Source organism: Salmo salar, chromosome ssa18 (assembly GCF_905237065.1).
Source record: "Salmo salar chromosome ssa18, Ssal_v3.1, whole genome shotgun sequence".
NCBI classification, from domain to species: domain Eukaryota; kingdom Metazoa; phylum Chordata; class Actinopteri; order Salmoniformes; family Salmonidae; genus Salmo; species Salmo salar.
The window spans coordinates 71982896-72037570 of record NC_059459.1 but is presented as its reverse complement, the minus strand read 5'-3'; the positions used below and the strand labels follow the sequence as shown (position 1 = coordinate 72037570).

General features: G+C 42.7%; 2 protein-coding genes across 5 annotated transcripts; one reads left to right on the top strand and one right to left on the bottom strand.

Annotated features, from left to right (window-relative positions):
* Positions 1 to 4593: 4593 nt before the first annotated feature.
* On the top strand, positions 4594 to 7667 carry LOC106577989 (butyrophilin subfamily 1 member A1-like). Of its 4 annotated transcripts, XM_045701483.1 has the most exons (7): positions 4594 to 4679; positions 4830 to 4850; positions 5224 to 5253; positions 5356 to 5388; positions 5956 to 5994; positions 6097 to 6123; positions 6266 to 7667. In XM_045701483.1, coding segments are annotated over exons 3-7 (624 nt in total). In that variant the 5' UTR covers positions 4594 to 4679; positions 4830 to 4850; positions 5224 to 5252; the 3' UTR covers positions 6790 to 7667. The 4 variants fall into 4 exon arrangements, 3 of the variants coding, with proteins under 3 accessions (XP_045557439.1, XP_045557438.1, XP_045557437.1); XR_006760508.1 differs by having other exon boundaries at positions 4598 to 4850; positions 5956 to 5989; XM_045701482.1 differs by having other exon boundaries at positions 4604 to 4850.
* A 23861-nt stretch (positions 7668 to 31528) lies between these two features.
* On the bottom strand, positions 31529 to 50502 carry LOC106577957 (butyrophilin subfamily 2 member A1). The gene is made up of 11 exons (XM_014156441.2): positions 50218 to 50502; positions 49762 to 49841; positions 45205 to 45543; positions 38447 to 38737; positions 37584 to 37703; positions 36111 to 36137; positions 35938 to 35973; positions 35794 to 35841; positions 35652 to 35678; positions 33865 to 33894; positions 31529 to 33631 (listed from the first exon to the last, which is right to left on the bottom strand). Exons 1-11 carry the CDS (start codon positions 50277 to 50279, stop codon positions 33099 to 33101), a joined length of 1593 nt encoding a protein of 530 aa, XP_014011916.2. The 5' UTR covers positions 50280 to 50502; the 3' UTR covers positions 31529 to 33098.
* Between the last annotated feature and the right edge of the window lie 4173 nt (positions 50503 to 54675).

The window sequence follows — 54675 nt, the reverse complement described above, 5'->3', positions numbered from 1 at the left end:
TAAAACAAATACCTCCTGACCAAACTACAATAACCAATAACCCCTTATATTGGTCAGGACGTGACATCCCCTGAACAAGGCAGTTAACCCACTGTTCCTAGGCCGTCATTGAAAATAAGAATTTGTTCTTAACTGACTTGCCTAATTTAAATAAAAAAATTATGAAGTACTGAATATAATGAATAGTATATGGTGAACATAATTTTCCATACAGTCCATTTGACTAAAACTTGACACGCACAATTAAAAATAATAATTTGTATCCAATGGCAGGTTATGAGGATATTGAGAAATGTGTCAGTCTTACCGTTTCATTATCCTCATAGAATACATACATAAAGCAGTTGGCTACTGTAAAAACATAGCATGGTGTTGTATGCCATTTCTGCCCCATGCAACATTGTACAAGATCACCTTTTCTACATGACTGGTACAGTACTGCCTGTCTCTCTGCTAGAAATGAATCAGCTTACAGTGTATCAATGAAATTCAGATAATGAGTGGAATATTGTTCTATATAACCCAGGTATTTCAGCAGTGCATTGTACACTACACTATAATGGTAGCACATAGGGAGTCTTTCCACTTTGTCCTATTGAAGCACACCGGCTGATGGAAAATTATGATGTAGTATTTACAGCCCCATCCAAGTATGATTCAGTTTTACCTTACAACATAAACTGATGTCAAATTGATACATTTATGAGGTCAAAATATCGCATTTTACAGTGTTCCAGTTATCAAACAATATACGTTAATATGCACTATACAATTCTGGTTCAGTAGTTATCTGTTTTAAACAGTTTGATTAAGTTATAGTTAATTGTATTGTTAACAAATGATAACTAAGGGTGTGTTTTCTAAATTCAATCTGGAGGGCCATAGTGCGCACAGTGTGTTCTGGCTGTTTGTAAATTCAGAGCCTTGTCAGATTATCCATTAGTAAATTCAGCTTTGATCTCGGAGCATTCAGAGCACACACAGGACGCTCTGGCTGAGGAGAAGGGTTGATCTGAGTGTTTTGACCTCACAACAGCAGTCAAGCACCCAAGCTAGCTGGCTAATGTTGGCTAGCTTGTTAGCTACTTCCAGACACAAATGAGAGAACACCTCACTCTGTCACGTCCTGACCAGTAAAGGGGTTATTTGTTGTTATAGTTTGGTCAGGACGTATCAGGGGGTATTTGTTTTATGTGGTTCAGGGTGTGTTTGTGTATGTGTTCATGTAGAGGGGGTATTTGGTTTATATGGTTCTGGGTGGTTGTGTATGTAGAGGGGTATTTGATTTATTAGTCCAGGGTTTTGGTTATCGTTCTGTTAGTTTATTTCTATGTTCTGTCTAGGTGTTTGTATTTCTATGTTTTGGTATGGGGATTGGGGCCTTCAATTGGAGGAAGCTGTCTATCGTTGCCTCTGATTGAAGGTCCTATATTTAGGAATGTGTTTGTCATGGGATTTTGTGGGAGATTGTTTCTTGTTTTGCGTTATGCCTGACGAGACTGTCTAGTTCGTTTGTTTTTGTATACGTTGTATGTGTTTTTCCTTCTTCACCAATAAAAAGATGAGTATACATTTTCCCGCTGTGTTTTGGTCTACACCCTACAACACCCGTGACACACTCTGGCCATATTACTCTGTTTTCATGTTATCCAGAATGTTGGTGACTGTAACTGTGCTACTGGCAACAATTTAATTACGCTTTTTTCCGACAGCAATTATAGCCTTGAGTCTTCTTGGGTATGACACAACAAGCTTGGCACACCTGTATTTGCAGGTGTTTCTCCCATTCTTCTCTGCAGATCCTCTCAAGCTCTGTCCGGTTGGATGGGGAGCGTTGCTGCCCATCCAGTCCAGGCTCCTGCTGGGCCACTCAAGGACATTCAGAGACTTGTCCCGAAGCCACTCCGGAGTTGTCATGGTTTTGTGCATAGTGTTGCTGTCTTGTGGGAAGGTGAACCTTGGCCCCACTCTGAGGTCCTGAGCGCTCTGGAGCAGGTTTTCATCATGTATCTGTACTTTGCCCCAAATTTCAAAGTCAATGTTGAACAATCTCACTGTGGCATATGCTTTTTACAAGTATTGTAGTTAACTGTAATAACTATATTTTAAACTGTAATAACATGTAATTGCGGTGTAATAATGAATGCTTGTTAAAAATGTGCAAAGTTCTGCTAAATTCACCAATTTATAATTTTGTTTATTATTAGCAGCATCCAATATAAAGAAAGTTAAAAAAAAAAAGCCTCTCCTGTATAACATTACAAGTCAGAAGATAAATTGAGAACAAAATAAATATTTACTTCCTTAGAATCCATTGACTCATCTGAAGTCGGTGCCGTCGATGTGCCTACTTCTGTTGTAGCATCTGAGCTGTTTGGGCTACAAACTAATATGTCACCACTGTGGAAAGGGGAGATTTTCACGAACACAATGGTGTTCTCTGTTTGCTCTAAGACCCCACAAGTGCCATGGGAGTCATCTGAACACAATCCATACAATCGAATTGAAGTATGGAGGTAGTGTTTAAAAATAACTATAATATTTTCTGAGCCCTTATTTCTTATGATTTATTTTTTGACTGTCTTTTTTGTCATTTACGAATGTGTTATTCAATGTGTTTCTATGGGCTATAGTAGTGATGGCCAAATTATATACTTTATCAAATAATTGTTTATTGTTTTTTTCCTAAAATGGTCCTGAAATTCACAATCAAATAGCTAAATAATCCAAGGTATGACCATCTTAAAACAATTCCATGTCAGTTTATAACAATTCCATATGTCAGCTTGTAATTCATTTTTAAAAGCCCTTTTTACATCATCAGTTGTCACAAAGTACCACACTATAATACTATCATCCCAATAAAATAAGTGCATCATCTGCATATTAGTCTTTAATTCAGAGCCTCCCAACACAGTGTTAGTGTGTGTTATGTCTCTGTCTGTTTGGATGTGGATGTTCAGGATGAGAAGGATTCTCCCTGGTGCCCTGTTTGGCTATGGAACTAAAGATTCTCTCTGATACCCTGTTTGGCTATGGAACTAAAGATTCTCCCTGGTGCCCTGTTTGGCTATGGAACTAAAGATTCTCTCTGATACCCTGTTTGGCTATGGAACTAAAGATTCTCCCTGGTACCCTGTTTGGCTATGGAACTAAAGATTCTCCCTGGTGCCCTGTTTGGCTATGGAACTAAAGATTCTCTCTGATACCCTGTTTGGCTATGGAACTAAAGATTCTCCCTGGTGCCCTGTTTGGCTATGGAACTAAAGCTTCTCCCTGGTGCCCTGTTTGGCTATGGAACTAAAGATTCTCCCTGGTGCCCTGTTTGGCTATGGAACTAAAGCTTCTCCCTGGTGCCCTGTTTGGCTATGGAACTAAAGCTTCTCCCTGGTGCCCTGTTTGGCTATGGAACTAAAGATTCTCTCTGATACCCTGTTTGGCTATGGAACTAAAGATTCTCCCTGGTGCCCTGTTTGGCTATGGAACTAAAGATTCTCCCTGGTGCCCTGTTTGGCTATGGAACTAAAGATTCTCCCTGGTACCCTGTTTGGCTATGGAGCTAAAGATTCTCCCTGGTACCCTGTTTGGCTATGGAACTAAAGATTCTCCCTGGTGCCCTGTTTGGCTATGGAACTAAAGATTCTCCCTGATACCCTGTTTGGCTATGGAGCTAAGGATTCTCCCTGGTGCCCTGTTTGGCTATGGAACTAAAGATTCTCCCTGGTGCCCTGTTTGGCTATGGAACTAAAGATTCTCCCTGGTGCCCTGTTTGGCTATGGAACTAAAGATTCTCCCTGGTGCCCTGTTTGGCTATGGAACTAAAGATTCTCTCTGATACCCTGTTTGGCTATGGAACTAAAGATTCTCTCTGATACCCTGTTTGGCTATGGAACAAAGGCCACCCTATTTTAAAAGTCTTTCTTTTTCTCTTAGTTGTCCATGTCTTACCGAGGGAAGATAGGTCACAGTTTGGGCTTGGAGCCTGTTTTGTATGAAATCTTACAAGTGGTGTCCAGTACGACCTATGACAGCGCTTAAAATGACAGATGGTTTGGGTTCTTTGAGGAGTGAAACACTGTGTATTCGGCCAGACATTCTACCAATCGATAGCCTCATCATCAATAGCCAAATCCTTTATACTTTCAGTTGCAAAATTCCCTAAGGCGTAACCATTTGGTAAATCTGTCTAAAAGTGTGTTACTGCCTCAATGCCAAGAGACACAGCACACTTTTAGAAAAAAGGGTTCCAAAAGGGTTCTTAGGCTATCCCCATATGAGAACCCTTTTTGGTTCCATGTAGAACCCTTTAAAGTTCTAGCACCTTTTTTTCTAAGATGTACAACACATGAATATGTGTTATGATACAGCACACACTGAGTATAGATAACGCTTGCAGTAACTAAAATGGCCATGGGGGGCAGCTTTCCTGTATAGATAACGCTTGCAGTAAATAAATTGGCCATGGGGGCAGCTTTCCTATAAAGTACTGTACAGCGAAAGCCAATAAGATGCATTCTGTTTTCTTGATAAAACCTGGACCCTCCCAGTTTCCCTACATGGTTCTTGCTGAAAGGTTCAACTGACTGGTTACACATTAACCAGAAGAGCTGCAGTATGTTGTCTCCTTATCCATGTTTTTCTGTTCTCATATGGCCACAGCATTTAGAATTAGCAATTTGGTAAATGGGTACTTGGTATAATTCATAATTGAGACCATAAGTGGTGATATACAACAAAACAGGACAGACATTTATACACAACGTTATTATCTGAAAAATAATCACCATAATAACTGGAAATCTCTCTCTCTCTCTCTCTCTCTGATACAGTCTACTCAGTAAAATGTCAAGGTAAGCATTTTTTTCACTTCTTTTTGTGGTAACAATATAAAAGTTTATGGCATCATGCTTGCTTTAAATTTGTCTCTTGTTTTTTGTTAGCAATGTGAATCAGGTCTAGCGAACGTGAAATGAGGCTGACAATATCTTTATATGTGCTCTGGCTGAGAATTGGAAAAGACAGAATTATTCTGGGACTACTTAGGACTATTTAATTGTTAGCTGTTACCAATTAGCCACCATCACCATGGGTAAAGCTGCTCGGATACAAACCTAAATTATTACCCTAAATACATGAATTTACCCCTGACTACTATATTGATTACAACTATAGTACATATACCACTGGATCAAAATAAGCCGCAACTCTATCTTTCTTTTACAGGATGTTGTGGCTCAAAAACAGAAGAACAGAGTAAGTTTGTTTTCTTCTCTTCTCTGCATGAAAATATTATGATGGATATTTGTCTTTCAAAATAATAAAATGTATTATTCAACACCATATTACTTTATACAGTGCCGATCATCAGGGATTCAACAAAGGAAAAGGGTAAGCTTTTAGTCTCTTAATAGAAATACTTTTAGTGGATAATTTAGTGGGTCATCATCATAATACAAAATAAGACAATCATGAGTTGGTAGATTGAAAATATGATCTCTGATTCTTAAGGACATAATATTTTAGTGTCTGATGTTATAACCTAGCATTTTTTGTATATTAAACAACAAAAACATGCAATTAATGGAAAGCATGTGCAGTTACAGGGTCTGAAAAAATATTTCAGATGAAGATTGCATATTTAAAATTATTTAAGGAGAATTCTATTGTTTTGGTGATATGAAGGTTATGACTCAATTGCAAGGCAAGAAAACCCTTTACAGACAGAAACTCAGTTCAAACCATCTCCCAAGAAAGGTGTGAAATATATTACATCAATACAGTTGGTGCTGTGCATATTCTGTGTAAGCACCAACGTTGCACCAACTTACCCTAGTACACCCTCTTACCCAAGGGCATCAGTATTAAGTCAGTATATATTTTTTAATTGCACAGTATCTATCCCAGTTATTAACTGTGTGTTCCATACCTTATTCCGGTTTATCATTGCAACTGTAGATGCATCAGCCAGATCCAGGAAGAACACTGCAGAGTTCAGTAATGTCTCTTTTAAATACAATATAATTTCAAATAATATTCATGTGAAATGTGAGACACTGAATTTGTCATTGTTACGCTTAAAAAAATGTTTTTCTCCAGATATAAATCAAGCACGCTCACATGAAGGTAATGGGCTCTGTCAACAGAATCAGTTTTTCAACTCAATTAAATTACTTATTAAATTAAAATACTTAATTTGCCCTACATGCCTAATTTTTAATCAATGGAGATTATTTTGTAATTTAATCTGTTTTCCTATTCTCCACAGTGGATGTTGCTCTGGATGTGGACACAGCTCACCCTAAACTGAAGATAAATGGGAAATCACTACAGTGGATAGATGAATCACAGCAGAGAAACATTAACATTGAGAACTGTTTTGATGAAGAGCCTTTTGTGTTGGGCAATATGGGCCGTGCATGGAAGAGTTACTGGGAGGTGAATGTGAAGAAGGATGACTGGGTGCTTGGCGTAGCCAAGGCAACGGCTCACAGGAAGGGGACGTTGGTTTTCAGACCAACAGGTGGCTTCTGGGTAATCAGACTATCCAATGGGCAAAGACTTAAAGCAATGGAGGATGAAGAACATGTTCTTGAGAAAGGTATTCCAGATAAAGTTGGTATCTATCTGGATTATCAGGAAAGGAAGGTGACTTTCTACAATGCAGATGACGGCTCATTCATCTACTCATTTATCAATGGAGCAAGTTATCAGGATGATGTCCGTCCACTTTTCTCACCCTGGAACAACGATGCAAAACCAATCACAATTCTGTCCATCACAGCACCATAGAAAAACAAAATTGATCACATTCCCTGTCTATCAATAACTTATCATGGTATCAAGCTATGTTAATATTTTTGATTAAGTAATATCCAGAATTGTGGATTAATTTGTATGATCCTTTGCTGTCATCTAACCAGGCATCTACGTTGTGTTCCATTATCTGTATTAATATACTAATCATTCATTATTTCAGTAGATTTTTGTGTATGAAATTAAACAAACATTTTGTTTTAAAATATGAAATGTTGATTTGTAAAAAATACAAGATGTTATTTGGTATCTGGATGTAGATCTATTGATGAGTAGGATTGAGAAAAACAACTACCTTCTAATGGCTTGTATGTAGTTTTGACAAGTTTGGTAATCATCCATCACGTAAAACTTTGATTATATTTACAATGACCAAGCATGAAAGCTGGATTGCCAGAGTTTTGACACAATATATTGACCCTGTAAAGCCTGAAGTTAGTTGTTCAGTGTAACATCTATTTTGACCGTATTTTCATTACAGACATTTCTAACATGCTAGTTCAATCAGTCTGTGATATAAAGTGATTCTATATATTGTTTTTAATAGAACTATGACTGTACAATATGAACATGAAAAAACACCAATATGACAAATGAGTATGACAAAACGGAATACATTAGTCTATACATCTTTATAACAAGGGATATTTACTAACTTCACAATATTGAGTATATATAGAATCAATATAGAGATTTTACTACAAAACAGTAGACAAAAAAAGGGCAAAACATTCTATCTCACATCGCTCAGATCAATTTCTGTGAGATAAAATAAGTAAAAGATTGAAGTAATTTAATCTTCACAAAGTTGATAATTGGTAAAGCTAAATAAATACTCAAACAATGGAAGATAATCCACCTTGCACTCTATGCATCAGTTATTTTCCCCATGGTTAAATAAAACCACATAGAGTTTTTTTTTTTGAGTACTAATAAAACCACAGAGTTTGGGGGTATTAGAGTACTAATAAAACCACAGAGTTTGGAAGTATTAGAGTACTAATAAGACCACAGAGAGTTTGGTGGTATTAGAGTACTAATAAAAACACAGAGCGTTGTGGGGTATTAGAGTACTAATGAAAACAGAGAGTTGTAGAGTATTAGTGTACTAATAAAACCACAGAGAGTTTGGGTGTTTTAGAGTAACTAATAAAGTCACACACACATGCAGTCGTAACCATAGACTGAACAAACAATGCTATGGCCTTGCCTGTCAACTGCAATCTTTTACAGGTTCACTTCTCAGCATGAGGAGGGTATCGCTTGTCAGATGGGTGAGATTTTGAGTTCCTCTTTACAATCTAACAATGGGCCAAAGAAGGGATAGAGTTTCTTTGTAAATGTTCCAGTGAAGGAGTGGATGTGGACGGCCGCAATAAAATGCAAATTAATTACTTAAAAATCATACAATGTGATTTTCTGGATTTTTGTTTTAGATTCCGTCTATCACAGTTGAAGTGTACCTATGATAAAAATTACAGACCTCTACATGCTTTGTAAGTAGGAAAACCTGCAAAATCGGCAGTGTATCAAATACTTGTTCTCCCCACTGTATATATACATATATATAAGCTCGAGGAGACGGGTGATTTGGATGGCCGAATGTATCCCTGCCTCAAGGACTCAGTGACATATATCTCCATAGCCACTGTCTCCTCCTGAGACAGGGGATACACGTGACTCCGGGGAAGTGCAGCGTCCACCTGGAGGTTTATCGCACAGTCTCCTCGTCGATGAGGCGGTAATTGAGTTGCCTTCGTCCGTCCCGTCCCCCCGAGGGAGGGGGACGGACGGTCGCAAGGTATAACTCCAGCTGGAGTAGGAAACCCTTACACCCAGCGGCCGTCCCATCCTACTCCCTCGGGGGCGTGAGTTTAACCCCGCTGGTACTGGGTGCTGTCGGAGTTGGTAGAGGCGCAGGCTGTTGAGCAGCCGCGTTAGTGGGGGTGGGAGCGCTTCGGTCCCAGTTCTCCAGGTGCGCCAACACCTGGTCCATGGCGGTGCCCAGCCGGTGGAGGATGGCGGAGTGTTGGGCAACCCTTCCCTCCATGGACGGGGTTGGCGCTGAGGCTCCTGCTGACTCCATCAGTAGGTGTGTGATTCTGTCAGGCGGTTCAAGGAAGCAGGAGGGTTGAAGTCAAGCGCAGGAGACACAAGTCCGTGAACACACGTTTAATAAGTATTCACACTTGTCAAAAACCGGTAGGCCAGGGCGACAATACAAAATGCCCAATAAACAGCCCGAACACAGTGTAGGGACGCAGCCCAAAATACTCTGCATAAAACACACAGGCAGAGGAAAAACACCTGTACCCCAGGCTAAAGTCCTGACGCAAAATAATAACACACAAAAAACAAACCTACACAGAAAGACTAAATAACCCCCCCACTAATGAACTAATACAAAGCAGGTGCGTACCTAACCTAGACCTAACCAACAGAAAATGAAACAGATGATCGGTGGCAGCTAGTAGGCCGGCAACGACGACCGCCGAGCGCCGCGCGGGCGAGGAGGGGCGCCACCATCGATGTTGTGACAATGGGAGGCGAAGTCAAGTGCAGGAGAGCGGAGTATAATAAACAGGCACAATTTAATACCGGTTAAGAAATGACAGCACATAACACATACTTGTGAAGCCAGGTGTGATAAGACAAAGACAGAACAAATGGAAGATTAAAAGTGGATCGGCGGTGGCTAGTAAGCCGATTACGTCGACCGCCGAACGCCGCCCGAACAAGGAGAGGGACCAACTTCGGCGGAAGTCGTGACAGTACCCCCCCCCCTTGATGCGCAGCTCCAGCAGCACGCCGACACCGACTTCGGGGACGACCCGGAAGACGAGGCGCAGGGCGATCCGGATGGAGATGGTGGAAATACAGCAGCAACGAAGGGTCTAGGACGTCCTCCACCGGCACAAAGCATCTCTCCTGACCGTACCCCTCCCACTCCACGAGGCACTGAAGGCCCCTCACCGGACGCCTCGAGTCCAGGATGGCTCGAACAGCATATGGCAGGGCCCCCTCGATGTCCAGAGGGGGCGGAGGAACCTCGCGCACCTCAGCTTCCTAGAGTGGACCAGCCACCACCGGCCTGAGGAGGGACACATAGAACGAGGGATTCATGCGATAATCTGGGGGGAAGCTGTAACCTGTAGCGTACCTCGTTCAGTCTCCTCAGGACTTTAAATGGCCCCACAAACCATGGACCCAGCTTCCAGCAGGGCAGGCGGAGGGGCAGGTTTCAGGTCGAGAGCCAGACCCGGGGCCTCGCTGCGGTGGGGACCCCGATCAGAAACTGGGGACCCCGACCAGAAACTATGTCCTCAGGCACCCCGTAGTGCCGGAAGACGCGAGTGAACACGGCCTCCGCAGTCTGTAGGGCCATAGAGAGACCGGGCAAAGGGAGGAGATGGCAGGACTTAGAAAACCGATCCACAACGACCAGGATCGTGGTGTTGCCCTGTGAGGGAGGAAGATCCGTCAGGATGTCCACCGACAGGAGCGACCACGGCCGTTGTGGAACGGGTAGGGGTTGTAACTTCCCTCTGGGCATGTGCCTGGGAGCCTTGCACTGGGCACACACCGAGCAGGAGGAAACATAAACCCTCACGTCCTTGGCCAAGGTATGCCACCAGTACTTCTCACTAAGGCAACGCACCTTCCCACCGATGCCAGGATGACCAGAGGAGGGTGACGTATGGGCCCAATAGATCAAACGGTCGCGGACAGCAGACGGAACGTACAGGCGCCTAGCTGGACACTGGGGGGGAGTGGGCTCTGTGCGTAACGCCCGCTCGATGTCCGCATCCAGCTCCCACACCACTGGTGCCACCAAGTAAGATGCCGGAAGTATGGGAGTGTGATCCATGGACCGCTCCTATATGTCATACATCTGGGACAGTGCGTCTGCCTTAGCATTCTGGGAAACTGGTCTGTAGGATAGAGTGAAAACAAAACAGGTAAAGAACATAGCCCACCTTGCCTGGCGAGGGTTCAGTCTCCTCATCGCCCGGAAGTGCTCCAGATTCGGTGGTCAGTCCAAATGAGAAAAGGGTGTTTAGCCCCCTCAGGCCAGTGTCTCCACTCCTTCAGAGCCTTGACAACAGCCAAATGCTCCCGGTCCCCCACATCATAGTTTCGCTCCGCCGGGCTGAGCCTCTTCGAAAAGAAGCCACGGGGCGGAGTGTTGGTGGCGTGCCCGAGCGCTGAGAGAGCACGGCTCCTATCCCAGCCTCGGACGCGTCCACCTCCACTATGAACGCCAAACAGGATCCGGATGAGCCAGCACGGGAGCCGAGGTAAACAGAACCTTCAGTTGACCAAAAGCCCTGTCCGCCTCAGCCGACCACTGCAGCTGCACCGGTCCCCCCTTCAGCAGTGAGGAAATGGGAGTTGCTACCTGACCAAAACCTCGGATAAACCTCCGGTAGTAGTTGGCAAACCCGAGAAACCGCTGCACTTCCTTTACCGTGGTGAGAGTCGGCAAATTACGCACGGCTGAAATGCGGTCACTCTCCATCTCCACCCATGACTTGGAAATGCGGTACCCTAAGAATGAGACGGACTGTTGGAAGAACAGACATTTCTCAGCCTTGACGTACAGGTCATGCTCCAACAGTCGACCAAGCACCCTGCGCACCAGGGACACATGCTCGGCGTGTGTAGCAGAGTATATCAGAATGTTGTCAATATACACCACTACACCCTGCCCGTGCAGGTCCCGGAAAATCTCGTCAACAAAGGCCTGGAAGACTGATTGAGCATTCATCAAACCGTATGGCACGATGAGGTACTCATAGTGCCCTGAGGTGGTACTAAATGCCGTCTTCCACTCGTCCTCCTCCCGGATACGCACCAGGTTGTAAGTGCTCCTGAGATCCAATTTTGTGAAGAAGCGCGCCCCGTGCATTGACTCGATCACACTGGCGATGAGAGGCAGTGGGTAGCTGTATCTCACAGTGATCTGATTGATCCCTCGATTGTCAATACAGGGCACAGACCCCCATCCTTCTTCAGAAAAAACAAACCCGAGGAGGCAGGTGAAGTGGAGAGCCGAATGTATCCCTGCCCCAGGGATTTGGAGACATATGTTTCCATAGCCACCGTCTCCTCCTGTGACAGAGGATACACGTGACTCCTGGGAAGTGCTGCGTCTACCAGGAGATTTATCGTACAATCCCCCCGTCGATGAGGTGGTAATTTAGTCGCCCTCTTCTTACAGAAGGTCGAGAGCCAAATCGGCATATTCTGAGGGGATGCGGACCGATGGAAACCCCCACACACCTCCCTGAGCACTCTCGTGACCACCCCTTGAGAGCCCTCTGTTGCCACGAAACAGTGGGGTCATGACAGTCCAACCAGTGTAAGCCCAGCACCATGGGAAACGCAGAAGAATCAGAGATTGATTCTCTCCTTATGACCCTCCTGCGTAACCATGTCAAGTGGAGTGGTGGCCTCCCTAATCAGCCCTGACCCTAGTGGTCGACTATCTAGGGCGTGCACAGGGAAGGGCACATCCACAGGAACAAGGGGAATCCCTAAACAATGAGCAAATGAACGGTCAATAAAATTCCCAGCTGCGCCTGAATCTACTAGCGCCTTATGCTGGGAATGCGGGGAAAACTCAGGAAATGAAATAAAAACATACATGTGAGCAACAGGGGGCTCTGGGTGAGCCTGGTGCCAACTCACCTGTGGTGACACGATAGTGCCCTGCCTGCTTCCTCGTCTCCCTGAGGAACCACCCCAGCACCGACCAGCAGTGTGCCCTCTGCGGCCACAGATGGTGCAGGGAATGGCCCCTCTCTATGGCCCCCGCTGGTCCAATGTGAGGGTGGTGTCTCGGCAGGCCAATTCCCGACGGACGTCCTCGCGCAGACTGCACCTGTAGTGATCGATCAGGGCCCTGTCGTTCCATCCCGCGCTGGCGGCCAGGGTCCGGAAGCCCAAGGCGAAATCCTGCGCGCTCCTCGTCCCCTGACTCAGGTGGAAAAGACGTTCACCCTCGACCCTCAGGCGGGTGCTCGAACACTGCCCGAAAGTAGCGGGTGAACTATGCGTAATGGTCCAACGCCACGTCTCCCTCACTCCATACGGTGTTGGCCCACTCCAGGGCTTTGCCTGAGGCAGGAGACGAGAGCGGACACACTCTCACGCCCCGAAGGAGCCGGGTGGACGGTCGCCAGGTAGAGCTCCAGCTGTAGTAGAAACCCCTGGCATCTGTTAGCCATACCATCATACTCCCTTGGGAGCATGAGTCGAATCCCGCTGGGACCAGGTGAAAGAGGGGTGGACAGTGGGACCTGTCGTAGTGGGGCTGGTGGAGGCGTTGAAAGACCTCCTCCTCTCTCCCAACAATCCATCTTCTGCAGCACGCGATCCATGGCTGTGCCCAGACATTGCAACATGGTCCACAAATATCCACGTAACAAATAACAATCACTCACAAATACAACATGGGGAACAGAGGGTTAAACAATAAACAAGTAATTGGTTGAGTGAAGCCAGGTGTGATAAGACAAAGACAGAACAAATGGAAAATTAAAAGTGGATCGGCCGTGGCTAGAAAGCCGGTGACGTCGACCGCCGAACGCTGCCCAAACAAGGAGAGGGACCGACTTCGGCGGAAGTCGTAACAGCCATGCACAAAGTAGATGTCCTAACCGACTTGCCAAAACTATAGTTTGTTAACTTCTATGGGCTAGGTGGGACGTGACCGTCCCACCTGCGGGACACACTATTCAACAGCCAGTGAAATAGCATGGCGCGAAATACAAAACAGCAAAAATCTCATCATTTCATTTTCTCAAACAATCAACTTTTTTACACCATTTTAAAGATAAACTTCTCGTTAATCTAACCACATTGTCCAATTTCAAAAAGGCTTTATGGCAAAAGCAGAAAATTAGATTATGTTAGGACATAAACTTCACAAGAAAAACCACACAGCCATTTTCCAAGCAAGGACATGCATCACAAAAAACAAAAATACAGCTAAAATATTCACTAACATTTGATGATCTTCATCAGATGGCACACATAGGACTTCATGTTACACAATACATGTATGTTTTGCTCGATAAAGTTCATATTTATATCCAAAAACCCCATTTTACATTGGCGCGTGATGTTCAGAAAATGTATTCCCATCAAAACATCCGGTGAATGTGCACATCAATTTACAAAAAATACTCATCATAAACATTGATTAAATTTACAACAGTTATTGAAAGAATTATAGATATACTTCTCCTTAACGCAATCGCTCTGTCAGATTTTAAAACAGATTTATGGAGAAAGCATATTTTCCAATATTCTGAGTACATAGCTCAACCATCAAAGCAAGCTATACAGATACCTGCCAAGTTCTGGGGTCAACTAAACTCAGAATTAGTATGATAAATATTCTCTTACCTTTGCTGATCTTCGTCAGAATGAACTCCCAGGACTCCTACTTCCACAAGAAATGTTCCTTTTGTTCGAAATACTCCATATTTATGTCCAAATACCTCCGTTTTGTTCATGCGTTCAGATCACTATCCAAAGGCATAACGCACGAGCGTAAATCCAGACACGAAAAGTCAAATAGTTCCATTACCGTTCGTAGAAACATGTCAAATGTTGTTTACAATCAATCCTTTGGGTCTTTTTAACATAGAACGTCTAATATATTCCAACCGGACAATAGCATATTCATTCAAGAAGAAAAATAAGGAACGGCGCGCGGGCGGGCTCGCGCATCTCCAAGTCCTTTGTCCTCAGGCAGTCCACTCATTGACTGAGCTCCTATTTTCTGCCCAGTAACAGGAGAAGGATGAAACACGTTTCTAAAGGCTGTTGACAGCCAATGGAAGCCTTAGGAAGTGCAACATGACCCCACAGACACTGTAGTTTTGATAAGGATTCAATAGAACTACAATTCTCAGACTTCCCACTTCCTGGTTGGATTTTTCTCAGGTTTTTGCCTGCCATATGAGTTCTGTTAAACTCACAGACGTCATTCAAACAGTTTTAGAAACTTCAGAGTGATTTCTATATAAATCTACTAATTATATGCAAATATTTGACTCTTGGCCCGAGTATTAGGCTGTTTACTCTTGGCACGCTTTTCATCCGAAAATGAAAATACTGCCCCCATACCTTAAAAAGTTAACAAGAAATGTGTTAAGTGGTTGAAAAATGAGTTTTAACCTCTCTTGGGCAGGTGGGACGTCCCACCCACGGTTCACACTATTCAACAGGCAGTGAAAAATCAGAGCGCCAAATTCAAAACAACAAAATGTCAGAATTCAAAGTTCTCAAACATACGACTATTTTACACCATTTTCACCTCTTACATCTAGACGTTCCGCTAGCGGAACACCTGCTCCAATATCCAATGATAGGCGTGGCGCGAATTACAAATTCCTCAAAAATCCCAAAACTTCAATTTTTCAAACATATGACTATTTTACACAATTTTAAAGACAAGACTCTCCTTTATCTAACCATACTGTCCGATTTCAAAAAGGCTTTACAGCGAAAGCAAAACATTAGATTATGTCAGCAGAGTACCCAGCCAGAAATAATCAGACACCCATTTTTCAAGCTAGCATATAATGTCACAAAAAACAAAACCACAGCTAAATGCAGCCCTAACCTTTGATGATCTTCATCAAATGACAACCCTAGGACATTATGTTATACAATACATGCATGTTTTGTTCAATCAAGTTCATATTTATATCAAAAGCCAGCTTTTTACATTAGCATGTGACATTCAGAACTAGCATTCCCCCCGAAACACTATCGGTGAATTTACTAAATTACTCACGATAAACGTTCACAAAAAACATAACAATTATTTTAAGAATTATAGATACAGAACTCCTTTATGCAATCGAGGTGTCCGATTTTAAAATAGCTTTTCGGTGAAAGCACATTTTGCAATATTCTGAGTAGATAGCTCGCCATCACAGGCTAGCTATTTTGACACCCACCAAGTTTGACCCTCACCAAACTCATATTTACTATAAGAAAAATTGGATTACCTTTGTTGTTCTTCGTCAGAATGCACTCCCAGGACTTCTACTTCAATAACAAATGTTGGTTTGGTTCAAAATAATCCATAGTTATATCCAAATAGCGGCGTTTTGTTCGTGCGTTCAAGACACTATCCAAGGGTGACAAAGGGTTATGCGCCCAACGCGTTTCGTGACAAAAAATGTCTAAATATTCCATTACCGTACTTCGAAGCATGTCAACCGCTGTGTAAAATCCTTTTTGTGCTATTTTTCTCGTAAAAAAAGCGATAATATTCCGACCGGGAGTCGTTGTTTTCGTTCAAAGACGAAAGAATAAAAACATGGGGTCGGCTCGTGCACGCGCCTCAGTCTCATTGTACTCAGATCGACCACTATCAAAATGCGCTAATGTTTTTCAGCCAGGGGCTGCAAAGACATCATTCAGCTTTTTCCCGCCTTCTGAGAGCCTATGGGAGCCGTAGGAAGTGTCACGTTACAGCAGAGATCCTCAGTTTTCAATAAAGAGAGTCAAGAAGCCCAAGGAGTGGTCAGAGAGGGCACTTCCTGTACAGAATCTTCTCAGGTTTTTGCCTGCCAAATGAGTTCTGTTATACTCACAGACACTATTCGAACAGTTTTAGAAATGTTGGAGTGTTTTCTATCCAAAGCTAATAATTATATGCATATTCTAGTTTCTGGGCAGGAGTAATAATCAGATTAAATCGGGTACGTTTTTTATCCGGCCGTGAAAATACTGCCCCCTATCCATAACAGGTTAAAGGTACACTTCTCCTTAATGTAACCACATTGTCCGATTTCAAAAAGGCTTTACGGCGAAAGCATAAAGTAAGATTATACTTCATGACCGAATAGAAACAGTGTAGCTATTCCCTCCGCAAGGCAATCAAACAAGCTAAGCGTCAGTACAGAGACAAAGTGGAGTCGCAATTCAACGGCTCAGACACGAGAGGTATGTGGCAGGGTCTACAGTCAATCACGGACTACAAAAGAAAAACCAGCCCCATCGCAGATCACGATGCCTTGCTCCCAGACAGACTAAACCATTTTTTTGCTCACTCTGAGGACAATACAGTGCCACTAACACGGCCCGCTACCAAAACCTGCGGGCTCTCCTTCACTGCAGCCAACGTGAGTAAAACATTTAAACGTGTTAACCCTCAAAAGGCTGCAGGCCCAGACGGCATCCCCGGGCCGCGTCCTCAGAGCATGCGCAGACCAGCTGGCTGGTGTGTTTACAGACATATTCAATCAATCCTTATCCCAGTCTGCTGTCCCCACATGCTTCAAGAGGGCCACCATTGTTCCTGTTCCCAAGAAAGCTAAGGTAACTGAGCTAAATGACTACCGCGCTGTAGCACTCACTTCCGTCATCATGAAGTGCTTTGAGAGACTAGTCAAGAACCATATCACCTCCACCCTACCTGACACCCTAGACCCACTCCAATTTGCTTACCGACCCAATAGGTCCACAGATGACGCAATCGCCATCACACTGCCCTAACCCATCTGGACAAGAGGAATACCTATGTAAGAATGCTGTTCATCGATTACAGCTCAGCATTTAACACCATAGTACCCTCCAAACTAGTCATTAAGCCCGAGACCCTGGGTCTCGACCCCGCCCTGTGCAACTGGATCCTGGACTTTCTGACGGGCCGCCCCCAGGTGGTGAGGGTAGGTAACAACATCTCCACCCCGCTGATCCTCAACACTGGGTCCCCACAAGGGTGCGTTCTCAGCCCTCTTCTGTACTCCCTGTTCACCCACGACTGCGTGGCCATGCATGCATCCAACTCAATCATCAAGTTTGCAGACGACACTACAGTGGTAGGCTTGATTACCAACAACGACGAGACGGCCTACAGGGAGGAGGTGAGGGTCCTCAGAGTGTGGTGTCAGGAAAATAACCTCGCACTCAACGTCAACAAAACAAAATAGATGATCGTGGACTTCAGGAAACAGCAGCGGGAGCAGCCCCCTATCTACATTGACGGGACAGTAGTGGAGAAGGTGGCAAGTTTCAAGTTCCTCGGCGTACACATCACGGACTAACTGAAATGGTCCACCCACACAGACAGCGTGGTGAAGAAGGAGCAGCAGCGCCTCTTCAACCTCAGGAGGCTGAAGAAATTCGGCTTGTCACCAAAAACACTCACAAACTTTTACAGATGCACAATCGAGAGCATCCTGTCGGGCTGTATCACCGCCTGGTACAGCGGCTGCTCCGCCCATAAACGGAAGGCTCTCCAGAGGGTAGTGAGGTCTGCACAACGCATCAACGGGTGCAAACTACCTGCCCTCCAGGACACCTACACCACCCGATGTCACAGGAAGGCCAAAAAGATCATCAAGGACAGCAACCACCCGAGCCACTGCCTGTTCACCCCGCTAACATCCAGAAGGCGAGGTCAGTACAGGTGCATCAAAGCTGGAACCGAGAGACTGAAAAACAGCTTCTATCTCAAGGCCATCAGACTGTTAAACAGCCATCACTAACATTGAGTGGCTGCTGCCAACATACTGACTCAACTCAAGCCACTTTAATAATGTGAAAGTTGATGTAATCAATTTATCACTTGCCACCTTATATTATCTATATTAGATCATGTTTACATAACCTACATTATTCATCTCATATGTATATACTATACGCCATACCATCTACTGCATCTTGCCATCTTGATGTAATTAGATGTATCACTAGCCACTTTAAACAATGGCACTTTATATAATGTTTTCATAACCTACATTACTCATCTCATATGTATATACTGTACTCTATACCATCTACTGCATCTTGCCATCCTGATGTAATGTATCACTAGCCACCTTAAACAATGCTGCTTTATATGTTTTCATACCCTACAATACTCATCTCATATGTATATACTATACTCCATACCATCTATTACATCTTGCCTATGCCGTTCGGCCATCACTCATTTATATATTTTTATGTACATATTTGTATTCATTCCTTTACACTTGTGTGTACAAGGTAGTTGTTGTGGAATTGGTAGATTACTTGTTAGATATTACTGCATGGTCGGAACTAGGAACTAGAAGCACAAGCATTTCGCTACACTTGCATTAACACCTGCTAACCATGTGTATGTGACAAATAACATTTGATTTGATTTGACAGGTACAACACAAGAAAAACCACACAGCCATTTTCCAAGCAGGAGAGGGGTCACAAATACCAGAAATTCAGCTAAAATTAAGCAATAACCTTCGACGATCTTCATCAGGTGACACTCCTAGGACTCAATATTAGATAATACATGTATGCTTTGTTCGATAAAGTTCATATTTATATCCAAAAACAGCATTTTACATTGGCGCATGATGTTCAGAAAATATTTTGCCTCCAAAACTGCCGGTGAATCAGCCCAACAATTTACAAAAATACTCATCATAAACGTTGATAAAATATGAAACTGTTATTCAAAGAATTATAGATGAACATCTCCGTTATGCAACCGCTGTGACAGATTTCAAAAAAGCTACACGGGGAAAGCACACTTTGCAATAATCTGAGTACGGCGCTCAGAAACATACACCAGGCAATACAGATTCCCGCCATTTTGGAGTAATCTAAAATCATAAATAGCATTATAAATATTCACTTACCTTTGATGATCTTCATCAGAAGGCACTTCCAGGAATCCCAGGTCCACAATAAATGTTGTTTTGTTCGTTAAAGTCCATAATTTATGTCCAAATACCTCTTTGTTGTTTTCGCGTTCAGTAAGCCACTCCAAATGTAGGAAGCGCACCAAAAATTTCACGATGAAAAGTAAAAAAATGTTATATTTACGTTCGTTGAAACATGTCAAACGTTGTATAGCATCAATCTTTAGGGCCTTTTTAACATAAAACGTCAATAATATTCCAACCGGACGATTTGAATGTCTTGAAAAACATTTTGGAACACAGCTACCTCTCACGTGAATGCGCGCCAATGAACTCATGTCATTTTCTGAGTCACCAACTTCCCAGCCTTCTTGTTCGCTCTCTGTTCACTGCAAAAGCCTGAAACTAGGTTCTAAAGACTGTTGACATCTAGTGGAAGTCTTAGGAAGTGCAAAATGAACCCTAAGTCACTGTGTGTTAGATAGGCAATGACTTGAAAAGACTACAAGCACCAGATTTCCCACTTCCTGGTTGGATTTTTCTCAGGTTTTTGCCTGTCATATGAGTTCTGTTATACTCACAGACATCATTCAAACAGTTTTAGAAACTTCAGAGTGTTTTCTATCCAAATCTTTCATTTGGGTACGTTTTTCATCCGTCCGTGAAAATACTGCCCCCTAACCTAGAGAAGTTAATGACTCCAACCTAAGTGTATGTAAACTCCTTCAATACTGTTGGAAAAGCATTCCAGGTGAACCTGGTTGAGTGTGCAAAAGCTGTCATCAAGACAAATGGCGGCTATTTGAAGAATCTCAAATATAAAATATATTTTGATTTGTTTAACACTTTTTTGGTTAGTACATGATTCCATATGTGTTATTTCATAGTTTTGATGTCTTCACTATTATTCTACAATGTAGAAAAAAGTAAAAATAAAGAATTACCCTGGAATGAGTAGGTGTCCAAACTTTTGACTGTTACTGTAAATATATATTTTTTGACGTGCCAAACTACCTCCATACTGTACTTAGATTTGTTTGTGTGGGTTACATTCAGATGAGTCCTGTGACACTTGTGTGGGTCGTACAGCAAAACGGAGACCACCATCGTGTTTGTGAACGTCTCCCCTTTCCATAGATGATATGTCCACACACACACACACACACACACACACACACACACACACACACACACACACACACACACACACACACACACACACACACACACACACACACACACACACACACACACACACACACACACACACAAACCTCAAGTCTCAAAATCTTAAATTGCAAACACTCCTTCGTTTTAAGCCACAGGTATGAGAGGGCTGACAGTTAAATATGCCACCTGATTTTATTTTCCGGTCTCTGGATCCTTTTTTGCTGACTCAGGTATGCTGTCACTTCTTTACTACATAAGAGGAAGGCAAGCCAACTAACCCCGAACTCACCTGCTTTTCTTACCTGACATAGACCAAACCCAATGTTACATATCCCTAAGTCCTACAGCGTTCTATTGATACTGATTACCTGAACATTGACAAGACTAAAGCAATGCATCTTCTGCTTTGGTCTCTGTCTCTAGAGGTCGTTTCCATCGTTGTCGAAGGAAAGCTTTCGACTAAAGAGGTGTCAAGCGACATTTTACAACAAGGTGAGATACTGTCAGAAAAGAAGCATATCATTTCAACAACCATTTAGGTGTTTGTATCTAGGGCAAAAGACCTCATGATCATCACATTGAGAATCTATCACGGATCACCTATAGACTGCGTCCCAAATCTCTGTACAGTGCACTACTTTTAACCAGAGCCCTATCAAGTAGTGCTCTAAATAGGGAATAGAGTGTCATGTCAGGCGCAGCCCTAGTAAAGCCATAGGTTGGGTCTACATGTATGTTTCATACAGTTATCTTACATACAGGACTGAATGCAGCTACATATGATGACCACTGTGACATCAAAACACTGTATCATAAAACAACTATTTTAATATCATACAAGGTTGGATGTATCAGTCCCTGAATGGTAAATATGAACTGATAACATGAATGACAGACATGCCAATAATCCCGAACATGCCAATAATAACAGTAACGATGAATAGCACCATTTTTCCAATGAAGCAAATGCATAGGATGTGTGGATAGTAAATGCATCAGTCCTCCTCATTGTTTAAAAATGTTGATTTTGGTGTTGCCTGTTTTGCATGGTATTTTGGCAGTAGTACATGTCATATATCAAACAATGTAAAAAAAATAATCAAAATCATTGAGTTAATAAAGCCGCGTACAAACATGGTCTCTTTTTTGCTTTCTTGAGTAAGGTAGAGCTCAAAAATTAAAGCCCCTTGGGTGCTGCCATAGAGATACATTAGAAGTGCCCATCCAAGAAGGTTCAAGGTCATTGGCCATAGATAAAATGACTTCAAATAACGTTTTATCTATAGTAGCTTTGATTGGACATCATACCTTCAAAATCTTAGCTGGCAGTCATCATCATGAATCAAGTCAACAATCTACTGGCAAATCCTTTTTAATCCTTGTCATATGAAGAGAAAATCTAAAGAGAAATGATGTATAAAATGTATCGTGCTCATCGGCCATTGGACATAAACATCACACAACGAGTTGGAAAGCTCAAAATCAACAATAAGTGGTTTGGAAGGAATCAGTGGCTAACTGCAAGCATTGCAAAGCAATCACTAGCCTGCTAGTCAGTGGAGTAGGTGTGTGGTCCCAACTCTGTGTTTAAGGGTCTCTTTTCCAAGCTTAAAATGATTAACATTCAACATTGGCCATGCTGTCAACCCAGCATGATTTCTGCCACGCTCAAAACAACTAACTCGAAACTGGGAAATCAGACTTCAGTGAGTTCAAGACAACTAGGAGCTTGGGAAAAACGAGCTCTGACTGAGAAAATACATTTTGAACGTTAATACAACTCGAGATTTGTAGGTTGGGAAATCGGGCCTCCTTCTAGAGCTACGAGATCACTGACGTCATCATGATTCGACCTTGTTTTTTTCAGAGTTCCCAGTTGTCTTGAAAGCACCATAAATCCAGAGACTGCCAGATTTGATGACAAAGTTTGATGACACAATTTGCCCATGAAGGATTGCTGTGCCACCTTCCTGTTCAAGTGAGCACAGCCCAACAAAGTGAGTCCAAAAATGTATTGCATGCTGCTGCATAAATTATGTAATATGGCAGGGAGATATGTATGCTGTAGCTAAGTGTATGTTGTGTAGTAAGCTGTTAGTAGCCCATGTGCCTCACCCCAATAATTTGGTCCCTTTCCCATTCATAAGTTAGCCTACTGTTCTGACTTGGTGGTGCACATGTAGCCTATAGCCTGCTTTAGAGAAATGTCATCATAGAATATTGTAAGAGATTTCATTGTCTGCTTATATGCCCCCTTTATTTATCCTCCAGTTCTGACTTGGTGTACAGTGAAAACACTGTAAGAACGGCCCACATTCTGAATTCTGTAGATCTACATTTCAAAAGTGCTGAACAAATAGTTATATTGACTACGTCCATCCTAGCTTGCTCATTAATATCTTAATCGAAATGATGGATTGCCTCTTATCGGCTTGTCATCCCATTGTGCCATAGATTGTACATCTCAATTGTGAGTAGAACCACATTTGTTTAAGCAAGTCAGCCATATCAGCTATGTTGTTTTATTAAAAGGCAGTAAATGAGGTTGGATTAACTGTTTCGCTGCCAGACAAGGCTCCGCTGATAGCCAGGTGTAGCAGTGGTTTGGGACTGCTGTTGGGACACCCATTTGCAACACCCATTTGCCCCTCTGTGAAAAAGTAATTGCCCCTTACACTCAATAACTGGTTGTGCCACCTTTAGCAACAGTAACTCCAACCAAAAGCTTCCTGTAGTTGATCAGTCTCTCATGTCACTGTAGAGGAATTTTGGCCCACTCTTCCATGCAGAATTGCTTTAACTCAGCCACATTTGTGGGTTTTCAAGCATGAACTGCTTATTTCAAGTCTTGCAACATCTCAATTGTGATTAGGTCTGGACTTTGACTTGGCCATTCCAAAACAACAAATCTGTTGCTTTTTAGCCATTTTCGTGTACACTTGATTGTGTTTTTGGATCATTGTCTTGCTACATGACCCAGCATTGATTCAGCTTCAGCTTCAGCTCACAGACGGATGGCCTGACATTCTCCTGTAGAATTATCTGATACATAGCAGAATTCATGGTGTCTTCTATTAAGGCAAGTCATCCAGGTCCTGAGGCAGTAAAGCATCCCCAAACCAAGTCCTGGGTGTCAGAAACAGTTCGAAATTTGACGTTTGGTGAAACGTGGATAAACTTCAGAATCTGAAGACAAATTGGTAAAACCGTGATATGCAGACACTGCTTCTCCAATAGAAATCACTGATCACTCTTGTAGGTGACGTTAGCTAGCATAGTTGGCCTACCTGGTTAAGTAAATTTAAACAAAAATTGTTAATGCGCATAAACTCATCATTGGGTCTGATGGTCTCATCGTGTCATGGCCGTCATGGCTGATGGCCGTCAAATAAAAGGCATTCCTTCGATATAAAGTTGTTTTTGACAAAACATTTAACGTGTCAATTTGTCACTTTTACTAGGTTGTAGTAATTACAGATTCAGCTACTTAAGACATTGTTTTGAATCTATGTTTTGCCTTTAGAATTTGAAAAAATTAGCAACTAAGGACATATTTTTCACTTCTCCCATTGACTTTCCAAACCCCAGTCTGGCTGTTGAGTCTGCTTTGACATGCTTTCCTGGAAGTATTGCATTGTTGCACCTCTGGGTTTGAAAACTCTGTGGCCTTATCTTCCCTGAACTTTGTTTTCAGGGTGTCCATACCCAAGGGGTATATGTAAGACACACCCACCATGTTAACGTTAGCTAGATAGTTAGTTACTTGTGTCAACATACCTATGAGTAGTTCCTTTTCAATGTAAACAACAGCTAGCTTAATATTGTTAGCAAGCACCATTATTAGTATAATGCTAGCTGGATAACACAACAACTAGGTAGCTAGGCCTTTCTATAGGACTAAACCCCAAATGACAGAAATCATAATAATGATCACAGCAGAGATATTGAAGGAAGATTTCTAACTATACCGTCTCTGAAGACAGCCAGCTAGTAGGCTAATTGTAGAGTGTTTTTCTTAAATTGTCATACATTCCTCTTCTCTCCCACAGATTCCCACAAGGTCTCAGACTCCAGGATGGGAAAATGCTAAAAAGAAACAGAAGAAGACACAGAAAGAGACCATGAGACCCTATGTTATATTTTATCATATTTTGTCAATTTCTATTCTAGGAGTCCCGCTAGCAGGACAACTTCCGGGGAAAGTGGAGGGCGCGCAATTCAAATAAATAATCATAACAATTATGGATATTAAACATTTAGGTACATACAAGTGTCTTATATCGGTTGAAAGATTAAATTATTGTTAATATAACTGCACTGTCCGATTTACAATAGCTATTACAGCGAAAACATGCCATGCGATTGTTTGAGGACGGCGACCCACATCAAGGTTTCATAAATTCACAAATAGCGATTAATTATTCACTTACTTTTTGGAAATCTCCCTCTGATTTGTCATACAAAGGGTACCAGCTATAACATGTAGTGTTGTTTTGTTAGATAAAATCCTTCTTTATATCCCAAAAAGTCTGTTTAGTTGGCGCCATTGATTTGAGTAATCCACTCGTTCAACATGCAGAGAAAGGAATCCGAAGATCTACCCCTAAACTTTGTTTGAACAGGTCAAAATACGTTTCTATTTACGCCTCAGATACCCTAAAATGTAATCAAACTATAATATTTCTTACGGAAAGAAGTATGTTCAATAGGAAACTGATTTTAGCAGGTGCGTCCTGTCTTCATGGCACGCGCAAACACGAATTTCCAAGACTGTTTCCTTCTACTAAAACGAATATTTCTTATTCGTTTTTGAAGGTACAAGACTGAACCCTTGAACATAGACTGCTGACACCCTGTGGTGTCAGCAGGGAGCAGGGAGCTAATTTTCAGTATGACCTTATGCTTGCCATTCTAAGAGAATGGTCTCTCAAAAGAAAGTTTAACTTTGAGTTGTTACAATTACCTACAATAGAATATCCATTAGTAAGAATAAGAAATATTGAAGAAAAAAAGGGGAAAAAAGAGCCAGAATCTCAATTGGTGGGAATTAAATGGAATAAGTCACATCCACTAGACTCTTCTGAGTTCTAATTGATGAAAGTCATACAGGAAAGATCATATTCAATTTGTCTGTAGCAGTGTTGAAATATGTTGGTATCATCAGAAAGATTAGTGGTTTGATTCATCACGCTTGCTTCCTAACTCTATACTATAGTTTAATTTACTCATTTCTCATTTACTGTAATATTGTCTGGATCAGTACATATGCCTCCTACCTACAAAAATGACTCATTATTCAAAAATAAATTTGCAAGACTAGCCTCCCTCTCTAATTACCTGACTCCATCTGCACCTTTGTTACAGAAGCTGTCACAACTTCTGCCGAAGTCGGTCTCTCTCCTTGTTCGTGCGGCGTTCGGCGGTCGACGTCACCGGCCTTCTAGCCATCGCCGATTCACTTTTCATTTTCCATTTGTTTTGTCCTTGTCTTACACACCTGGTTTCAATCCCCCAATTACTTGTTCATTATTTAACCCTCTGTTCCCCCATGTTTGTTTGTGAGTGATTGTTTATTGTATTGCGGTCCGTAATTGTGGCCTTGGATTTATTGACGTGTATTGTGATTATTGTTGAGTAAAATTGCGTAGATTACTCATATCTGCTGTCCTGCGCCTGACTCATCTACACCAGCTACACACAGATGCATTACAGAATCACTCACCCCTGAAATGGAGTCAGCAGGAGCAGACAACCCCCCTTTGGCGGCCGAGGAGTGCGTCCAGCAGCACGCAACCATGTTGCAACGTCTGGGCACCGCCATGAATCGTGTGCTGCAGACGATGGATAGATGGGAAAGAGAAGGAGGTCTTCCAACGCCTCCACCAGCCCCAATACCGCAGGCCCCACTGTCCACCCCTCCTTCACCCGGTTCCAGCGGGATTCGGCTCGCGCTCCTGAGGGAGTATGATGGGACGGCTGCCGGATGCCAGGGGTTCCTACTCCAGCTGGAACTCTACCTGGCGATCGTCCACCCGGCTCCTTCGGAACGTGAGAGCGTGTACGCCCTCGTCTCCTGCCTCTCAGGCAAAGCCCTGGAGTGGGTCAACGCCGTATGGAGTGAGGGAGACGCGGCATTGGACCATTACGCAGAGTTCATCCGCTGCTTTCAGACAGTTTTCGACCACCCGCCTGAGGGTTGAGCGGCGGGTGAACGTCTTTTCCACCTGAGGCAGGGGACAAGGAGCGTGCAGGATTTCGCTTTGGACTTCCGGACCCTGGCTGCCAGCACGGGATGGAACGATCGATCACTGCCAGTGCAGTCTGCGCGAGGACGTCCGTCGGGAGTTGGCCTGCCGAGACACCACCCTCACGTTGGACCAGCTGGTGGACCTGTCCATCCAGCTGGACAACCTGCTGGCTACCCGCAGACGTCCGGATCTTGCCTGTCAGTTTCATCCCCCAGCAACTCCGCTCCGACGCCCATGGAGCTGGGAGGTGGTGTGATTAGGGCGACCGGAGGAGGGGCCATTCCCTGCACCATCTGTGGACGCAGAGGGCACACTGCTGGTCGGTGCTGGGGAGTTCCTCAGGGAGACAAGGAAGCAGGCAGGGCACTATTGTGTCACCACAGGTGAGTCGGCACCAGGCTCACCCAGAGCCCCCTGTTGCTCACATGTATGTGTTTATTACATTTCCTGAGTTTTCCCCACATTCCCATCATAAGGCGCTCGTAGATTCAGGCGCAGCTGGGAATTTTAATGACCGTTCATTTGCCCATAGTTCAGGGACCCCCCTTGTTCCTTTGGATATGCCCTTCCCTGTGCACGCCCTAGATAGTCGACCATTAGGGTCAGGGCTGATTAGGGAGGCCACCGCTCCACTTGACGTGGTTACGCAGGAGGGTCACAAGGAGAGAATCAGTCAATTCCTTATTGATTCTCCTGCGTTTCCCGTGGTGCTGGGCCTACCCTGGTTGGCCTGTCATGACCCCACTATTTTGTGGCAACACGAAAGTGCTCAGGGAGGTGTGCAGGGGTTTCCATCGGTGCGACTTCGGTCCAGGTCTCCACCGTGCGCATCCCCTCAGAATATGCTGATTTGGCTCTCGCCTTCTGTAAGAAGAAGGCGACTATACCACCCCATCGGCGGGGGGATTGTGCGATAAATCTCCTGGTAGACGCAGCACTTCCCAGGACTCACGTGTATCCTCTGTCACAGGAGGAGACGGTGGCTATGGAAACATATGTCTCCGAATCCTTGGGGCAGGGATACATTCGGCCCTCCACTTCACCTGCCTCCTCCAGTTTCTTTTTTGTGAAGAAGGATGGAGGTCTGCGCCCGTGTATTGACTATCAGGGTATCAATCAGATCACGGTGATGTACAGCTACCCGCTGCCTCTCATTGCCAGTGCGATCGAGTCAATGCACGGGGTGTGCTTCTTCATAAAATTGGATCTCAGGAGTGCTTACATCCTGGTGCGTATCCGGGAGGAGGACGAGTGGAAGATGGCATTTAGTACCACCTCAGGGCACTATGAGTACCTCGTCATGCCGTACGGGTTGAAGAATGCTCCATCAGTCTTCCAGGCCTTTGTTAAAGAGATTTTCCGGGACCTGCATGGGCACGGTGTAGTGGTGTATATCGACGACATTCTGATATACTGCTCTACACTCGCTGAGTATGTGTCCCTGGTGCACAAGGTGCTTGGTCGACTGTTGGAGCATGACCTGTACATCAAGGCTGAGAAATGTCTGTTCTTCCGGGGCTTTGGTCACGTAGCGGCTCCCATTACCTCACTACTGAAGGGGGAACCATTGCGTTTGCAGTGGTTGGCTGAGGCGGACTGGGCTTTTGGTCACCTGAGGGCACTGTTTACCTCGGCTCCCGTGCTGGCTCATCGGATTCCTCTTTGGCGTTCATAGTGGAGGTGGACGCGTCCGAGGCTGGGATAGGAGCCGTGCTGTCTCAGCGCTCTGGTTCGCAACCAAAGCTCCGCCCCTGTGCCTTCTTTTCGAAGAAGCTCAGCCCGGCGGAGCAAAACTATGATGTGGGAGATCGGGAGCTGTTGGCTGTCATCAAGGCTCTGAAGGCGTGGAGACATTGGACGCAATCTGGAGTACATCCGGGCGGCGAGGAGACAGAACCCTCGCCAGGGAAGGTGGGCCATGTTTTTTACCCGTTTTGTGTTCACCCTGTCCTACCGACCAGGTTCCCAGAACTCTAAGGCAGACGCACACTCCCAGATGTTTGACACAGAGGAGCGGTCCATGGATCACACTCCCATACTCCCGGCCTCTTGCCTGGTGGCACCGGTAGTGTGGGAGCTGGACATGGACATCGAGCGGGCGTTACGTACAGAGCCCACTCCTCTCTAGTGTTCAGCTGGGCGCCTGTACGTTCCGTCTGCTGTCCACAACCGGTTGATCTATTGGGCCCACACGTCACCCTCCTCTGGTCATCCTGGCATCGGTCGGACAGTGCGCTGTCTTAGTGGGAAGTACTGGTGGTCCACCTTGGCCTAGGACGTGAGGGATTATGTTTTCTCCTGCTCGGTGTGCACCCATTGCAAGGCTCCCAGGCACTTGCCCAGAGGGAAGTTACAACCCCTACCCGTTCCACAACGGCCGTGTTCGCACCTGTCGGCGGACTTCCTGACGGATCTTCCTCCCTCACAGGGCAACACCACGATCCTGGTCGTTGTGGATCGGTTTTCTAAGTACTGCCATCTCCTCCCTTTGCCCGGTCTCCCTACGGCCCTACAGACTGCGGAGGCTCTGTTCACTCGCGTCTTCTGGCACTACGAGGTGCCTGAGGACATAGTCTCTGATCGGGGTCCCCAGTTCACGTCCAGGGTCAGGAGGGCATTCATGGAACATCTGGGGGTCTTGGTCAGCCTCACCTCAGGTTTTCACCACGAGAGTAATGGGCAGGTGGAGAGAGTAAACCAGGATGTGGGTAGGTTTCTGCGGTCATATTGCCAGGACCGGCCGGGGGAGTGGGCGGCGTTCATCCCCTGGGTGACGGCCAAAACTCTCTCCACCACTCCTCCACTAACCTCTCCCCCTTCCAGTGCGTACTAGGGTATCAGCCGGTTCTGGCACCTTGGCATCAGAGCCAGATCGAGGCTCCTGCGGTTGACGAATGGTTTAAGCGTTCGGAGGAGACCTGGGATGCCGCCCATGTGCACCTGCAAGGGGCTTTGAGGTGGCAGAAGGCGAGCGCCGACCGCCACCGCAGTGAGGCCCCGGTGTTCACACCGGGGAACCGGGTCTGGCTCTTGACCCGAAACCTGCACCTCCGCCTGCCCTGCCGGAAGCTGGGACCGCGGTTTGTGGGGCCATTCAAAGTCCTGAGGAGACTGAACGAGTTATGCTACAGGTTACAGCTTCCCCCAGATTACCGTATTAATCCCTCGTTCCATGTGTCTCTCCTCAGACCGGTGGTGGCTGGTCCACTCCAGGAGTCTGAGGTGCGGGAGGTTCCTCCGCCCCCTCTGGACATCGAGTGGGCCCCGGTGTATGCTGTTCGAGCCATCCTGGACTCAAGGCGTCGGGCGAGGGGCCTTCAGTACCTCGTGGATTGGTAAGGGGTATGGTCCGGAGGAGAGATGCTGGGTGCCGGTGGAGGACATCTTGGACCCTACGTTGCTGCGGGAGTTCCACCGTCTCCATCCAGATCGCCCTGCGCCTCATCCTCCGTGTCGTCCCCGAGGTCGGTGTCGGTGCACTGCTGGAGCTGCGTGTAAATGGGGGGTACTGTCACGACTTCCGCCGAAGTCGATCCCTCTCCTTGTTCGGGCGGCGTTCAGCGGTCGACGTCACCGGCCTTCTAGCATTCGCCGGTCCACTTTTAATTTTCCATTTGTTCTGTCCTTGTCTTACACACCTGGTTTCAATCCCACAAATACTTGTTCATTATTTAACCCTCTGTTCCCCCACGTTTGTTTGTGAGTAATTGTTTATTGTATTGCGGGCCGTATTGTGATTATTGTTGACTAAAATTGCATACATTACTCATATCTGCTGTGCTGCGCCTGACTCATCTACACCAGCTACACACAGACGTATTACAGAAGCTCAATCTTGTCTATTTACGACATTATTGTAAGACAATTATGCACTTTCATCTACAAATACTCATACCTCACAGACAGTTTACCTAAACCCTTCAATGGATTCTTCCAAGTTAATTCTGAAATCTAGACACTGCAATAACCTTCACCCACCCCACTGCCGCGCCTCATATAGTCAATTCTCTATCAGATATAGTGGTACCATACTCTAAAATTGTTATCTTCACATTGCCAAAACCTCATCATCCCACAATGACTTCAAGCAAACGCTCTGGGTCAGCCTGATGAACCAAACTAAACAATAATCCTCTCCATGTTGCCTATCTCTCATACTCTCACACACACAGACGCACGCGCACACACGCGTACACACACACACACACACACACAATCAAGCATGTTTTTTCTTGTACACTGAGTATATCATGTACAATTATAATTAATACTCTTTGTTTATCTGATTGAACAAACTTGTTTTATGTACTTATATTTTGGGTGTGGTTTACATATCAGCCCTTATGGTCTTCCAACCTCACCTGCACACCGTTTTACCCGTTTTAAAAAAAATCTCTACTGTTTTGTCTTTCACGTCCTTTCTTTGTTGCGAATAAACAATACCTAAAAACCCCCCAAAATAAATCTCACCCTGGAACAAAGATGCAAAACCAATCACGGTAACATAGAAAAACTTAATTGATCACATTCCCTGTCTGTCAACAGCTTATCATGGTATAAAGCTATGTGAATAATTTTCGATTAAGTAAAATCAATCATTTGTATGATCCTTTGCTGTCATCAAACCAGGCATCAACGTTGTGTTGCATATTCTTTATTAATGTATTATACATTTTTACTTCAGTAGTTTATTTTTTGTGACATTGAACAAGCATTTGATTTGTGAAAATGTTGATTTGTGAAAAATACAATATCTTATTTGGTATGTGGATGTAGATCTTTAGATCTATTAACGACTAGGGTTGAGAGAAACAACTACATTCTACTGGCTTTTATGTAGCTGTTTTGACAAGTTTAATAATCACCCATCACAAAATTTTTTATTATCTTTACAATGACCAACAATGCAAGCCAGTTAGCCAGAGACTGGACACAATATATTCACCCCGTGAAGCCTGTCCAGTGTAAGATCTAGTTTGACTATTTCTAATAACATGCTAGTTCAATCAGTCTGGGGCATAAAGTCATTCTATGATTTGAACATACCAAAACATTAATATGACAAATGAATTTGACAAAACGGAATACATTAGTTGATACATCATTATAGCAAATTATATTGTCTCACTTTACAATAATGAGTATATACAGAATCAAAACAGAGATTTTAGTAGATTTTTACAGTTACATCTAAAGCATTATAAAACAGTACAGCTATCAAAAAGGGGAAAACATTACATCTCTCATCGCTCAGATATATTTGTGTGGGATAGAAGAAGAAAAAGATTAAAGTAACTCAATCTTCACTAAGTTGATAATTGCTAAAGCTAAATAATTGCTCAAACAATGGAAGATAATCTGCATTGCATTCTGTGCATCAGCTGTTTTCCCCATGGTCAAATAAAATCAGATAGTTTGAGGTATTAGTGTACTAATAAAACCAGAGAATTGTGGGGTTTTAGAGTACTAATAAAATCAGAGAGTTGTGGGGTATTAGACTACTAATAAAAACACAGAGAGTTGTGGGGTATTAGACTACTAATAAAAACACAGAGAGTTGTGGAGTATTAGACTACTAATAAAAACACAGAGAGTTGTGTAGTATTAGAGTACTAATAAAAACACAGAGAGTTGTTGGTTATTAGACTACTAATAAAACCACAGAGAGTTGTGTGGTATTAGTGTACTAATAAAACCACAGAGAGCTTTGGGGTTTTAGAGTACTAATAAAACCACAGAGAGTTGTGAGGTATTAGAGTACTAATAAAAACAGAGAGAGTTGTGGGGTTTTAGAGTACTAATAAGAACACAGAGAGTTGTGTGGTATTAGAGTACTAATAAAAACAGAGAGAGTTGTGGGGTATTAGAGTACTAATAAAACCACAGAGAGTTGTTGGGTATTAGAGTACTAATAAAAACACAGAGAGTTGTGAGGTATTAGAGTACTAATAAAAACAGAGAGAGTTGTGGGTTATTATAGTACTAATAAAAACAGAGAGTTGTGGGGTATTAGGATACAAAAAAAAACACAGAGCGTTGTGGGGTATTAGAGTACTAATGAAAGAGAGTTGTGGAGTATTAGAGTACTAATAAAACCACAGAGAGTTGTGGGGTATTAGATTACTAATAAAACCACAGGCAGTAGTAACCAAATATTGAACAAACAATGCTATGGCCTGACAACTGCAATCTTTTACAGGATCACTTCTCAGCTTGAAAGGGTTATGTCTTGTGAGATTTTAAGTTCCTCTTTACAATCCAACAAAGGACCAAAGAATGGATAGAGTTTCTTGGTAAATGTTCCAGTGAAGGATTGGATGTGGCATTTCTTCTCAACGTTGAAAAATACAATATTTCCCCCCTCATAGTCCACTAACACCCCCAGCTTAAAAGGTTTCAGTTCAATGGGAAGGACTTTCGAAGACTGTTCAACTGTTTTCAATTCTCCATTATCCAAACGTATGCTCCAGTAGCCATTCTCTGGAATCATTTGGATGTTTGAACCTCTGTTCTCTGGGTCCTGGGCGACTCCAACACTCCACTGAGTCTTCTCCCCCAGGTCAACCTCCCAGTAATGTTTACCTGTATCATATCCCTTCACTCCCAAGACACAACGCTTTTCCTCAAACCTCTTCCCAGTCTCAGTTCTGCTTTCTTTCCGTAGGTCTCCAAACTTCACACACTTGTTTTTTTCATATACTGTGAGTCTGGGGTGTGCAGTGTCAGGGTCCAGAGTCACATCTACTTTAAACAAGTACATTTTTTATTTCATGCATATTCATACATATTTCATTGTTCATAGCAGTTCTGACACCTTGACTTTTGAAGTGTGTGTGTGTGTGTGTGTGTGTGTGTGTGTGTGTGTGTGTGTGTGTGTGTGTGTGTGTGTGTGTGTGTGTGTGTGTGTGTGTGTGTGTGTGTGTGTGTGTGTGTGTGTGAATATTAAATTAGTCCTAAAAGTTGAAAGATATTACCTGCATGATGATGCAACATTAAGGTCCAAACTGTATAGAAAAAGGTAAATAATGTTTTTTTATAAACAGTACCAGTCAGAAGTTTGGACACACCTACTCATTGAAGGGTTTTTCTTCATTTGTATTATTTTCTACATTGTAGAATAATAGTGAAGATATCAAAATGTTGAAATAACACATATGGAATCATGTAGTAACCAAAAAGGTGTTAAACAAAACAAAATATATTTTATATTTGAGATTGTTGAAAGTAGCCACTATTTGCCTTGATAAGAGCTCTGCACAATCTTGGCATTCTTTCAACCAGCTTCATGAGGTAGTCACCTGGAATGCATTTCAATTAACAGGTGTGCCTTGAATTTCTTTGCGTTTGAGCCTATCAGTTGTGTTGTGACAAGGTAGAGTTGGTATACCGAAGAGAACCCTATTTGGTAAAATACCAAGTCCATGTTATGGCAAGAACAGCTCAAATAAGCAAAGAGAAACAAGAGTCCATCATTACTTTAAGACATGAAGGTCAGTCAATCTGGAAAGTCGCAATAACCATCATGCGCAATTATAAAACTGGCTCTCATGAGGACCGACACAGGAAAGGAAGACCCAGAGTTACCTCTGCTGCTGAGGATAAGTTCATTAGTATTGCCAGCTTCAGAAAGCGGCACCTCAGATTGGAGTTCAAGTAACAGACACATCTCAAAATGTACTGTTCAGAAGAGACTGTGTGAATTAGGTTGAATTACGGTAAAGAAACCACTACTAAGGACATAAATAAGAAGAAAACACTTGCTTGGGCCAAATAACACAAGCAATGGACATTAGACTGGTGGAAATCTATCCTTTCGTCTGAGTCCAAATTAGAGATTTTTGGTTTGAACCGCCGTGTCTTTGTGAGACGTGGAGCAGGTGAACGCTTGATCTCTACATGTGTTGTTCCCACCATGAAGCATGGAGGAGGTGTGATGGTGTGGGGGTGCTTTTCTGGTGACAGTGTCATTGATTTATTTAGAATTCAAGGCACACTTAACCAGCATGGCTACCACAGCATTCTGCACCGCTACGCCATCCCATCTGGTTTGTGCTTAGTGGGACTATCATTTGTTTTTCACCACGACAATGATCCAAACCACACCTCCAGGCTGTGTAAGGGCTATTTTACCAAGAAGGAGAGTGATGAAGCGCTGCATCAGATGACCTGGCCTCCATAATCACCCAAACTCAAGCCAATTAAGGTGGTTTGGGATAAGTTGGACTGCAGAGTGAAGGAAAAGCAGCCAACAAGTGCTCAGCATATGTGGGAACTCCTTAAAGACTGTCTGAAAAGCATTCCAGGTGAAGCTGGTTGAGAGAATGGCAATAGCGTGCAAAGCTGTCATCAAGGCAAAGAGTGGCTACTTTGAAGAATGTAACACTTTTTCGGTTACTACATGATTCCATATGTGTTATTCCATAGTTTTGATGTCTTCACTATTATTCTACAATACAGAAAATAGACAAAAATAAAGAAAAACCCTTGAATGAGTATGTGTCCAAATGTTTGACTGCTACTGTATATAAATTATATGTTAATATGACCATGTAAGTGCCTTAAGCTGTCTTCCTGTATTAAGGGTTCTTATTTGTTGAAATGTGTAATCCCCCTTACAGTTATTTAGTATGTACTTTCCCCCCATTGAATGCTAATTGTCAAAACATCCCTATTTTGTTCTGTACTTTGTGTTTTCTTGCAATACATTTGTTCTTTTTTTTCTTTTTTTTCTTTTATATGTATGAAAGGAGCATAATGTTACCTGCATCCGGAATCTTTCCAGTTATTTCTGTGTGGATTAAAAATGACTTACATCACATACACTTGTTACGGAACACCAATCTGATTTTAAATGTATAAACAACATAGTGATAAATCAACTATAAATAGCACATGAAGCATACCCATTAACTTGTCCTTTTCACTGAGTTTTGCAAGACATTGGACTTTCTCTGTACAAAGGAGCAACATTGTCAATCTTTTAGATCAAATTTTTGCAAAGATTGGGAAAACTTCAAAGTTTCTATATTTACAGTGATTTGACATACCGTTTTCTGTCTCTTTTAATTTTGTCTTCACGCCATCTGTAATGATGAATAAAGAACAAATACAATTGTTTGGAGGGGTTGAGTAGATATACAGTATACCAATATTGAATTATCAAAATTGTAAAAATGTTTTACATTAACCAAAGAATTTGAGTTTTTAAATATGATCTTACTCATCGGCTTCAGCTTTTCCTGAAGAGCTGGAGGGAATATTATGTTCCCATCATTACACGCATTTGTGCCAAATATGACATTATATGATGTTATTTCAAGGACATGTGACATGCTCTCCCCTTTTTAAACAAAAATCATGTCAAGTCAGTGTAGTCTACACCCATTTTACCTGTTATGTTTTTATTTTGCTGCCTTTAAATTAAATCTAAACATTTATAAAAAAAACAGCTGTGAATCATTTTCATTAAGATTCTACAAATTTTGCACAATATTGCTCAAGCTCATAAAATTTGGTCGGTAATCATTGATGGACAGCGATATTTAAACTTAGCCTCTGATTTAAGTCAGGACTGAAACTAGACCACTCAGGAACACTCAAAACCTGTTGGAAAGATATTCTGGTGTGTCTTTTGCATAAAAATGTGTGTAATTGTCCCGCAGGAAAAAATTAAACCCTATCCCAGGGTTAGGCTTTCAGAAGACTGAGGTGGGTTTTCCACTAACTTTTTTCCTGAGCTTTGATCCTTTCATATTTCCGTTGATTCTAACAAACTCCTCAGTCCTTGCCGGTGACAAGCATACCAATAACATGATGCTGCAACCACAATACTTGAAAATACGAAGGGATCAACAACATTGCATTCTCTCCACATTACTGGCCTGTATGACAAAGTGAAAAGAATGATGCCTATGTTAAAAAATCCACTGCAAATCCTCCATTCAGTTCGCAGCAAGGCTGTTAAGTAATACTGCAAGACAAAACTACAGGGTTGGGTCATATCCAATACAACACGACACAGAGTGAAACCCTCTCTATTTTCAGGTATTGTGGTGGCAGCATCATGTTATGGCTATGCTTGTCATCGGCAGGGACTGGGGAGTTTGTCAGGATCAAAATAAATATAAAAGGAGCAAATCACATGTAAAAACTTAGAGGAAACCACGCCTCAGTCTTCGGAAAACCTAACCCTGGAGTTTTCTTTTTCAGCGAGACAATTACATTTTTATGCCAAAGAAACACTAGAATGTATTTCCAAGAGTTGTTGAGTGTTCCTGAGGGGTCAAGTCTCAGTCCTGACTTAAATTTGCTTGAAAATCTGAGAAAAGGTTTGAATATTGACATCCATCAATGATTCCTAAGCTAATTTAATGGGCAATTTTGACAAAAACAATGTTGGTAGAATCTTAATGAAAATGATTCACAGCTTTAATGGCTGTTAAAGGTGTTTACACCAAGTATTAACTCAGGGGGTTGGAGATATATCCAATTATGATACTTCATTTTGTTTTCTTAATTTCGAAAATGTTCTATAACTTTCTTCCACTTCAAAATGTGGAGTAGGTTGTGTAGATCTGTAGGAAAAACAATCAATGTGATCCTTTTTAGATTTAATTTGCAGGCAACAAATGTGAAAAAAGTTTAACAGGGTGTAGATTTTTTATGGGCACTGTAAATAAAATGAGAGACAAACCTCTTCTCTGGTGGAGGACATAGAGCATAGATGCAGTGATACACACCAACGCCAAAAACACAGGAATAATAAATGCAGATATGTAGACCCTGTCAGGCATACTGCTGAGGTAGAACTCTTCTGTAACAAGATGGTTTAAGGTCAGCTTAGGGTACCGCTACAGTACAATTTCCTAAATTTATAAGGTTCAACATATAAAACATATGTACTGTAGTGTAACATTACCCAGAATAATGGGCAATACAAGGTTGTGATTGAGTTTTGGCTTGAAAAATGTGTTTATGGTCACAAGAAAAGTTTAAAGCTGATGGTCCCTAGTTTGGGAATCATGCCTCATTCTCTGTTTTATGCTTGCCGGTTTCTACAGATGTAATTAGATACGTCAATCCAAGTTTGTAAAATGTTTTCAGAAAACAAAAGTGGTATAATTCTGAGAACTCCACGTCCTACGACCACAGGCCTAGAACACAGATTTAACTGCAGTCCACAACAATGACATTAATCTTTCTCATTCATTTGGGATCGTGGCATATACCTAAATGTACATGACAGATGGCTCAGGAACAATTGAAATGAGACCACTTTTGAGGTCTGATGATGTCTGACAAACATTAATGTTGGAGTGATATATCCCTTTAACATCTGACTGAGGAGCAACTCTTTCTAGACCCAGTTTTTGATTAGGGTATGGCTCTAATTCTACTTGGCCCTACAAAAACCAAAGAGAAAACTCTGTGCACATCAGTGTGTCTAGATTGTATAAAATAGAAGCCTAGTTAAGGTTGGTACTCTGTCATCTTTAGTTTGCATTTTTTACACTTGTTGTTGGCTACTTGGGTCTACATTGCAGTTCCTAAACTCACCAGTCATCTGCAGTAATGCTGATTCTAGAATGGTTCCCTTGCCCTTTGACATCACCACACATGTGACCCCCTCCAGTTGGTCCATCCTTATTCTCATGTGACTGGTTATGGAGTACAGGTCACCCCCGTCCTTCTGTTTGGGTCTCTCTGTCTCTGCTGAGGTGATCTCCTTCCCACTGCGGTCCGTCCACAGCATGTGAGGCTCTGGGTACCAGTTCTCTGAGCTGCAGCTGAGCTGGATGAACACTCTGTGGTGCTTCCTCATGGAGATCCTGGGGACACTGCCCTGCTCTGCTCACAAAGGAAGGAAGTATATTAATCAGGAAGATATTCCGAAACTGATTTTATGTGGCTCTGTCAAGGACAGTCTCGATTTTTTTATTTTTTATTTCACCTTCATTTAACCAGGTAGGCTAGTTGAGAACAAGTTCTCATTTGCAACTGCGACCTGGCCAAGATAAAGCATAGCAATTCGACACATACAACAACACAGAGTTACACATGAAATAAACCAAACATACAGTCAATAATACAGTAGAAAAAAGATACAGTGAGTGCAAATGAGGTAAGATAAGGGAGTTAAGGCAATAAGTAGGCCATGGTGGTGAAGTAATTACAATATAGCAATTACACAATGGAATGGTAGATGTGCAGAAGATGAATTTGCAAGTAGACATACTGGTGTGCAAAGGAGCAGGATAAATAAAATAAATACAGTATTGGGATCAGGTAGATAGATGGGCTGTTTACAGATGGGCTATGTACAGGTGCAGTGATCTGTGAGCTGCTCTGACAGCTGGTGCTTGAAGCTAGTGAGGGAGATATGAGTCTCCAGCTTCAGTGATTTTTGCAGTTCGTTCCAGTCATTGGCAGCAGAGAACTGGAAGGAAAGGCGACCAAAGGAGGAATTGGCTTTGGAGGTGACCAGTGAGATATACCTGCTGGAACGCGTGCTACGAGTGGGTGCTGCTATGGTGACCAGTGAGCTGAGATAAGGCGGGGCTTTACCTAGCAGAGGCTTGTAGATAACCTGTAGCCAGTGGGTTTGGCGACGAGTATGAAGCGAGGGCCAACCAACGAGAGCGTACAGTTCGCAGTGGTGGGTAGTGTATGGGGCTTTCGTGACAAAATGGATGGCACTGTGATAGACTGCATCCAATTTGTTGAGTATTGTTGGAGGCTATTTTATAGATGACAGCGCCGAAATCGAGGATCGGTAGGATGGTAAGTTTTACAAGGGTATGTTTGGCAGCATGTGTGAAGGATGCTGTGTTGTGATATAGGAAGCCGATTCTAGATTTAATTTTGGATTGGAGATGCTTAATGTGAGTCTGGAAGGAGAGTTTACAGTCTAACCAGACACCTAGGTATTTGTAGTTGTCCACGTATTCTAAGTCAGAGCCGTCCAGAGTAGTGATGCTGGACAGGCAGGCAGGTGCGGGCAGTGATCGATTGAATAGCATGCATTTAGTTTTACTTGCATTTAAGAGCAGTTGGAGGCCGCGGAAGGAGAGTTGTATGGCATTGAAGCTCATCTGGAGGTTAGTTAACAGTGTCCAAAGAGGGGCCAGAAGTATACAGAATGGTGTCGTCTACGTATAGGTGGATCAGAGAATCACCCGCAGCAAGAGTGATCATTGATGTATACAGAGAAAAGAGTCGGCCCGAGAATTGAACCCTGTGGCACCCCCATAGAAACTGCCAGAGGTCCGGACAACAGGCCCTCCGATTTGACACACTGAACTCTATCAGAGAAGTAGTTGGTAAACCAGGCGTGGAAATCATTTGAGAAACCAAGGCTGTCGAATCTGCCAATAAGAATGTGGTGATTGACAGAGTCGAAAGCCTTGGCCAGGTCGATGAATACGGCTACACAGTAATCTCTCTTATCGATGGCGGTTATGATGTCATTTAGGACCTTGAGCGTGGCTGAGGTGCACCCATGACCAGCTCTGAAACCAGATTGCATAGCGGAGAAGGTACGGTGGGATTCGAAATGGTCGGTAATCTGTTTGTTAACTTGGCTTTCGAAGACCTTAGAAAGACAGGGTAGGATAGATATAGGTCTGTAGCAGTTTGGGTCGAGTGTCACCCCCTTTGAAGAGGGGGATGACCGCGGCAGCTTTCCAATCTTTGGGAATCTCAGACGATATGAAAGAGAGGTTGAACAGGCTATTAATAGGGGTTGCAACAATTTCAAAAGAGAGGTTCCAGATTGTCTAGCCCAGCTGATTTGTAGGGGTCCCGATATTGCAGCTCTTTCAGGACATCAGCTATCTGGATTTGGGTGAAGGAGAAATGGTGGGGGCTTTGGCGGGTTGCTGTGGAGGGTGCTGAGCAGTTGACCGGGGTTGGGGTAGCCAGGTGGAAAGCATGGCCAGCTGTAGAGAAATGCTTATTGAAATTCTCAATTATAGTGGATTTATCAGTGGTAACAGTGTTTCCTAGCCTCAGAGCAGTGGGCAGCTGCTCTTATTCTCCATGGACTTTACAGTGTCCCAGAACTTTTTTGAGTTTGTACTACAGGATGCAAATTTCTGTTTGAAAAAGCTAGCCTTAGCTTTCTTAACCTGTTGGGTCTAGGGGGCAGCATTTGCACGTCTGGATAAAAAAAATGTACCCGATTTAATCTGGTTACTAATCCTACCCAGTAACTAGAATATGCATATACTTATTATATATGGATAGAAAACACTCTAAAGTTTCCAAAACTGTTTGAATGGTGTCTGTGAGTATAACAGAACTCATTTGGCAGGCAAAACCCTGAGACATTTTCTGACAGGAAGTGGATACCTGATGTGTTGTATTGACTTTAAACCTATCCCATTGAAAAACACAGGGGTTTAGGAATATTTTGGCACTTCCTATTGCTTCCACTAGATGTCACCAGCCTTTACAAAGTGTTTTGAGTCTTCTGGAGGGAGATCTGACCGAACAAGAGCCATGGAACGGTGATGTCCCATTAGACACCTGGCGCGCTACTTCATGTTGGGTACCCTCGTTCCAATACGTTATGAAAGAGTATGCATTCGTCCACCTTGAATATTATTCATGTTCTGGTTAAAAAGGCCCTAATGATTTATGCTATACAACGTTTGACATGTTTGAACGAACGGAAATATATTTTTTCCCCTCGTTCATGACGAGAAGTCCGGCTGGCTTACATCATGTGCTAACGAGACGGAGATTTTTGGACATAAATGATGAGCTTTTTTGAACAAAACTACATTCGTTATGGACCTGTGATACCTGGAAGTGACATCTGATGAAGAGAATCAAAGGTAATGGATTATTTACATAGTATTTTCGATTTTAGATCTCCCCAACATGACGTCTAGTCTGTATCGCAACGCAGCGTATATTTCTGGGCGCAGTGCTCAGATTATTGCAAAGTGTGATTTCCCAGTAAGGTTATTTTTAAATCTGGCAAGTTGATTGCGTTCAAGAGATGTAAATCTATAATTCTTTAAATGACAATATAATATTTTAACAATGTTTTCTAATTTTAATTATTTAATTTGTGACGCTGACTTGACTGCCGGTTATTGGAGGGAAACGATTTCCTCAACATCAATGCCATAGTAAAACGCTGTTTTTGGATATAAAAATGAACTTGATAGAACTAAAAATGCATGCATTGTCTAACATAATGTCCTAGGAGTGTCATCTGATGGAGATTGTAAAAGGTTAGTGCATCATTTTAGCTGGTTTTATGGTTTTGGTGACCCTGTCTTTGACTTGACAAAACATTACACACAACTCTTGTAAATGTACTGTCCTAACATACTCTAAATTTATGCTTTCGCCGTAAAACCTTTTTGAAATCGTAAAACGTGGTTAGATTAAGGAGATGTTTATCTTTCAAATGGTGTAACATAGTTGTATTTTTGAAAAATTTGAATTTTGACATTTATTTGGATTCAAATTTGCCGCTCTTGAAATGCACCTGCTGTTGATGGAGTGCACCACGGGTGGCACGCTAGCGTCCCACCTAGCCCCAAGAGGTTAACTGCCTGTGTATATTTTTTTTCCTAACTTCCCTGAAAAGTTGCATATCACGGGGGCTATTTGATGCTAATGCAGAATGCCACAGGATGGTTTTGTGCTGGTCAAGGGCAGACAGGTCTGGAGTGAACCAAATACTATATCTATTCCTAGTTCAACATTTTTTGAATGGGGCATGCTTATCTAAGATGGTGAGGAAGGCACTTTTAATGAATAATCAGGCATCCTCTTCTGACGGGATGAGGTCAATGTCATTACCCCAGCCAGGTCGATTAGAAAGGCCTGCTCACAGAAGTGTTTTAGGGAGCATTTGCCAGTGATGAGGGGTGGTCGTTTAGTCGCAGACCCATTACGGATGCTGGCAATGAGGCAGTGATCGCTGAGATCTTGATTGAAAACAGCAGAGGTGTATTTGGAGGGTGAGTTAGTTAGGATGATATCTATGAGGGTGCCCGTGTTTACGGATTTGGGGTTGTACCTGGTAGGTTCATTGATAATTTGTGTGAGATTGAGGGCATCAAGCTTAGATTGTAGGATGGCCGGGGTGTTAAGCGTGTCCCAGTTTAGGTCACCTAGTAGCACGAGCTCAGAAGATAGATGGGGGGGCAATCAATTCACATATGGTGTCGAGGGCACAGCTGGGGGCAGAGGGTGGTCTATAGCAAGCGGCAACAGTGAGAGACTTGTTTCTGGAAAGGTGAATTTTTAGAAGTAGAAGCTCGAGTTGTTTGGGTGCAGACTTGGATAGTAATAGAGAACTCTGCAGGCTATCTTTGCAGTAGATTACAACACCGCCCCCTTTGGCAGTTCTATCTTGGCAGAAAATGTTATAGTTAGGGATGGAGATTTCAGGGTTTTTGGTGGTTTTTCAAAAGCCAGGATTCAGACACGGCTAAGACATCCGGGTTGGCAGAGTGTGATAAAGCAGTGAGTAAAACAAACTGAGGGAGTAGGCTTCTAATGTTAACATGCATGAAACCAAGGCTTTTACGGTTATAGAAGTCAACAAATGAGAGCACCTGGGGAGTGGGAGTGGAACTAGGCACTGCAGGACCTGGATTAACCTCTACATCACCAGAGGAACAAGGAGAAGGAGAAGTAGGATAACGGTACGGCTAAAGGCTACATGAACTGGCCGTCTAGCACGTTCGGAACAGAGAGTAAAAGGAGCAGGTTTCTGGGCACGATAGCATAGATTCAAGTGTACAGACAAAGGTAAGGTAGGATGTGAGTACATTGGAGGTAAACCTAGGCATTGAGTAATGATGAGAGCGATATAGTCTCTAGAGACGTTTAAACCAGGGGATGTCATCGCATGACAGGAGGTGTAGGAGGTGAAACAACATGGTTGGTTAAGGCATATTGAGCAGGGCTAGAGGCTCTACAGTGAAATAAGACAGTAATAACTAACCAGGACAGTAATGGGCGAGGCATATTGATATTAGAGAGAGGCATGCGTAGCCAAGTGAACATATGGGTCCAGTGAGTGGCTGGGCTGACTGGGGACACGGCGATTCAGACAGTTAGCAGGCCGGTGCTAACAAGCTAGCAGTTAGCAGGCTGGGGCTAACAAGCTAGCAGTTAGCAGACCGGGGCTAGCAAGCTAGCGGTTAGCAGACCGGGTTAGCAAGCAAGCAGTTAGCAGACCGGGGCAAGCAAGCTAGCAGTTAGCAGCCCGGGGCAAGCAAGCTAGCATTTAGCAGACTGGGGCAAGCAAGCTAGCAGTTAGCAGACCGGGGCTAGCAAGCTAGCAGTTAGCAGACTGGGGCTAGCAAGCTAGCAGTTAGCAGACCGGTGCTGGCAAGTTAGCAGAAGGGCCTTTGGGGGACATCGCGATGGAGGTAAGTCTGTTTTTGCCTCTTCGTGCGGTGACGTCGATAGACCATTCGTGGATTAGAAGGGTTCCAAGTAGCTCTAGGTAGCTAGCAGGCCGCGGTTAGCAGAATGGGCCTTGAGCGGACGTCGCGCCTGAGGGGCCTGTTGGAATCCTCGGGCAGATTATGTCGGTATTCCAGTCGTAGAGGATCGGCAAGGTTCCGTGCCCCCGTACCGGCAGTAGAAGGGGTCCGGATATTGTAGCCCAGGAGTGGGCTTCGGTGGTAGCCCAGGCCGGGCTAGCTTCAGGCTAATTGGTGCTTGCTCCGGGATGGAAACGCTAGCCAGGAGTAGTCACCTGGAATTGCGGTTAGCTAGTTGCGAAGATCCAAATGAAAATGTTCAGAGTTTGCGGTAGGACTCCGGGGATATGGAGAGAAACAAATAGGTCGTTATGCTCTGGTTTGAGTCACGTTGTACGAACTGGCAAGAGCTTTCCGAGCTAAAGGTTAGCTGATGACCGATAGCAGTGGTTTGCTGACTGATAGCTGGTAGGTAGTTATCTGGCTAGCTTCAGTTGAGGGAGAGTATTTAGAAGTTGAGATTTAGGCAAATATTTTTTAAAGATTTGCGAAGAAAAATATATAAAAAGATAAATACAAGGGACACGACAGGACAAAGACGTCTGACTGCTACGACATCTTGGATTAATAGATTAATCGATCAGAAGGGTATCAATAGAAAAAACAGACGGTTCCAGCATAACTTATGATTACTGCCTAGATTTGATCATCTACTGTCGGCTTCTCTTCTTCAGCATGTTGAAATCAGATCTGTTTAACCAATTCTGTCTAACTTTGGTAATACTTTATTTTACTGTTGAAATTGACACCATCGACAATTGGACACTTGTTAGGATCTTGATAAGCTTCTCTTACTTCTAACTTGTAGCACAACGGCTGGTTCCTGGATCCAATCCAAGCGGCTGGCTTGACATTTGTAGCGTCCCCTATCTGACACCTTGACATTCTTCAACAGCAGTGATATGTTGCCTCTCTCTAGCTCCTGGGTGAGCAGACTCACTCTGCCCTTATAGCCCTTCCCCTCTTCCCCCATTCTGCTCTTATACAAATACAGGGGGTTAGTGAAGTCCCCCTCCTTAAACCACCTGATATCCATGTCAACAGCACTACTTTGAGGAGATAGATGACAGGGAAGGATGATGTCATCCCCAGCAGAGGCAACTACAGGGTCAGGAGGGACTATGAGGCTGAGGTCTGGAAGGAGAGAGGAGAAAATGTTACAGAAGGTATGAAGTATGGCGTGTGACGTTCACAAAGTTAAGAGCAGCTCATATTGAGCTCAAAGACAGTAATATCTTCACAGTTATCTTTTAACAGTGCTAAACCAGCAGTGCCCAAAACATCATTGGATCCATTGATAACGATGAGCAAAAAGACTGTATAAAATAATATTACAAATACTGATCTACAGATGTAGGACATGAATTTGATCACCTTTTTTTTAAAGTAATTTTTCCTCAAAGCAGAAAATGCAAACTTGCTTTTAATAAAGTTTATAATTTCCATTTTGAAGTTTCAGACTTGTTATCAATCCCTACAAAATGTTTAATTATAATCCACATAGTACAGTGAGGGAAAAAAGTATTTGATCCACTGCTGATTTTGTACGTTTGCCCACTGACAAAGAAATGATCAGTCTATAATTTTAATGGTAGGTTTATTTGAACAGTGAGAAACACAATAACAACAACAAAATCCAGAAAAACGCATGTCAAAAATGTTATAAATTGATTTGCATTTTAATGAGGGAAATAAGTATTTGATCCCCTCTCAATCAGAAAGATTTCTGGCTCCCAGGTGTCTTTTATACAGGTAACGAGCTGAGATTAGGAGCACACTCTTAAAGGGAGTGCTCATAATCTCAGTTTGTTACCTGTATAAAAGACACCTGTCCACAGAAGCAATCAATCAGATTCCAAACGCTCCACCATGGCCAAGACCAAAGAGCTCTCCAAGGATGTCAGGGACAGGATTGTAGACCTACACAAGGCTGGAATGGGCTACAAGACCATCGCCAAGCAGCTTGGTGAGACGGTGACAACAGTTGGTGCGATTATTCGCAAATGGAAGAAACACAAAAGAACTGTCAATCTCCCTCGGCCTGGGGCTCCATGCAAGATCTCACCTCGTGGAGTTGCAATGATAATGAGAACAGTGAGGAATCAGCCCAGAACTACACGGGAGGATCTTGTCAATGATCTCAAGGCAGCTGGGACTATAGTCACCAAGAAAACAATTGGTAACACACTACGCCGTGAAGGACTGAAATCCTGCAGCGCCCGCAATGTCCCCCTGCTCAAGAAAGCACATATACATGCCCGTCTGAAGAATGCCAATGAACATCTGAATGATTCAGAGGACAACTGGGTGAAAGTGTTGTGGTCAGATGAGACCAAAATGGAGCTCTTTGGCATCAACTCAACTCCACGTATTTGGTGGAGGAGGAATGCTGCCTATGACCCCAAGAATACCATCCCCACCGTCAAACATGGAGGTGGAAACATTATGCTTTGGGGGTGTTTTTCTGCTAAGGGGACAGGACAACTTCACCGCATCAAAAGGACAATGGACGGGGCCATGTACCGTCAAATCTTGGGTGAGAACCTCCTTCCCTCAGCCAGGGCATTGAAAATGGGTCGTGGATGGGTATTCCAGCATGACAATGACCCAAAACACACAGCCAAGGCAACAAAGGAGTGGCTCAAGAAGAAGCACATTAAGGTCCTGGATTGGCCTAGCCAGTCTCTAGACCTTAATCCCATAGAAAATCTGTGGAGGGAGCTGAAGGTTCAAGTTGCCAAACGTCAGCCTCGAAAACTTAATGACTTGGAGTAGATCTGCAAAGAGGAGTGGGACAAAATCTCTCCTGAGATGTTATGCCATGTCATCCATCCAGCATGTTTGTGATGCTCTGGATTGACGTGAACAACAGCGTGTTCCAGTTCCCGCCAATATCCAGCAACTTCACACAGCCATTTAAGAGGAGTTGGACAACATTCCACAGGCCACAATCAACAGCCTGATCAACTCTATGTGAAGGAGATGTGTCACGCTTTATGAGGCACATGGTGGTCACACCAGATACTGACTGGTTTTCTGATCCATGCCCCTGCCTTTTTTTTAAAGGTATTTGTGACCGATGCATATCTGTATTTCCAGTCATGTGAAATCCATAGACTAGGGCCTAATTTATTTATTTCAATTGACTGATTTCCTTACATGAACTGTAACTCAGTAAAATCTTTGAAATTGTTGCATTTTGCATTTATATTGTCGTTCAGTGTAGTTGCGGCATCCGGATGTCCACTACAGTGGACATTTCTTGATAAGCTCTTACTCTTCCTTATCTATTATTTATTGTGAAAAAACATATTACAGTCCTGACAACTCGCTTAACTACTCCTGAGATATTAATTTACTAGAAACAATTTGAATATCAAACTAACAAAAATTATAATTAATATTTACAGACTTATTTTCAAATGTCCATAAAATGTGTTAATTTTGACGGCAGCCATTTCTTTAAGAACCAGGAAGATAAAGTTGTCAAGGTCACACCCCAACACATGTGATATCATTGAAAAGCCCACATTGTCCTCCCAAATGGACAACAGGACTTAATACAGTGGTTTGTATGGTCTCAGAGATAAGGACCAAGAACTGAAGTCTACTAGAGAGGACAAAAATGAATTGATGCGTCTCAGCAGGCCAATGAGGGTTTTCTGTATAATAGTCTAATGTTGGTGGGGCATATTACTCTGTTTTAATGTTACTCCTGTATCACTATGATAAATATAATAGTTTTCCTCAAGTGTATTTTTAACAAAGCTGACAATCACTTTGAAGTCCAAAGTGTATGAATACAGGTGAAATCAATTATGAATACAGACATGGTGGCGTAGCAGGAAGATTGGAATGACTGTGAACCACAAGCTTTTGAGTTCAAATCTCAGGTGAGGATTAAATGTATATATAAATATACAGATTTTGAGTCAAATACGTGAGGTGAAATTATGTTTTTTCTCTAAGGGACATCAAGGATCTGGAAAGATCATGTTTGGAGGAATGGTCTAAGATTCCTCTATATCTGTTCTTCAATCTCATAGAACATCTTACAAAAAGGCTTGTGGTGTTAGGGGGATCCAATCATTTTGACCCCTATCTTCTTGATAGGGGTCAGAACAGCCTCAATTCATCGGGGCATGGACTCTTCAAGGTGTTTAAAGCATTCCACAGGGATGCTGGCCCATGTTGAATGCAATGCTTCCCGCAGTTGTTTCAAGTTGGCTGGATGTCCTTTGGGTGGTGGACCATTCTTGATACACACAGGAAACTGTTGGGCGTGAAAAACCCAGCAGTTGCAGTTCTTGACACAAACCACCTACTACCATAGCCTGTTCAAATGCACTTAAAACTGTTTGTCTTGCCCATTCACCCTCTGAATGGCACACACACAAACCATGTCTCAATTGTCTCAAGGCTTAAAAATCATTATTTAACCTGTCTCCTCTCCTTCATCTACACTGATTTAAGTGGATTTAACTTAACTCAATAAGGGATCATAGCTTTCACCTGGATTCATCTGGTCAGTCTATGTTTTATTTTTTTGAACACTCAGTGCCATTATGTTTTTAAACATTGTGCATACAATATAGCTCAGTATTTGTATTATTTATTTTATAGTCTTTTTTGTTCATCTTTATTAAGGGATGCAATCATTCTGTACCCCACTGGAGACCTTTTTTTCAATCAAAAAGTAAGTTTTGGCCAAATCAAAGAAATTCAGATAACTTAATATTTTTGGCTTTTCAAACTTGTAATGCCACTACATATTTTCCATACTTGGCCCTCGTGGGAATTTAACCCACAACCCTGGCATTGCAAGCACCATGGTCTACCAACTGAGCCACACGGGACCCGAAAACATCACAATCAATGAAAACCCCAAACTGAGCTTCACTTTCAAGCATTATGTAAAGAAGAAAGGTTTTATCCAAATTACAAATCAACAACAGACATAATATTTTATTGTGTATGTTGTCAGAAACAGCTAAATAATTTGATTTATTTTCAATGGTTTACACCAAGTTCACCTTTGCATAATAATCAGAATTTTCATTATGTTGCACTTAGCACCATTGTCATCATTGACCATTAAAACATAGGTGAAGACATCACCATTTATTAGTTTAGTTCAGCAGATATGAAGGAAGATACATTGTCAGGCTATGGCTGAATAGCAAAATGGCTGCCACAGCCGCCAGGAGGTGTTTTTTGCAATGGCTCCCTTTCTGAAAATTCTCAGGGCCCCAAACTTTACAAGTGTACCAAGATTCATGCTTTTATGAAAAAGTTAACATAGTTTTTACATATGTCTGGACTAATACAGTACATGCTTGTAATATTTATTACCTGCAGCAGATGAAGTGGCATCGAAGACGACGAGAAAAGTTAGCAAACAGACTTTGTGAATCAAAGGTTCCATTACGCATCTGTCAGGGGAAAAAAACAGGTTCTGTTAATCATTGCATTTGCCAAGTCATAACCTAATGTATCCAGTCGCATTATACCATTGGTTTGTTTTTAATTCACAGTCCCATCTGAGTAATATTTGCTTATAAAAAATAAATAATAATTCAAATATTGTGTTTACATTCATGACAGTTGAAGCACAGAAAATAATAGGAGTGAAGCAATGTGTTTTAGAACAATGCCAAGACTAAAGGTATGGTCAAAATATACAATGGAAATATGTAACGGACACATAAAAAAATCCACCATTTGATTTTCATTACACGCCAACTTTTTTGAAACAGAAAATACCTATTAAGAAATTGTTTTAGCCATTAATTCACTAGAGCCTCTTACCTGACTGCTGGCCCCAGGAAAGTATACCGGAGAGTCTGTTGTAGATATGAGAACACTTTCATTTTCCATCAATGAGTGTAGTAAACACCCCCATTTAGGAGGGAAAACACATTTCAAAAGATAGAATAGAGTATGGTTTTCAGTTATTGTTAAAGCTGTCTTAACATGTACATAGGTATTAATTTTCTTTAGATTAATTTATCATGTATATTAACGTATAACGTCTACATACTGTAGCTCCCAGATCTATGGTATACAAGCCCCCTCTACAGGCTGCTGCAGGGGTAATGTGAGAGCAGGTCATGGTCAGTTTCTCTAATACACCAGTTTATTACAATGTGTGGTTATCCTGCTGTGAATGTTGTAATTGTTAGTTAAATATGAAGCCAGGTTTACATTTATTTTGACAATTAATCTAGTGACTGTTATTGGAATATTTTATTATGTATATTTTTTAATTCCAACATGCCAAATTATATATAGGTGGTTATTAATCATTAATCTCATTGTCACAAACAGCTCGAGAGAAAACAAAAAAGTTTTTCATAATATATACAGTACCAGTAAAAAGTTTGGACACACCTAATCATTCTAGGATTCTATTCTTTATTTTTACTATTTTCTTTGTTCGAGAATAATAGTGAAGACATCAAAACTTTGAAATAACACATATGGAATCATGTAGTAAGCAAAAAAAACCTTGAATGAGTTGGTGTGTTCAAATTTTTTACCTGTACTATGTATATACAATGAACAATAATATGAACGCAACATTCAATAATTTGAAAGAATTTACTAAGTTACAGTTCTTATAAGAAAGTCACTCAATTGAAATAAATTAACTAGGCCTTAATCTATGGATTTCACATGACTGGGAATACAGATATGCATCGGTTGGTCACAAATACCAACAACAACAAAAAAGTAGGGATGTGGATCAGAAAACCAGTCAGTAACTGGTGTGAACACCATTTGCCTCATGCAGCACGACACATCTCCTTCACATCTCCTTCGAGTTGATCAGGCTGTTGATTGTGGCCTGTGGAATGTTTTCCCATTTCTCTTCAATGGCTGTGCGAAGTTGCTGGATATATCCGCGGGAACTGGAACACACTATCGTACACGTCGATCCAGAACATCACAAACATGCTCCAATGGGTGACATGTCTGGTGAGTATGCAGGCCGTGGAAGAACTGGGACATTTTCAGCTTTCAGGAATTGTGTACAGATCCTTGCAATATGGGGCTGTGCATTATCATGCTGAAACATGAGGTGATGGCGGCGGATGAATGGCATGATAAATGGACCTCAGCATCTCCTCACGGTGTCTCTGTGCATTCAAATTGACATCAATAAAATGCAATTGTGTTCGTTGTCCATAGCTTATGCCTGCCCATACCGTAACCCTACCGCCTACCATGGGGCACCCACACAATGCCATACACGCTGTCTGCCATCTGCCCGGGACAGTTGAAACCAGGGTTCATCAGTGAAGAGAACACTTCTCCAGCGTGCCAGTGGCTGTCGAAGGTGAGCATTTGCCCACTGAAGTCGGTTACGATGCCGAACTGCAGTCAGGTGAAGACCCAGGTGAGGATGACGAGTATGCAGATACGTTTGCCAATTGCACGCCCCCTCAAACATTGGGACAACTGGGGCATTGTGTTGTGTGACAAAACTGCACATTTTAGAGTGGCCTTTTATTGTCCCCAGCACAAGGTGCACCTGTGTAATGATCATGCTTTTTAATCAGCTTCTTGATATGCCACACCTCAGGTGGATGGATTATCTTGTTAAAGGAGAAATACTCACTAACAGGGATGTAAACAAATGTGTGCACAACATTTGAGAGAAATAAGCTTTGTGAATATCTAACATTTTTGGGATCTTTTATTTCAGCTCATTAAACATGGGACCAACACTTTACATGTTACGTTTATATTTTTGTTCAGTATATGTACAACTATGTACAGTTGCTGCCAAATATATTAGTACTATATTAGCATTTCTCTTAAATAATTCCCTGTTTCTTCTAAAATACTATTTATGTTTAAATTGAAAAATACATTTGGTCTTCAGACATAGTTATTGGATTTCAGCATTTCAGAACCAATTTAGATTTTTGAAACTTAAGTTTATCATTTTTATTTATAGTAGGGAAATTATTAGCACCCAAGACTACACACAGATTTTGGTAACATATAACTGCTGACAAACACTTCTTATAGCCATCAAGGAGCTTGCAGCATCTTTCTACTGGAAGTTTGGATCACTCTTCAGCCGCAAACTGCTCCAATTCTGCAATGTTTTAGGATTGCTCTCAACCATCTGCTGTTTTCATATCTTATCATAGGTTTTAGATTGGATTCAACCGTGGCCATTCCAGAACAGATGGTTACAAGAAGCATTTGTCACCAGTTATCTCAGGTGAGGGCTGTGCAACCAAGTATAACATGATGACCACACCACCCACGTTGCTTGTGCGAGTGTTGCAAAATAAATGTACACACGTTATTCACAAATTTCATCCACGAGCATCTACGTAGCCAGGCGCTAACATAGAACCTGGTTTTATTTTTGATGCATGATGCTCTGCAAGCCCCACCTCTCTCATCTGCTCATTGTTTTTTTGTGCGCATATACACACGTGGGTGATCGAAAGATGAACTGAGGTCCCTACTCCAGTCCAGTTTGTGGCCGTAAGGAACCTTAACGTTGGTTGCCAAAAGCTATTTAAAATCACGAGAAGAAGAAGACTGAAGGAGGATAGATTTCTAGAAACTAACTAGGTTTCCCTTTTTATCTGTGGATTAATTGTTGGCGTAGAGAACAAAAATGATTTTGTGTGACTCAGAATGGGTCAAAATTCTACAAAGATCCTGAAAAAAAAGGACCTTGTGCATTTCAGGTAAAATAACAACACAAGGTTTATATCCCAGGACAAATTAACTAGCAACAGCAAGCTAGCTAGCTAAATGTCCATGAATGTTTCATGTGTTTTGACCTGTCCCATAATTAATATAGTTGCTTCAGAGTTAATTTTGATATTTCAAACTGTGAGTCCCGATCTCCTCTGGTGTGGAGGGACAAAACCAACATGCGCAAAATGGCGTGCCCGGTCTAGCCAGCGTTTAAGCTCTTGGGCGCTTTTTTTCCCATGCCATTTGTTTTTCATTTCTAAATTAAAATTGTAAACTTAAGTTTTAAAACACTGCTTAAAATTGTTTCTGTAATGATGTTGAAAATATAACAATGTGGACCAAAACACTTTTCAATTTCAACTTATTTGAGAAGAAATATAAATGTGCAAGGGTGCCAATTTATTTGGCCGTCACCGTATATAGCATAACTAGGTTTGCGTTCAACAGTTGGGTTTTCAATGTATAGTGAGTGTATCGTTGTCTTAGTAGAACAACTCATTTATGTCAATTGTCTGCCTCAACACTCATAAATGTAACGCCAAAAATAGCATTGCATTTATACTGTATAAAGGAATGTTATCATTTGATTGGTTAATGATTATCATAGCTTACTGAATTCCAAAATGCTTTTACATTCTCTGTCAGGTGTATCATGGGACCTTTGATCAAGGATGTCTATTCCATAATTTGCCTCATCATCTTTTATCCCTTTTTATTTTGCTCCCGAGTGGCTCAGCTGTCTAAAGCACTGCATGTCAGTGCTAGAGGCGTCACTACAGACACTCTGGTTTGAATCCAGGCTGTATCACAACCGGCCATGATTGGGAGTCCCATAGGGCGGGGCACATTTGGCCCAGCGTTGTGAGGGTTTGGCCGGTATAGGCCATCATTGTAAATAAGAATTTGTTCTTTGCTGACTTGCCTAGTTAAATACATTTTCAAAATAATCTTATACAGCCTTGCCAAGGCTGTGACTAAGGTGGTACTTCCATCTGAAGTTAGGCCTACATTCCAGGCTGCGGACCATTATTGTGTCCTCTCTAATCTGCCTCAGTATCTCCCCCACTGTTGAACATGTACAATGTTAAAATTAAGTGCTTTGTAATATCAAACCTAGAGGTGTCCCGGGTGGCGCAGTGGTCTAAGGCACTGCATCACAGTGCTAGCTGTGCCACAAAAGATTCTGCGTTTGAGCCCAGGCTCTGTCGCAGCTGGCTGCGGCCGGGAGGCCCATGGGGCGGTGCACAATTGGCCCAGTGTCGTCTGGGTTAGGGAGGGTTTAGCTGACAGTGATATCCTTGTCTCATTGTGGACTAGTGACTCCTGTGGCGGGCTGGGTGCAGTGCACGCAGACCAGGTCACCAGGTGTACGGTATGGGTTGGATGTGCGATGTGTCAAGAAGCAGTGTGGCTTGGTTGGGTTGTGTTTTGGAGGATGATTGGCTCTCAACCTTCGCCTCTCCTGAGTCTGTAAGGGAGTTGCAGTGATGAGACAAGTCTGTAACTACTACCAATTGGATACCTCAAAATTGGGGA

Excerpts from the sequence above, each read along its gene's own strand:
- LOC106577989 (XM_045701481.1), top strand. Across the intron at positions 5,389-5,955 it reads GGATTCAACAAAGGAAAAGG|ATGCATCAGCCAGATCCAGG; the intron begins GTAAGCTTTTAG and ends TTGCAACTGTAG. Across the intron at positions 6,124-6,265 it reads TCAAGCACGCTCACATGAAG|TGGATGTTGCTCTGGATGTG; the intron begins GTAATGGGCTCT and ends TATTCTCCACAG.
- LOC106577957 (XM_014156441.2), bottom strand. The coding sequence starts at position 50,279 with ATGAAAGTGTTCTCATATCTACAACAGACTCTCCGGTATACTTTCCTG. Across the intron at positions 38,738-45,204 it reads CGTTGTGCTACAAGTTAGAA|AGCAGGGCAGTGTCCCCAGG; the intron begins GTAAGAGAAGCT and ends CTTTGTGAGCAG. Across the intron at positions 35,679-35,793 it reads TGAAAAGGACAAGTTAATGG|AAATAACTGGAAAGATTCCG; the intron begins GTATGCTTCATG and ends TAATCCACACAG.